The 72,089-nt window shown below is 40.9% G+C and overlaps 2 protein-coding genes across 2 annotated transcripts; both read right to left on the bottom strand.

The window, feature by feature from the left end:
* Nucleotides 1-16,500: 16,500 nt before the first annotated feature.
* LOC121436713 (protein BEX2-like) lies at nucleotides 16,501-18,101 on the bottom strand. The gene is made up of 3 exons (XM_041636725.1): nucleotides 17,945-18,101; nucleotides 17,544-17,622; nucleotides 16,501-17,135 (listed from the first exon to the last, which is right to left on the bottom strand). Exon 3 carries the CDS (start codon nucleotides 17,128-17,130, stop codon nucleotides 16,744-16,746), a length of 387 nt encoding a protein of 128 aa, XP_041492659.1. The 5' UTR covers nucleotides 17,131-17,135; nucleotides 17,544-17,622; nucleotides 17,945-18,101; the 3' UTR covers nucleotides 16,501-16,743.
* A 6,753-nt stretch (nucleotides 18,102-24,854) lies between these two features.
* On the bottom strand, nucleotides 24,855-37,471 carry Nxf3 (nuclear RNA export factor 3). Its single transcript, XM_041636680.1, has 19 exons — nucleotides 37,468-37,471; nucleotides 32,997-33,171; nucleotides 32,660-32,810; nucleotides 30,982-31,065; nucleotides 30,788-30,898; nucleotides 30,415-30,514; nucleotides 30,154-30,242; nucleotides 29,649-29,758; nucleotides 28,110-28,146; nucleotides 27,735-27,803; nucleotides 27,610-27,665; nucleotides 27,358-27,465; nucleotides 27,172-27,230; nucleotides 26,817-26,932; nucleotides 26,674-26,716; nucleotides 26,003-26,075; nucleotides 25,434-25,607; nucleotides 24,999-25,059; nucleotides 24,855-24,908 (listed from the first exon to the last, which is right to left on the bottom strand). Exons 1-19 carry the CDS (start codon nucleotides 37,469-37,471, stop codon nucleotides 24,855-24,857), a joined length of 1,674 nt encoding a protein of 557 aa, XP_041492614.1.
* Nucleotides 37,472-72,089: the final 34,618 nt, after the last annotated feature.

Below are 72,089 nucleotides of genomic sequence, written 5' to 3'. Positions count from 1 at the left end.
CCAAACCTCAGACCTCCCTGACTTCACCAAACCTCAGACTGCACTGAGCTCCTGTCCCTCCTGCCTTACATTCCTCTCTTCCCCAGCCATATCCCTTCCTGTCTCCACCTCCTTAGTGCTGGGATTAAAGGGCCATATGACTTCCATGTTCTGGGATTAAAGGTGTGCACCAACACCACCTGGCACTTTGAAACTGGATCAATTTTGTGTGCCCCAGGGTGGCCTTGAACTAGCAGAGATCCATCTGTCACTGTCTCCAGAGTCCTGAGATTAAAGGTGTGTGCCACCACTGTCTGGCCTCTAGTGTCTTAGCTCTACACTCTTATCTTCAGGCAAGCTTTATTTGTTAGAACACAAACAAAATATCACTACAGTAGTGGCACTATTAGGAGGTATGGCCTTGTCTAAGTAGGTGTGGTCTTGTTGGAGGATGTGTGTCACTGTGGAGGCAGGCTCTGATGTCTCATACATGCTCAAGATACCACCCAATGTGACAGACCACTTCATGTTGTCAGCAAACCAAAATGTAGGCAGCACCATGCCTGTCTGCATGTCACCATACTCCCCATTATGATAATGGACTGAGCTTCTGAAAATGTAAGTTGCCACCTCAATGAACTGTTTTCCTTTATAAGAGTTGCCTTTGTCATGGTGTCTCTTCACAGCAATAGAAACCCTAAGGCAGCAAGTATGCTATGAGCCTACTAAATGAACAAACAATGCCCCATGAAAGCCTTTGCAATCCCTGGCAAGACTTGAAGCTAAAACAACCAAATGGCTCACTTTCCAGGGATTTTGTGCAATGGCATTCCATGCCAACTTTACACCCACTTCTGGAGAAAAATATGAGCCCGTCGCATCTGGTACTGGTCCTTCAAGTTGGACAACATTCTAAGAAAAAAAAGATTTTGTGTATGTGACAACAGTGGCAACTGAGAAGACTTTCTCCTTGCCGTTCCCTTTATTTGGTCCTGTTCAGTATTTCTGTAGGTATTCTGTGGGCACAGACACACGAATTCCATTTACCCTGAATGAGAAGACTTATTGTACCTTGAATGGACTTTAATGTACTTGAATGAACTTCATGAGCCCTTTTTTGGTTTTTACTTCCAGGGTCCTAAAAATCCCTCAGATTTCTATCATATAAGGATCTTATTTTAGAATAGTTCATGTGTTCTCTCTCTCTCTCTCTCTCTCTCTCTCTCTCTCTCTCTCTCTCTCTCTCTCTCTCTCTCTCTCTCTCTCTCTCTCTCTTTCCCTCTCTTTCTGATTCTTCTCCCTGAGTGTCTGAACTACTTCAATTGTATATGCCCTGCCTTCTATCATTCCAAAAGTTCTTTTGGTTTGCCTTCTTGCTGTCATTTATTTCTTGCCCAGAGATCTCTTTGGGGGTCCAAACTATACTGAGCCATTCCCAGTTTTGAGGCTTCTAATGTAGTATATATACACTTATTCAATGTCAGTTTTTCCATTCTTCCTCAACAGAATTGCAGCCATCCAGATGTATCTCCCACCATCCTGCCACACTATTCATTTAAAGAGACAGAGCTTAATTATTCTGGATGAGCCAGGACATAAAATTTACTGGGAGACCATTATTGGTTGTAAATGACTGACCATCCTCTAATGGATCAATCACAAGGAAGAGATAGCTTTTTAATCTTATAATTGGCAAGAAAGGTTTTTCCTCATCTTCTGAGGGATAGAAATCAAAATAAATGTAGCCACAATTATCATAATCTTAAGGCATCATGTTACATGAGAGATAATTACCCAGCCTTAGGATGAACCTCACGCCTAGCATGGCAAAATTTGACTAGAGCTATAAAGAACTTGTGTGTTTGGTGGCATCATTTATTTCCTAAATCTATCAGCCCTGATAAGCAGCTATGTGACATCATAAACTTCCTTAAAGTTCAAACCTTTTTCAATTGATTACTCTTCAATACAGCTAAAGCTGCCTTCTGTTATAACCACAGCCTCTACACAGGTGTCTTTTGTGACTGTCATGTGGGATACTGTAATAATCATAGAATTTCCAGTATGTATGTATTTACAATTTTTAAAATTTTGATTAAAATCTAATTATAGCACCTTTTCCTATCACTTTCCTCCCTCCAACTCTGTCCTTGCCCCCTTCCTCCTATCTCTCTCCTCTCTCCTCACCCTCTCAAATTAATGGCCTCTCCAGGATATATTCATATATTTATGAATTGTAAAGCTTTTTGTTTTATTTTGTTTTGAGACAGGCTTTCTTTGTGTAACAGCCCTAGCTGTCATGGAACTCACTCTGTAAACCAGGATGACCTCAAACTCACAGAGACCTGCCTGCCTCTGCCTCCTGAGTGCTAGGTTTAAAGACATCTGACACCACCACCCAGCTTCATTGTAAGGTTTTTAATACACAGTCCCAAACTATCTTCCTGAAAAGCTACATGAATTCTCACTTACCATTGTATTGGAAAGTGCTCTTTTTTTTTCTTTCAGAATCATAACCTTTAGTAGTTGCTCAATAACAGGATGAGGAGTAACACTATCACTGTTCAGGCTGTGACTTCTGATGTATTTTAATATCTGTATATGCATAAGTCACAAGATATATGATGAAGGAACCTGAGAAACATAAAGCATTTCCAATATAAATGGTAAGACAATGTTAGCTATTCTAACTGGCTCCTGTAGGTCACATGTGGAATCCCAGCACTCAAGAGGCTGGGGCAGGAAGATCAACATGAGTTAGAGACCAATGTGTTCTAGGTAGTAAGTTCAAGGTCAGCTTATCCTAAGGAGTGACATTGTGTAGAAAGAAAACAAAAAGGGAGAAAGAAAAAATATGAGCTGTTAACAATGTTTTTCAAATTTAATACTTGATAATGTTCTTGTTCTCATTTACATTTTCTAGATTATTGATTTATATGGAGTGAATGATTGAATGATCGTATCCATCCAAACTTCCTTACTTAAGGCCCCAACTCCCCTTAGGATGATATTAGAAGCCAATAGGTCTTTAGAAAGTAACCAGTGTTAGATCAGGTCATGAGCACGAGACTTTCATGATGTGATTACTAAGTCGTAAAAATTAGAAGAAAACAGGAAATGGCTTTCTCTGCCTATAAGTGTAGGGCAAGAACGGAGCCAGTGAACAGAAACAAGGAAGAAATCTTTCACCTGAACTGGCAGGTGCCATGTTGGCACCACGCTTAACCCTCAGCATCTAGAGCCATAGGAAATTTCTGTTACTTTAGTAAGAAAATTCTGTTACATTAATGACCCAATCTATGGGATTGCAGCCTGAGTCAAGCCTGAAATTGACTTTTTTTTTTGTTTAAATAGGCTGCTTGTTAGTTCCTGGCTGCTCACCCCAAAATAATTACACAGAAACCATATTATTTGCAATACTGTTTGCCTAACTTTTATATCCTAAACTAGTCCATCTCCATTCATCTGTGTATGGTCACTTGGCTGTGGCTTACCGGGTAAAGTTCCAACATCTGTCTCTTGCAGAGCTACATGGCATCTTGCTGACTCGTCCTTCTATCTCCCAGCATTCAGTTTAGTTTTCCCTGCCTACCTATATTCTGCCCTGCTCAGGCCTAAGACAGTTTCTTTATTAACAAATGGTATTCACTGAATACAGAGGGGGAATCTCACATCAACTCCCATTTTCTGTTTAAATAAAAAGGAAGATTTTAACTTTAACATAGTAAAAATACACATAAAAAGACAGGTATCAAGGAAGAATTGTATTTATAACATTTATATCTACTTTATCTTTTATTATATCTAAGGAAAACTATAAAACTCTACTGTGTCCCAGAGGCTTTGGATTGTTGTGTTTTCATTTTCATCTAGTTTCCAGAAATTCTTGATTGATTTCTTGATTATTATAGACAAATTCATAATTCAGCGATGAGTTGTTTAATGTACATGAGTTTGTATACATACTAGAGATTTGCATGCTGCTGCTTTTGTTTTATTACATTATGGCCATATAATATACAAAGAATGATTTTAAACTTTCTAAACTTAAGATTTGTTTAGTCTCCCAAGATTTGGCCTACTTTAGAGAAACTTCCATGGGCTTCTGAGTAGATTGTCTATTTTCTTTAATATTTGGGTGGAATATTCTGTAGATATCTGTTAAATTCAGATGATGTATAACATCAATGAATTCTGATGTTTCTCTGTTTACTTTTTTTGTCCAAATGACCTGTCTGTTGAAGAAAGGCATACTATTAATGGGTTGGTGTTAATCTGTGTACTTAACTCCAGTGCTACATTTTTTTATGAAACTGGGTGTAGGGCTGGAGAGATGGCTCAGTGGTTAAGAGCATTGCCTGCTCTTCCAAAGGTCCTGAGTTCAATTCCCAGCAACCACATGGTGGCTCACAACCATTTGTAACAAGGTTTGATACCCTCTTCTGGCCTGCAGGCATACACACAGACAGAATATTGTATGCATAATAAATAAATAAATATTTTTAAAAAAAGAAAAAAGAAACTGGGTGTACCAGAATTTGGTGCATGCATGTTTAGGAAAGTAATGCTTCCTTGACTAATTCCCCCCCCCCAATTAGAATAAAGTATCCCCATTTACCCCATCTGATTGAATTCAATATGAAGTCTGTTTTTATCAGATATTAGGATATCAATGCCTGATTGCTTTCTGGTCCTGTTTTATTGGAGTACTATTGTCCATAATTTTACTCTAAGGTTGTACCTATCTTTAAAACTAAGATGCATTTCGTATAAGTGGAAGATAGGCAAATTTTGTTTCTCTATCCATTCAGTCATTCTGTTTCTTTTCATTGGAGAAACGAAGCCTTCAATATTTAAAGTTATATTAAAAGCTGTATATTGATTAGAGTCGTTGTGTTGCTGAAATTTGGTAGTGTTTGTATTCTCAGTGGTACTTTATGTTAGTAGGGCTTTGATTTTCTTTTTACAGTCTCTTCCTTGGCTTGTTTGTTCTCTCTCTAACCTGAAATATTGCTTCCCATATTTGCTTTAGTGTTATCTGTTGAATAATAATTTTTAGACTGTTTATATCAAGGTAATATTTGCTTTCTCTTTAAACTCTGACAGATAGATTTCCTGGGAATATCAATCTAGGTTGGTCATCATGTTCATTTAGGACTTGGATTGTTTCTGGCTCTTCTGGCTTTCAAGTTTCCTGAAATCAGCTGCTATTATGATAAGTTTTTCTTTATGTACAATCGATGCTTTTTTTCTTATGGTTTTCAGTGCACTTTCTTTGTTATGCATACAATGGGGATTTTCTATTTGAGTCTTGTTTACTTTTTGTTCTGTATGCCTCTTGTATTTGCATGGGTGCATCTTTCCTTGGTTTGAGAAAATTTTCTTCTCCTTGTTGGTCTTTTTGAAAATAAAGTCAAAAAAAAAAGAAAATAAAGTCGAGGGGGTGGGGTACAAAAAAAAGAAAAGAAAAGCAGGTCCATGTTGTTAACCTGGGAGTCTTCTCCCTTATTATTTCTATAATCTGAAAGTTTATTACCTTTCCTTGTGTCCCATATTTATTGTTTGCTCCTTTCCTGTATTTTAAAAAAATATTGTTAATATTCATTGAATATTTTGTATAGATCTTCTATTTTATATTTCAGTCCTAATATTTCATCTTCTTTAAATTTTATTTTATTCAATCTTATTTTTTACATACTAATCCCATTCCCCCCTCCCTCCCCTACCTCTCCTCCACCTCCCCTTTACCCCACCCCATCTACTCCCATGTAGAGTCCATTAATTCTGTCACATCACCAAGTTGAGGCAAGACCAAGGCCCTCCCCCTCATGTCTATGCTGAGCAAGGTTTCTCTTTATAGAAAATGGGCTCCAAAAAGCCAGACCATTCATTAGGGATTGTTCTTGATCCCTCTGCCAGTGGTCCCACAGACTGTCTAAGCCTCCCACTCTCACCTGCTTTTAGGGGGGTGTGAGATGACTATTTTGTCTTCTAGTTGACCCATTGAACTTGTAAGGTGTTGTCTTTAGTTTTCTAATTGTTTCACTGGGTTTTACAATTGCACCTTCACTTCAGCTTGAGTCATCTTCAGTGTTCTTATTTCTGTACTGAGTTCTATTTTCAAATCCTGCTTTCTTTTCACCATTCCACCAGCCTTATGTTTGAGCATTGCTCAGGTGTTTATTCTTGGGGTCTGAGATAGCGATTTCCAAAAGAGCAGGACTGAGCCAGCGACCTGGGCCAAAACAGGCTTCGGACAGTGAACTCCATGAGAGCAGGAACGGATCCGGACCAGGGTCATTTGCGGAATCAGGTGTTTATTCTCCTTCAATTCTTTCTCCTTAATTTCATTTAACTGTTGTGTCTTCTTTAAATTCCTTGAATTCTTTTATGACGTGTATGATCATTCTTTTAAATTCTGTGTCCTAGAGTTCATGAAGGAAATTTCATTGATAAACATGTCTATATGACTTATGGTTTGAGGACAGGAGATACTTACTGCCTTGATCTTTTGTATTGTTTGCATTTTTCTATGTGATTTGGGTATGTGGACTTCGTTTGTTAGTTCTTTGTCTGACATTTATAGAGCAGACTGGAGCAAAATACCCAATGTGGGGCCTGGGGTAGGTCTGCAGGATGGATGTGGCTTATTTGGAATGAAGTCAGGTGGACACTGGAGGCTGCTCTGGTATGCACGATGTTCATCCTGGTTTAAGTCTGGAGGAGTAGTTTGGGGGCTGGGGAAGGTGTGTCAAGGGCAGAATCATACGGATTGACCTGTCCAGACTCTGCTAAGGTTTGTGCAAGGTCTGACTGGGCAGAGAGGTTTTATGCAAAATGGTAGGGGCATATAGCTGGGTGGCAGACAGGGAGGGTCCAAGCAGAAGCCTAGAAGTTAGGGGTCATGATGGGAGCAGTGGCCAAAGTAGGCCAGGACACTGACTATGGTACCTGGGAGCATGAGTGAATGCACAGAGGTTAGGATCAGGCTGACTTTATCAAACCAAACACGACTGAATAAAAAAAAATAATGTCAATGTAATGATTGCTAATGATATTCTGCTATACTCATAGATTGGTACCTAGCCCATTTGTAATCAGAGAGGTTTCATCCAGCAACTGATCAAAACAGATACAGACCCACATCTAAACATTAGGCAGACCTTGGTGAATCCTGAAGAAGGGGGCTGAGAGAGAAAGGATTGTAGGAGCCAGAGGAATCAAGAACACCCCAAGAAAACCCACAAAATCAGGGAGCCTGCATGAGACTGACCTAGGCACTCTGCCTATATGGGACAGTTGTGTAACTTGGTCATATTGTGGGATTTCTAACAGTGGAAACAGGGATGTCTCTGACTCTTTTAATGGCTTTTGGGACCCTACTCCTCATACTGGGTCACCTTGCCCAATTTTAATACAAGGGGAGGTGTTTAGTTTTACTACAACTTGATATGCAATGTTTTGTTGATATCCATTTTGTTGACCTCCCTTTCCTGGACAGAAACAGAGAAGTGGATTTGGGGTAAAAAAAGGATAGGGGTCAGGGGAGGAACTGGGAGTAAAAGAGGGAGGGGAAACTGTAGTCAGGATGTAAAATGAATACATACATACATACATAGATGATAGATATAAAAATGTGGTTTTCAGAGACATAGACTATCTAACAAAAACCTTGTGCCACACATGGGAAACCTCCCTTTAGTTGTTGCCTCCAGGAGTCCAAGAGACTCCTATAACAATATAGGTTATTACCATTGCTGTTTGCTGTTCAAGTTCCCAAAGCTTGAAGGTAAAACCTATTGCTGAAGGCACCACATACGTTAGAAATGGGACTTGAAGGAGTCTAACTAAAACTGACCTGTAATCCCCCTTCCTGAAGACTGGATCTCATAGTATCTAAATGTACTATCTGAGCTGCTGGTGCAAGAGAATTGTCTGTATTCTGTCAATCATGTTATAAATAAACGCTGATTGGCCAGGCAGGAAATATAGGTGGGAAAACAAGACAGGAAGTAGAAATGATGTAATGAGAACAGGAGAATTCTGGGAAGAAGGAAGTTGATTCCTCCCACTCCTGCCCAGATCACTGAAGCAGCAGGATGTGATCTGCCCCACTGAAAAAAGGGTACTGAGCCACATGGCTAACATAGATCAGAAAAATGTGTTAATCAAGATGTGAGATTTAGTCAGTGAGAGGCTAGAGCTAATGGGCCAATCAGCTTATAATTTATGGAGACCTATGTGTGATTTTTCTTTGAGGCTAAACAGTTGTGGGGTACTGGGCGGGACAAAAACCCCAACAAACAAGCCAGTCCTCATGTTACAAGCTGCCAAAGAGAAAAGCATTCAGCAGTCATACCCAGGGGTAAAGCCAATAAACCACAAAATGAACTGTATGGCAAGATTCCCCCAATGGTGTAATATTGTCACTTAGAACTTGGTGGTGATCAACAGCTGTTTAATTTGACTTAAGACTTGTAAAACAGGAAGGGACTCTTCTCTGACATTGTAAACCTAGCCAATTGTGTGGCAGTGGATGGTGAGTGAGATCTTGGACCCTAGAGAGTATTCTACTATGAACAGTTTCCTAAACCAGTATAAGCTTTACCTGCATTCTAAACATGTTATTTTTGTCCACAAATAAATGTGTCTTCCTCCTATCAAAGAATCTTCATTTTTATAGAAGATGGAGATCCATAAGTGGTAAAAATGCAGAAAATAAATGACTGTGGGGAGCCAAGCCCCTGTTGATACATCTATAACACAACCCTATACCTAAGGTAAAGGAAGCATCACAGAAGAACGAAGGGAAACATTTCAAGAATCAGAGGACTAGGGTTTCTGCAGCTAGATAGTGTCTTCTATATATGACAGGGAAACTGGACCCATGGAATCTCAACAATATGTTCACCTAAATAAGGCCTGCATATTGACTACATCATTGTAAATGGGAAAAATACCATAGCCCCTCATGCATAAATGAAGAGCGATAAGCTATGAGACAAAGAAAATCTTTTTTCCCTAGAAGTGAGAGTACTGATAGTTATATAATACCAAGTAGTCAGCCTTAAATGCATATGAGCAAAACTAAATTGACTCTCTGTATATATATATAATATATATATATATGCATATACATGTAATTTGAAAAGGGGCAGTCAATTATATGAGGGAATGGAAGGACATGAAAAGAGCTGGTTAACAGGAAGAAGGATAGAAAAGTACTACTCATATATGATATTCTGACAAAAACCATTTAAATGAAAAATGTAAAGATAATATCAAGGAAGAAGTACATAATAAAATAACAAAACAGAAATTTTTCAGCAATAAAATTATATTTGCCACAGAAGAATCTTGTATATTTAGCAAATTTAGGATTTTACTACTAACATTTTAATATTTTATCTTTAATGTAGTTTTATGTTTTAAAATGAATATATATCACTCATATTGTGACAAATTTTAAAAATTGAGGCTGGTGGTTGCTCAATGGAAATATATTTTGAGCCACATGTCCAATTTTTAGTTTTGTGGTATAAACAGACTTTTAAAGGAATAAATATTCAAATGAAATTGATTTTAATAATAACCAGAAGCTGGGTGGCTCAGAGACCTAGGTTGGAACCAAACACAACTGCCAAAAATGTCAATGAAATGATTCCTATGATATTTTTCTATGTTAATAGATCGGTGCCTAGCCTAGTCATCATCAGAGAGGTTTCCTCCAGCAACTGATAGAAGATGCAGAGACTCACAACCCAGTATTAGACAAAGCTAGGGAAACCCAAAGGCAGAGGTAGGATTGTAGAAACCAGAGGGGCCAAGGACACCCGGAGAGAGGAGAGCACAGCCTACAGAATTAACTAAGCAAGATCCATAGGGGCTCACAGAAACTGAAGGGGCAACCACAGACCCTGTATGCATCTGAACTAGGTCCTCTGCATATGTTATGCTTGTGGAACTCCTAACAGTGGGAGCAGGGGCTGCCTCTGACTGTTGCTTGCTCGTGGAACTGTTTCCTCTCCTACTGGGTTGTCTTAGCTAGCCTTGATATGGAGGGTTTTGTGCCTAATGTTATTGTATTTTGCTATGCCATATTTGGTTGATGTTCCTGGGAGGCCTGCTCTTTTCTGAAGGGAAACAGAGGAGCAGTAAATCTGGGGAAGAGGAGAGGTGGGGGAAGAGACTGGGAGGAGGGGAGGCAGAGGAGACTACAGTTGTGATGTACTATATGAGAGAAGAATAAAGAAAACTTCTGACAAAATTTCCAAAATGGCATGATATTTAACAAGTATTTAATGATCAACAAGATATTAATGACTTTTGAAGTTTTGTGTGCATTTTACACTTTTGGCACATCTTTAATTACATTACACACAGTTTGAATTCTCACTAGTCACACATGACTTATGGTTACTATAGACTTGAGGGGTAAATATCTTGAATACTTAAACAGTCTCAATCATTTGTTACCTTACTTTGGAATTATAGTTTATATGACCTAGACCTAAAAATCTCAATTTTCCTAAGCAGTTCATTAATTATTCAAATAATATACATCACTCTGTGAGACAAATTATTACACCTGGGATCAATAAATACTTTTTAAATCCCATAAACTTTCTTAACTTTCAAACATTAAGCATTCATTTTAGTGAATGAAATACTTTTGTTTTCATTTTGCATGTTTTACACCACTACAAGCTAACATTTACTAGAACTTGGTATATGTTATGCATTGAAATGACCATTCTCTGGGTTACAGCTAAGTAAATGCCGCAAAAGGAGGGTTATGCAACCTTGTTCAATATTTGAGCTACGGTTTGCCTCCTCACTCCAAAGTCTACGCTTGTTCAAACATTTCTTCAAAGGATTGTTCTGTCTGTGTAATCTCCCCCCGCCTCGCCCTGCCCCATATATACACTTTGTCCATATACCATGTGCTGTTTCTTGTGGTCATTTCTCCAAGATTGCAGCAAACATCTGGTGTCCTTCAGTCTGCCTTGATCTAGTTTCCCCTTAGATTCTCTTTTATGCCTATCCTAGATCTCCTTTACAAATGATGTTTCAGTTTCTTACCTTCTTCTCTCATTTTTCTACCATGGCATTGTGCCTGTTATCATCACCTTTATGTGGAAGGCTGCTGAAATGATGGCGCACTCCTGCTAGATAACCGTGTGCATCTCCTCTCAATTCTGCATTAAAGGACGCCATATTGCTAGCATGAAGTCAGCTGGCACAGTATTTACATAGTGGAGATAGCTTAACACTACAAATGCTTTACTCAAAGCTCCGTCCTTAACTTTTATCATTACTTACTGTTTTGCATCTCTTGGATTTTTTTTCATGACTAAAGATGGGTATAATATATTTAAAAACACATCTTTCTATATGCCTATATACTTGTTCTTATGGTGGCATAAATATTACATTTTTATTCAAGCTTTTTTTTTTGAGACAGGGTTTCTCTATGTACTCCTGGCTGTCCTGAAACTCACTCGGTAGAACAGGCTGACCTTGAACTCACAGACTTCTCCCATCTCCAGCCTCTGCCTCCCAAGTGCTGCAATCCTCCCACTGCCACTGTAGCCAACACTTTTACATAGACTTCTTCTGTTAATTACAATGTTTCTAAGTATGTGTGCTACATTTTATTCTTCTGAAACTCAAGTCAATTTTATTCTCCAGTTCTATTGGAACATCTTACTATAAATTTCTCACTGACTGTAACTCTTAGTTCTATTTAAACGTGTACTTTAGTACCTTGAATATTCACTCACTAATGTTTTTTCTTAATGAGTTTTGCTTCTCAGGCCAGCTGGATATTATGATCCAAAACCAGAAATTGTTTTGTTTTCCTGCCCTGTGTTTCCATCTTCTCTTCTCTTTGCTGTCTCTTGCTCTACATTTCTGGCATCCATTTTACAATTTCCTCACTAACATCTAACGTTTGCCCTTCAGCTTTTACCTGTTTCAATCTCAAGCCACTTAAAATAGCTACAAGAAGCCTGCTGCTGTTGCCATCATCATCATTTTTTTTCTCTAAAACCCTTCTATAACTATGCCTACAAGGCAATAAAGATGACATCGATTAAATATTTAATTTTCCCAAATTTTTCAGATTTGCGCTAACAGAGATTTTACTGATAAGTTATTTATCAGCAGAAATGGAAAATAATGTATGTTGTCAGATTCACCAATTTATAGTCCTAAGAGGGCATTTCCATTTCTAAGAACAGAGATCCCCTAGAGATTATAGCCTCCATTTATTCATATTAATATCCAAAATCTGAGCTTCTTGAGAAAAACCCCAAAGGTCTTTTTGCTAAGATGCCATAGCTTACTCAATAAAATCAGATGATTAAGGGCTTCAAATTCCTGCTCTTTCGTTTTTCATCCTATGGTTTCACTCTAGCATAAAATGAAATATAACTTTTCATTATAGATGTTTACCACAAGGGTGACAGGTAGTCTCACAACAGATGCCTGAATATTTCTAAATTCAGTCTTCTGTGTCTTCTAGCATTTTTCTTCTTTAAGGGATAAACAGGTTATTTTAAGAAATCTTGTTAAATGTAAGTTTTTATCAAACAATGACAAAATAAGATGATATTATAAAATAAATGAATTTTTTGTTTGGTTGGTTTGATTTTTGGTTTTTAGAGAAAGGGTTTCTGTGTAACCCTAGCTGTCCTGGCACTCACTCACTCTAGACCACACTGGCCTCAAACTCAGAGATTTGTGTCCCTCTGCCTTACAAATGCTTGGATTAAAGGCGTGTGCCCCCAATACTGGGTCAAAAGAATGTTTTTTTTAATTATTCTGTTATTTATGTGAAAGCCCTCACTGACCCTAAGTATATAATTAATTTTCATTGCATATAAGAGATTGGCTTTTCTTCTAGCATTTGCTAGACTTTCTGAGCCTATAGCTCCAGGTTTATATTAAATTGGAAACAGCTTTTTTAAGTTACTTTTTTAAAAAAAAAGCTATGAATTAGTAGAAATATTTACACAGGTTGCTCCTGATATTTTACAACCTGATAAGGCAAAAAATATTCCTTAGACTCCCATAATTTATATCAATTTATATAGTTTGGGGTTAAATTTTATGAGACTACTGAGAATTTGAATACAGATTGTACATTGTTAATTTTAATATGCAAAAATATTTTTAGCTGTTTTATTTTATTTTAATAAACAACATTCTCTTTTGGCTGGAGAGATTGCCTTGCAGTAATGGGGACCTGCATTTTATCCTCAGAGCCAACGTTTTATAAAATATGGAAGTTTGACATGGCGTCAAGTGCTTATAAACCTAGCACTGGGAAGGTAGAGATCAATCTCCGGAGGCTGCTGGCATCTCCGTCGGCTCTGCCTTTTTTCTCCCCGTATTCATTTTGGATTTTTCTCCCTAGCTATATTTTGCTCTGCTATAGGTCAAAGCAGCTTCTTTACTAACCAATTAACTAACTAAAACATATTCACAGCATATGAAGGGACATCCCACATCAGAGAGATCCTGTCCTAAAAATAAAAAAAAAAAAAGTTAAGAATACTGACTGCTCTTCTGGATGACTCGAGCTCAATTCCCAGCACCCACAAGCAACTTACAACTGTCTATAATTCCAGTTCCAAGGGACCCAATGCCCTCTTCCAGCCTCCTCAGATACCAGGTACAGCCATAGTGAACAGATATATCTGCAGGCAAAACACCCATTCACATAAAATAAGTAAAATTAAAAATGAAGAAGTGAACATTATATGAAGAACAACACTTAAGGTTGTCCTCTGGTTTCCACAGGCAGGCATACATACATCTTCACACACCTGTACACACACATAGACATGCACAACTCCCACACACATTCATAAAAAGAAAACCATAATGTTTTATTTCTTATTCTGTATCTAATTTCAAACATGGCATGTAAAACAATCTGACTTTATGATACCAAAGGTCTGAAGTCATGAGTCCAGGGTGATTCATCTGAGTCCTCTGCCTCAAGATCTTTTACAAAGTTGTAATCAAGATATAGACCGGGCCTAGCATTTTACTGCTCATTGTGGAAAGTTCCACCTCAGTATATATACTCCAGTTATATACACCTGACTGGAGTATATAAGAGAGCCATATGAGTAAACCATAGGGAAAAAGCCGGTAAGCAGTTCTCATCCATGGCCTCTGCATCTGATTCTGTCTCCAGGTTTCTGCCCTGAGTTCCTGCTCTGACTTCCCCCAGGAGTGGACTTATAAATTATAAGATGAAATAAAATCTGTCACCCCCAAGTTATGTTTGGTCATGGTGTCCTATTACAGCAGTAGAAATGCTAACTAAGGCAGTATTTTCACAAATACAGATTTACAATGGAAAGATTGTGTCAACATCTATTCAGATATTGCTGGAGCAATGATGACTAAGAAAGGTAGGCTTGTAGGAAAAACAAAGGATTTTGTAATAAGAATATTATTTTTAACCACTGTATAATCCACTGAAAAGCATTTGAAGTTAACTATATTTCCCCTTTAAGAATGGGGATAATAAGCATATATATATCAGTAACTTTTTAGACATTAATGAGCAGCAAAATCACCAAAGATGATGTTTGTCAAAAATGAAAGTTCTAGACTCCTATTTAGTGAACCTAGGATGGGACCTTACATTCATGTATAAACTCATAATTTAATATACACCAAGTGATTTTTGTACCACTAATAGATTAGCATACTGTCAAGAACATTTAGTCATTTATAAATAAGTCCAGTCATTTTAGAAATTGCAAACAATCTCTTCTAGTAAAGGAAGTTATACATTCAGAGTTACTTCTGTCGCTAGGAACTGTACTCAGACAAAAAAAGAGCTCCAGACTCAATCATTATTTTTGTCCTTTTGAACATGCCTGCTCCTAGCCAGGCAGAAATCATAGCATGATCAGCAGAGACTGCATCCTTGATCAGAAAATAGGAAGTCTGCAGGACTACTGCCACCTGCTCTTGGTACCTAAAAGGAAGAATTTGCAGGTAGGGCTCTTGTCTAGTAGGTGAGGAGGGCTGAAAACTAGGTAAACCATACCCTTGTGGCCTTGCTTCACTTGCGTGAAAATAATGTCATTCTCGATTTGTAAAAAATATTCTTTGGCTTCTCTGTGTGGCTACAAGCCTTAGTTTTTGCTAATGAATATTAAGTGGCCTTGCTTTTTTTATAAAGTGATTTAAAGTATTGTATTTCTTCCCTCAAGTACAGAGAAAAATAAACCACCCAGGCTTTATCAGCCTGTATTTCTCACAACAAATTGATTGGATTGAGAAGTGCCCAGAGAATTACTAACATAAACATCTGTTTCTATGAAGGTGAGCAAAACAACAAAAAAGACTTGCCCATAAGGAGGGCAGAACAATCCCATTAGCTGGGGTCAGGGATGGAATGAAGGCAGAAACAGTGGTGTTCACTCTCATTCCCTTTCCCCCACTCCAGGCCACAGTGGTGTGAGCTACTCTGCTGCACAACATCCTCCCCACAATAATAGGGGAAACTATTTGCAACCAGGAACCAAAATAAATCCTTTCTCCCTTTGAGTTGTTCATACTGGGTACTTAATAACAATCGTGAAAAGTATAAGATCATTTTTTGTTTGTTACTGGTCAGGATCTGGGCAAAGTGTTTACAGGTCCCAGGTCTCTTAAACAAATAATTGGGGGGGGGGGAGCTCCCAAAATTGCTAAAGAAGCAAGGTGAATTTTGATCAAAGCAAAGCAATAGTGTAGGTTACAGAGGGATACATTGTCAGCATTGACAGTAAGCCACATGAGTGAAAACACTCAAGGTCCCCATTATAGTTCAAGGCTTCCTTTCATGGGATTTAAGAGAAGGTTACTATGAGACATAGTTTAGGTGATTCTCTTACTTTGGTTGACAGATCAAGTCATACATTCATTTTCCCTAATACATATGTCCCTTGTCACCGTGCATCCGATTTTAATATGCATGCCCAGTCATTCATAGGCATACAATGCTATATAAGGAATTATCCTTAAAAGGTTACTGCAGGATATAGTTTTGCCTTAAAGTGCATATATCCCAAACCAGTCTAAGACAGAAGGAGCAGCCCTTCTGTTCTCCACACCCAGATACCTTGAGAATTCACTTGAATAGAAACAATCTAAGTGTGATGGTTACCTGGGTGTAACACACTATTATTTGTTGAGAGATGGGAGTGTGTGTAGCACGCCGCAGGTGAGGGGCTGAAGGGGTTCTGCCATTGTTTGCTTCATTCTTTGGAGAGGGTTATGTGTATGCACACAGGAGAAAGGAATAGTAGCAAAGTGTATTGTTAGACCACGGAAAGCTGGGTATAACCAAAAACAAATGGGGGCCCCAGGGTACTAAAATGTCTCCTGTTTTTCTGCCTCACTTTCACAGAAATGAGTCCCAGTATTAAACCTTTTTACAATTTAATTCCACCACTTTCCCTTTGAGTTTGGCATATATAAGTAGCCTTTAAATAATAAATACTAAGATTGCTTTTTAAATCTGCTTTATTAGCTCCACAATATATACTGAGATTCTTTCCATGCATTAGATAAATTCTGCTAACAACAAAAAAATTAAGACTGAATCAAAAACACAAGTTTCAATTAGAAGCTGGCAGTACGCGGAGACCCATGAGGAACAAGTAACATCAAAAATTTTACAACCGTACATCACAAACATTAAGTTTTTGAAGCAGGGGTCCCCGTATTATCTTCAGAGAAAACCAGGATTCAGGGCATAAGGCAAAACTCATCATGATGGTCATGGTGCGGGGGGTCAGTGCTAACTGCCCGCTGAGTATGGCTCAGCTGCCTTTCCCTCAACTTCTCCATGAGCTGTCTCACATCCTCCCCAAACCTTTCCCTGTTCTCCTCTCTTATCCTTGCCTGGGGCTCTCCGACCCTGTGCATCAGGTCCCATCTATAGTGCACGATGGGCTGCCTAATGCGGAAGCGCCTGCGATTTCCTCGAGGCGCAGAGTATTCAGCTTCAAGAGGCAGGACCACAGGCTGCACCCTTTTCTTAGCACCCTGCGGCTTTTCTTCCTTTTCCTCCTTGCCCTGATGGTCATTTTCCATGTTGAGATTTTTTCCTCCTTGTTCCTCTTTGGATTCCATTTCTCCTGGAAGACAAGGGAATTGTTCAAAGGTTCAGCACTGAGGACAGAGGCCCGTTTTCAACATTCACTATCTTGAATGTCCATATGTTTACTTTGTTTTTCAATTTTATTTTCCTACCTGAAAGGCCCAACACGCCCTCTAGGGGGCCCCCAGTCCCATCCCCTCCCTCTCCACAACCCACCATTTTCCCTGTAGATCTATCTCCAAGGTTTTTGCAGGCATCAAAATGGAGGATGAAGTTAGTGGATGGGGGTGGTAGGTGGTGAGGGAGATGGGACGTATAATGGGAGAGATGGGATGGAAGGTGGGAAGGAATAGATGGGGTATCTGACATTCCAGACTGGGCTTCCTGCACGCTCCTCCAGCCCCTCCTCCCCACCCAGACACACACACGCAGCCCCTGAACCGACCTGGGCCTATCCCTTGCCGCGTAGACCTGTTCTCAATTGTCGCTGCCAGATGCTCCTCCGCGATTCTCGGCTAGCAGACCTGCAGACAGGGTGGGATGGGAGCGACTCAGTGTGGAACTCAGTTCCGCACTCTGCACCCCTCCGCCTGCATCCCCACTGCCCATCCCCTTTACCCCGCCTCCCTCAGCCACCATCAGCCAGTCTCCTTCTTCACTCTCTAGGGCTAGGTTCAGCGCTCTCCTCCACAGGCCCACCCGACCGCCCAGGGGCGCCCCTTCATGGGCTCAGCCACGGTTCTCTTTGCGGTGCAGAAAGCCGCGGTGCCGCTGCACGGTCCTCCCTTGCGCTTCGTTGCACCCGGAGGCTGTCACCCTCAGGGCAGCTGCATGCGGGCCCCTTACCTGCTCCGCTCGCCCAGGGCCCTATGCCAGCCCGCCGTGCGCAGGGAAGTACGGAGCTGGTGTCCAGACGCGAGTGACGACTGCACCCAAGGCTGCGTCTTTCTGCAGCCCCGGGTCACGTGAGGGCCCCGCGTCACAGCCAAGCTCGCTCCCCAGCTCAGGAGGCCAGTTCGACAAGAGGCTCCGCCCAGCTTCCCTCTGTGAGCATGCAAGTCACGCCTCAGCCATCACTCATCCAGATCCTCGCCAATCTGAGGACCCACAAGTGGCATCACCGTCTGGAGGTTGGACTTCTCTCTTCCCTGTTTCCAGGGAGAGTCTGCACCTTTTACCACACCCACAATCTGGCAATCTGCTTTCTCCCTTCTTTACATCTGAATAGATCCTTTCTATTAATTTCTCTTTATTTTCTTTTTAAATATTAATGAGTATCAGCCACAACTGGTGCCTCAGTCTTGAAATCCTGGCACTAGGGACACTGAACTAGGAGATTCAACATGAATTGGGACCAGTGTTGGGATCACTGTAGACTACATAGTGAATTTCAAGTCAGTTTGGGCCACAGGATGAGACCGTTTCTCAAAACAACACATGTTCATACCTCAATTTTGAAAAGCAAGAAACTTTATTTTTGAACTAAACGTTTGAAACTGACACAGTAACAAACAAACAAACATAAACAAAACATTATGTCCACCTGTGCTGGATAAAATATATTTATTCTGATTGCCACAAACTATTTTTATTTACTTTTTTATTTTTTTCGAATATTTACATAGAGTGAGCTGTTCTCGAACTCAGGACCTCGGGAACAGCAGTCGGCGCTCTTAGCTCCCAGCCACCTCTGTGGCTGCTCAAACTATTTTTAGAACATTCTAGTTTGTTTGAATTTTTCCCTGGAAAAAAAATTTTAAAATAGTGAATCTCCCTGTACACAATCTGTGTTTCTAGAATAAGTTAAGTGAATCTTAAGAAACAAGTCCAGGGGGCTGGAGAGATGGCTCAGTGGTTAAGAGCTTTGCTGGCTCTTCCAAAGGTCCTGAGTTCAATTCCCAGCAACCACTTGGTAGCTCACAACCATCTGGAATGGCCTGTAGGCATACATGCAGGCAGAACACTGAATACATAATAAATAAATAAAATAAAAAAGAAACAAGTTCAGTTGTTAGAGCATAGCAATTTTATGTCAACAATCTTTTTCCCTTCTGGAACCAGTTCTGTTCTGTTCTATCCTACAGTTACCATCATTTTTAACTGTAGAAAGGCTTTTTGCTAGCAACTGAAAATTAATGACTATTACTATGGATAGCTTTAGGGACCTAATCGAAGGGGACAAGCTGTGAGAGTACCAAGGCAGGCTGAGGGATAGAAGGTAGATCATCTCTGCTCTGCAAAGAGGCTAGGAGGGTGTTGGTTTCCCTAGCAGCAAGTTCCAGAACCCCCAGTTTCCTATGTTCAGGTTCCCGCTGTATATTTCCAAGCCACATGGAGAATTCCCCTTTGAATTCTCGTCTCCAACTCTTCCACAAGTCCATCCCCAGTGAATTATCTTCTTGCATAGATTAGAGGTCTGTGCCCATACTGGAAACCACAAAGGTATCCTAAACTTTTGTAGACTTCACCTAAAGTACATGAGTGTCTGTTGAATGAGGGGAAAGGGTGATGCCAAGACTGCCTGCTTTTGTTTGCACCCAGCTTGGGTAGAATCCACTCTGTGCTCTGGTTGTCAACTCTTCCGGGGCATTGGAGGTGTGGGCTCCTGGAATCCTTATCATAACTGCTTCACTTCCAGACCACTGAGCAGGAAGATCTCTGTGAGTTTGAGGCCAGACTGGTAAACACAGCATGTTCCAGGCCAGCTGGAGCTACATAGTGGGATACTGTCCAAAAAAAAAAAACAACCTTAAAATGGCTAGAAATAATAAAATTAAGGCAAAAATTAATGAAATAGAAACTAAAACAGCGATGCATACAGCCAAAGAGTTGGATCTTCAAGATTAACAATACTCACAACATCTTAGCCAAACTAATAAAAGAGAGGGAAAACTCAAGTAAATAAAATCAGAGATGAGACAGGAGTTGTTAAAACAGAACTCAATGAAGTCCAGACTTTGGGAAACTTTGACGAGTTTTAGCCTAAAAAGATGAAAAACCTCAAAACAATGAATAAATTTCTAAACTCCTATGTCCTGTTGAAATTAAAACCAGGTGATATAACCAAATTAAAAAGACACACAAAAAGCAACAAAATTGAGACAGTAATTAAAAGTTCCTCCACAAAGCAAATCCCAGAACTTGAAAGACTGACTGTTGAATTCTATCAAACGTTAAAGGAAGGTCTACTACCAACACTCCTTAAGCTATTCTACAAAATAGAAATGGAAGGAACACAGCAAAACAAACTCTGTGAAGCCAGTTATTATACCGACATCAAATCTGGATAAAGACATAACAGAAAAAGAAAGCTACAAGCCAGTGTCCCAGATGAACACAGAAGCAAATTTTCTCAACCAATAGGATTGAATGCATTCCGATGAAAAGGTTCATGAGCTCCCACTCCTAACTAAGGAACTATGGACAGTTGATGGCTTGTCGGGGAGAGATGATCAGTTTTTTAACAGTGTGACTTCTGGTAGGACAACCACACTCTGGTGAATGCCTCCATAATGAGAGGATATGTCCAACACAGATCAGAGTTAGTGAACTACTAGATGTTTAAAAGAGGACGCAAAGATGGGAGTATATTACAATATTAATTTAGAAATGAAAAGTAAAGAGTGCTATTTTCAGAAAAAAAGATAATTTGTACATGTGTATGTGTAGTCTTATAGTTCTATAGTAATGTATTAGTCTACTAAAACTGTTCTAGTAAAATACTGTACACTGAATGGCTTAAAGTCACAAAAATGTTCTAAAATAAGTTGGAATAGGCAAAACAAATCAAAACAATAAAGGCTATTTATGCTAAACCTCTAGCCAACATTATATTAAATGGGGCAAAAGAGAGCATTTCCTCTAAAATTTGAAAGAATACAGGGTGCCTGCTCTCTCTACTCTTAATTCAATATATTTCTTGAAGTCTTAGCTAGAAGAATAAGTCAAGAGAAAGATATAAAGGGGTTAAAAATGAAAGGAAGAAGTCAGATTATCCCAAGCCACAGATATAGAACATAATTGTATAGTTAAGAGTCTCATATTTATACTGAAATGAATGCAACTGGAGATCATATGTTAAGTGAAACAAGACACACTTGAAGAGATTGATGCTATAGGTTCTCTTTCATATGTAGGTTGTCGCGTTTGATGTTCCTCTGTGTGTGTGTGTGTGTGTGTGTGTGTGTGTGTGTGTGTGTGTGCGTTGTTCGTGCGCGCGTGTGTGTGTACCATCAAACTGGAAATGGGTCCATGAAAGGGAAAAAGGGTATTAAGGAAGAGGTGGGTCATGATAGAGCACTTGTGACGTGAAAACAAAAATGAGATTGCTAGGGGTAGAAAGGTCCAAGATGGTGGGGGAGTGAGAAGGAGGGAGAGGAGTGTCTACTAAACCCCCATGTTTGAAATTGCTGTAAGGAGACCATAAAGCTTTATGGTAATTAAAACATTTAAAAAGAAAATCTTACAAAGTCTTTTTAACACTTTAGCTTGGGATTTGTGTCCTTCAGATTATGAGAAAATGAATTTCCATAGATTTAAATTACCCAGTGTGCAGTACATATTTTTAAAGCTTTAGACAATGAAAGGCACCCAAATAAAGATGCACATGTGTGCACACCTACACACATACACAAATGGTCCTTTTCTTTTTTTTAGAATAGCTTTTTATTGCTCCTTAGGGGCTTTCACATCATGTACCCCATTTTCATTCATTTCCCAGTCCCTCCATATCTGTTTTTCACCCTTGTAGAATTCCCCCACAAAGGGAAACTTAAAAATAAATAATAAATGATCCAAATAAGAATATTAATTAAAAACAAACAAATATAAACAAACAGAAAAGCTAACAACAAAACCCACTTTGCTCTTTCATCTTTCCTGCCTCTCCATCACCTTTTCATTTGTCTCAGTGTCATTGAGAGCTGTGTCTCATGCAGTATTCCCTTTTGTCCAAACAGCTTTGCTTGCAAATTTTCATTACATAATGTGTTGTTGGTCTGGTTCAAGATCTCTGGCCTCTGGTACACCATCAATACTGAACCCTCACAAAAATTCCTCCCAGATAGCCTGCTGTTATCCCACCTCATGGGGATCCTGCAGATGTCGTTCGTGGGACCAGTCTCTTCATGTATACCAGCAGGTCATATTATGGGGTATGTGTTCAGGAATGCCCATTCAAAGCCCTGGAGGTGGGCCTGGGTGGTAGCCAAGATAGTCGGTCCCGGCCTAAGGGACCACCGCCTTCAGGCTAGGGGCACCACATGCCTGTGGTGAGGGATGGGAACAGCTCTTGGGTAATGGGGGCCTGGCTCTCACTGGGCCAGTGAGGGTAGAGCCAACTCCTCATGGTCTTTGTACTTCAACACAAGGTTCGCATGTGCCCCTATCTTCACACGGGAAATGGACATCAATGCAGACCCCAGCTATCGTACAACCAAGAACCCAGACAAGGCTATCAGCAGCAGCTTGGGCCCAGATGTCACCATGGACCCTGGGTGGCAGCATGGACCTCTCAGATTGACATGAGCCCAGCAGTAGCATGATCACCAGACTTCAACATAGCCCTAGGTGGCCAGACCCCAGAGAGGGGCATGATCTTCAATGGTAACAGGAGCCATGAACATTAACACAGATCGTGGAGCCACAGACCCAGACATGGCCCCTCAGCCACAACCAGGACCCAGATGACACCATGACCCTGAGTGGTAGAACAGGCATGGTCCTGGCAGTGGCATGTCCCTTAGACTCCCACATGACCTAGAACCCAGGCATCCATGTGGCCTTTGGTAGCAACATGGGAGCAACATGGGCCATGAACATCAACACAAACCCCACCACAGACCCAGACATGACTCTCGGGAGCAGCCTGGGTGCTGACATCACCATGGCCTCAGGTAGCAGCATGATGCTTGGATACCAGTAGACTTTAGGCATTTGCATGGCCTTTGGTGGTAATAGGAGCCACAGACATCAACACACACCCTTGCTGTGGTGCAGCCACGGACCCAGCATGGTCCTCACTGGATGTCTCCATGGCCCTGGGAGGCAGTGCAAGCCACCTAGATCAGGATGGCCCCGTAGCGGCATGACCCTCAGATACCAGCATGACCTCAGATGTCGGCCCAGATCCTGAGCATCCTCATGCATGACCTTTGTAGCAACAGACATCAATACAAATCTCAGCTGCTACAGGGCCACAGACACAGATATGGCCCTTGGCAGCAGCCCAAGCCTGGATGTCACCGTGGCCACAAGTGACAAGCAAGCTTCCCACATCAGCCCATTCTTCACCATCTTTCCCTCTTCAGATCTGCCTCTCTCCACAGTACATGAACCATTCTGGCTCTCTGGCTCTCCCATACCCCACCATATATTTATGGTCAACTGCAGTTTCTCTTCCCGGCCCAGGGCAGGCAGCCCCAGGCACTCATGTAGGTGTCCTTCACCCGCCTGGTCCTAACGGAGCTGGGCAGGCCCGCAGTTTCTCTTCCTACATGCCACCTGGGGCCACCTGTCCTGTAAGGGAAAGAGAAACCAAAGGCCTGCCCGGTTCTATTAGGACTAGACAGATGAAGGACATTATTTTTTCTTAAAATATTAATCTTTATTTTCCTTTTCTAAATTATCTCAGTGTTTGTGGCTACTTTTGTACTTTAAGTGGTTGAATATATTTTATAGATTTTCTGAATATGACTGTTTTTAATAAAAATACAAAGCTAATAATTTCCTTACTCTTACCTCTTTTTATACCAAGGATTTTTGTAGTATGGCAGTAACATATATGGGAATCATTTTTCTTCACAGGCTTTTATGTGTCTTTTAATATATCCTACCAATTATGTTGTTTTTAATTTTGAATAAATTTGTATTGCTAATAACAGAATATTGATATCTGCATCAAATACTTGATTAGTACTTTAGGCACATAGAACATCAGTACTCAGTTTTAACAGGGCTAGAGAGTATGTTCAACAGAGGAAGCTCTATCGTCTCCAGAAGCAGAACCATACAGCCGAAGATTGAGACTAGGACTTCAGTCTCTACAACAGTTCTTCCTTGGAGGTCCTCATTCTTGTAATATGGTCTGCCTCCAGTGAACTTTGAAGGGATTTAACATAACTAGCAACATCGATAGTATCTTCTGAGTATGCCACAATTATCACAATCTTTTAGCAACTGAGATTGCCTCCACTGGGCCTACACAAGACCGGACCTCTTGCTCAGTCACAGAATCGGGACCTATCCCTCTCTGCCAAACTATCAGCTACTGATGGATTCTAGAGGAAAAGTAGTCATTGTCTTTAACTATGTACCCACAAGTGATCCCAGTGAACAGTTCCAAACACATGGTCACATAAATGGCCCTGTTTATACTCAGAGGAGCCCTGTGCCAAACAAAAACCATGAGTGTGAGACAAGGACGCCCAGGAAAGATGGAAGGGTTAGAAGGAGAAAGGACAGTATGCAAGTGACAGTAAAGCAGACTATTTACAGAAACATGAAATGCGCAACAAATTTAATAACATTTATAATGAAAGAAACAATGATCCGGAAATACATGGCAAATACACAAGCAACAGGTCATTTAGATACATTAGAGTTAGCTTTACAAACTCCACCTTAGCTCCCAGGGTACCTTAGCTCCCAGATGTCCCAATTCATTTACATGGAAATTACCGTGCTAGAACAAAATCACAACAAAGATTTGAAGAGATAAGATAGTGACACCTAGGAACTTCTTCTTGGTGTGTTGTTCTTAGAATCCTGGACCTGTCTGCATGAAGGTATGCTCGGGGCTCTCATCCTTTAGCTGTAGGAAACAAAGGACACGATTGGGAGACCAGCATCATTTCCAAGCCACCTGGCCTTTTCTCGCTTGGCCTGAATTCCCACACCTCACCTGGAGCCAGGCAAGGTTTTGACTAGCTTTGCTGGGATTCCACTGCTCATCATCAAGGCACCTGTGATAGAGTATGACCAGACAGTATGCATCAAGACACAAGAATAGATACACTGACAACACAAAGGCATGTCCTGATCTATGCGACAGAAACACGCCTCTACATATACTTCAAGATATTCGGCAAGATGACACTTGTGCCATAATATAAGCAAATTCCTGAAAATCCAAATGTGTCTCATTCATGAACAGGGTCCATGGATTTCAGGGAGTTATCAAATAGCTATTTAAAATAGCTAGTTAGCCCACTGTTTAACTGAGAAGAAAGTGATCCGTAAGATAGTGAACGAAATAAAGAAGAAAAGCTTGTATGTTTCCATAACTCATTATCCTACCCCTACCTCACACTACTTCATTGTATACACCAACACTCACGTCTGAGAGCACTCAACATTCATCCCAGCCTGTGTAGAGAATGTCTGCTCCATCTTCTGTTGATCCTGAAAGAGGGCAGGCAAACAGCCGGAAGAAGATGTGGCCACGGGAATGGAGGCACTGGGAAGCCCTTCGACATCCCTCACAAGCAGCTTGTCGTTGATGATACAAAGGCTGAAGGGAAAACATTCCCTGAGATGGATGGGAAAACAGACAAAATAAGCTTCTCACTGAGCCGCAATCAGGCTGTTCCCATATTCCTGCTTTGCCCTGCTTTTCTTCCCTGCTTATCGACAATACTCCCAGAGAGGGAGCACGCTGTTGCAGACTGTCTATATCAATAGAACAGAAGATTCAACTTTAATCCAACAACGGTTTTATCAGCAAAAAAAAAAAAAAGGTGAACAATATAATCAACATTTTTAGAAGACAGAGATACAAATGGGAAATGCTACTCCTTGACTCTCCCCATTGCCCTTCCACATATTGGTCATACCCCGAGGACTCCACCACCACATTGCACAGCCCGAGACTCGGGTGAGGGTGCCGATCCACAACACAGCACTTACTCAGAACTGTTGCCATAGGTAGCAATGAAGGTCCGCGTGAAGGCGTGGACACAACCCTGAGAACTGCCCTCTGCTTCAAGGACAAGAAAGAATAATGTGCCTTTAGAGTTGTCAATGCTTTAGACCCTCACAGGGCATTCTCCAGTCAGGGTCTTACACAAAAAGAAGCCAAGAACCACTCAATATTTGGCTTGGAGTCAGGAATGGCTTACAAGAATGGAGAGGGCTGGCAGCAATGGAAAAGATCCACTCCCGTTGATGGGACCCCTACCCCATGCTGGACTATGTGAACATCACTTTCAGTGCTCACCTGGTCTCTGCTTCGCATCTCCCTTACAGGGGTGGGGAGTAGGGGGGCAGTTTAATAAGCAACATTTGCAAACATGGAAATGCAGAGGTTAAGCAACTGGCCCAAAGTCAGAGTAAGGATCTGGAATGAGAGCCACCAACCCCACAGCTCCCATGCCCTCCCTCACCCAGGAGCTGTGGGGTAGACAGGCACAGCCCTCGGTCAGGGTCAGACCGGGATGGTCTATGGGCAGGGTGCCATGGGCAGGAGAGCACAAGGGAGGAAAGGCACACAATGAGGGGACCTGGAGGAGTTCTCAGGGGTCCACATCTAGGGCAGGGAGCAGGATAGGGTCTGGAGAGCGGATTCTGCAGACACTCACCTTCTTTGAACAATCCACTGACAGAGAAGCACAGCATGGTTTCCTGGAAGGGAAATGCATGAGCTGAGCATCCTGCATAACTTTCTCCCCATCCTCAGCTTTCTGAGTATGTGCTGTGGCCCACAGAAGGAGCAGGGGCTTACTGTCTGGCAACATATGTCCACCACAAAGGATGTGAGGTCATGCTGAGTTTTGGGCAATGTATGAAGAAAGCAAATAATCTCATATTTTTTATGCTTCAGCAGCTGCTGCTGCATATCTGTAAAAAGAAGAGAAAAAAAATGTCCTTGGAGTCGCACATGCTTTTTGGACACTCACACACCATTTCCCAGTCAGAGTCATGGCCTAAAGGGTCTAGGAATAAGCAGCTGTTGGTTTGGAATCAAGAGAGAGTGTCATAAATGGGGAGGGCAACAACAGGAACCTTAGCCTCTGGCATCTGTGATTGTGGCCTCTAGCCCTCTTTACACTGTCTAGTCTTGCCCATCACACACTTACAAGGATCTTTGAGAACCTTCATATCTCTGCTGTGCTTGAAGTACCCGCACAAGTTGCTCCTAGGAGAAAAGGAGGAAACAGAACTGGTGGTCCAGCGAGTGTAAGGACTCCAAGGGACTGCCTGTATCTGCTGGATTGTGGGATGCAGTGCTCTAGGTCATAGCTTGAGCTGATTGTGCTACTTACGAGGATGAGTCCATGGAACTGAAAAGGATGGTCAAAGAGAAGCAAGCCTCAGCATGGTAGGCATTAAGAAGTTCCTGCCGATCCCCATTGTCATAGATGAAGAAATACCTGTTGGGGGTGGAGTCATAGGATAGGCTATTCACATCGGTTTGGGCCTCAAATGAGAGTTCAAAGTTTTATCAAGTAGAGCTATAATTTTGTAGCTTCACTTCCCACATGACTCCCTTTTGTCAGGTTCCCGGAGGTACTTACTGCTGCAGGAACTGTAGGACCAGAGTCTTTACAGCCTCAGATCCAAAAAAACTCCCCTGAAATAAAAGCAAACAGGATGTGGGTTCTGAACCATTTTATACACAAACTCAAACCTCTCTCCTCACCTTGCAAGTTGGTAAACTCTTGTGGTCCTCGAGGCCACAGAGAGTTGGTTTAGGAGATTCCTGTCCTTCCTGTGGGAGGCAAGAAAACTCAATGCAGAGCTGGCAGATGACGCTGGATGATGAGGGAAAGGGATGTGTTTGCAGATGGGGAAGTCAGATGTGAAGAGGACCCTGGAAATGTCGCTGATAGACATTAGGCTGGAATCACGACTTGCCTTTGGCAAGTTCTCCCGTGAATCTGAATCGCTTCTCCATATCGCTTTGAAGGGACAGGTTCAAAAAGTTTAACTTAAGCAAGACCTATTAGCTTTCAGAGTATTTTGGATGTACTGCCAGGCCCAGTTAGAGAAATTGATAATCAAGGAATATACTTACCAGGCTTAATAACTTGGGGAACAATTCCAGAATTGAACTACCAAAAAAAAAATGCAACCTGGTTAAGAACTATGTAGTGTATATGTATGTACAATCATTGCATGGTGTCTCATTAATATATGTTAGATAACATGTCTGATTAATACATTAACTTGTAATGTATTTATCCATCTTTTGACATATAAATATAGGAACACAGATATAACCATTTAAAACTAATTGAAAGTGAAAAGACAGTCCTTGTGGCAATGACCAAGAAGAAAGAGCATTGTCTTTCCCTGCTGCTCTCCTCTCTCTTCTTCTTATTGGGTAGCTCCTACACTCCCCGCTCTAATTCCTTTCTTCAGGCTCACAAGAAGCCACGTTGGAGAAGCAGAGCTCCAAGGACTCATTTCCCCTCCTCACAGTCTCTATGGGAAGCTCTGCAGGGAGCAAGGCATGGGATGAGAGCCCAGGACTCTGTCACCTTGCTCGTGCCCACCATTCTAGGGAGTCTGGGGCAGGGAGGTGAGAAAGGCATGGCTCAGGACGCAGTAAGAGGAAAGCATGGGGATAGTAACAGGAAGGTACTGAAAGTAGGTCAGGTAGATGTGGGGGAGACACAGAGAGTAGAGGCAAAGGAGAAAAAGGAAGCCACACAAACGGAATGGAGGATGTTTTGTCTGGCCTGGTACTAAAGGTCAGGAGTCACTGGTAATAGAGGGGAAAAGGGCTCCTCTGCAGCAATCTTTTACCTCATCTTCTCCAGACTGTGCCCGGGACCCAAAGCAAGAATGAAAGCGAAGACCTCACAGTATTAGGTACTGTTGAATGCAGGCTCATATTTTCTCCTATGCGGGGCTCATTCTGGGAGCAATGAGCCTCTTTGTGGCAAAGGGACATTCCCCAGTAGCAGCTGGCTTATAGTCACTATGTTCTCTCCTGGAGGTCCTCTCTACTTGTGTGTGTCTGAGTATGGGTCTAACCCAGGGAATCAACTTGCTTATGCCAGGCTATGCAGGGGTCCTCTTTAACATTAGGTAGGATGATGAGCAAGGTAGGTAGGTAGATAAGGAAGACAGAAGAGATGGAGACGTCTTTGGTTCTCCACAGGTTCCTCTTGACCCAGGGAGCCCTCTGCTCTCTGACATTGGCCCACTTCTAGATCTTTAGTTCAGGGAACCCATGTTTCTTTCCAAGAGGACTAAACCACCCCAACAGTGGTCCAAAGTAGGTAATGTTATCATCATTCAGAACCCCTGACCTCATCCTGTGGTAACAGAGCCTTCAGGGCAGCCTGGAACAGATGAAGGGACTTTATAAGAGTAAGAAAAAGGGAGCTCCGGTTAGGATAGGGGAGAAGCCCAGTGCCATCTTTCTAAAGCACAGGAGTGCACGCTGGAGGAGACTAAGTGCTCAGACATAGGAATCACACCCCAGATTACGTGAGCAGAGGAGAAGGAGTAGCGTGGGGACAGCTGAGGATATAGACAGAGTTGAGGGTGAGGTCTGTGGTCCTCCCAAAAGACCAGAGCTGCTCCTCTTGAAGATACAACTGACTTTATGTTACTGGATTTATCCGGGATGGTAGTACTCAGAGAGCTTTGGTCTGCACGTATCTCTTCTGGATCCACATCTTGCCCCTTGACTACCGTCCCTGCAGACTTCATCTGCAATTATGGGAATAAATACATGGATCAAGAGAAGAAAAGCAAAGGATTCTTGAACCCTCAGCTCTTTCCCTTGGACCCTTACCAGTAAATCCACTTCCCTGCCTCTTGTCAACGCTCCAATGACCACTTCTCCTTTCTTATAATATTTCAGTATTATGTCTCACCTCATTTCCAGATTCATCCAGGCTGTCAACAGTAGGGGCCGCTGCCTTAGTATCAGGGAAGCCAAACATCTGATAGGGTTTACTGTCACTCTGGTTCAAGGGCAACATCTAAAGTAATAGAAAAAAATAGAGTGAAATGAAACAACAGTGAATATTTGAGATCAAACTAAGTACTAGCTAATCACTACCAAACTTACCCTCCAAACAGCATCGAGTGTAAGGTCTTACCTGCGTCATGTCCTCTTCATAAAAATCCAGGGATGGAGCCATGCACCTTCTAAGATTCAGTGACAAGTCAGTAGGATGGGTCAACAAGTCTTCAGGAATCAAGAACAGAGAATCAGAAGGCGACGAGGCAGTTGGCTGACACAGAGCTGATACAGAGGAGTTGCCAGCACCAACCTCTCCTTAATTTGCAATTCCTAAATTTCCACACCAGCCAGACCCTTCTACCCTTATTTCCTCTAGACTTACTGCTGCCAATCATGCCTTGCACAAATGGGAGTCTCGGCATATTAAGAAATTGCTGAGAAGTAGCACCCTGTTGGTTCATAGCCAGCTTCAGAATCACAGAGGGAGTTCCATGACTCTGAAGCAGAAGTGATATAAGGGACAAGAGATGGGGGAAAGGCACAGGCCCAACTGTGGGTATATAAAATGTCTTAATCCTACATTACCTTCATTTGGTCCATCTTCTCTGACTTCAGCTCTGTCACCAAGTGGGGTTCATCACAGGGGCTGATGAAGATTGTTATCTGCGAAGAACAAATGAGAGTTTGGTTTGACACTGAGAACTGAGATGCCCCGGAATCATACAAGATATTGACCCTGGCTTGCAATTGGTCACAGTCACACTCTTGACACATACCTTATTATTAGACTCATCCCAAATCTTGTCACTGATATTTTTTAGTTCAAAGGCAATGTCGGGATTATCAACAAAAAACTGGGCGTGCATTTTCTCATAGTGAAACTGTATGGATAAGGGTGAGAGAAATAGAATATGGGCAAATGTCATGGTTCATAGAGCCCATCATTTGTCCTGATTCCTCTTACCTCTACTGGAGTGAAAGGGATACTGCACTGGCTCTGAATCAAACCCAGCAGCCACTTCTTACCGTATTTTATGCCAGAGGGAATCTAGAATCAAACATAAAAAAAGGATAGGAGAAAATATTGGCACATTGGAATTTATTTATTTATTTCATGCATGAAAGGTAATTACACAATACACTCTTTAATGAGCAAATATATTAATGTGGCAAGAGTACAGTTATTGGAACAAATAAACTAGATTTAAACACTCATGCTTCTACCAGGTGTTTCAGTATTAGATAATTAATGTCTTAAAACTCTATGTTTCGAGTACTTAATTTCAGAACTCTTTTGAGATAATAAAGACGCTGTAACAAAATATCAATATCTGAATATACATTATAGACACCAATATGATACAGGCATAGAAGTCTCATTTTATATATGTACGGTGGAAATACTGTAAAAAGGATGAAAACAGACTGGCCAGAATTGAAATTATCTAACTAATTCATGATAAACCGCTATAAACTTAAATACTTATCCTTGCTACATTCTCTGGCCTATGGAAAGTGCTGTCTGTAAAGAGAAAGAAAATAAAACCTATAGTTTGCATCAAGTATTCGGTTTTTGCTCTAAACTTTTATACTTTTTTTATTTCACTGTTCCTTATTTTACATTAATAGAGGGTCTTATGGCATTGCTCAAGCTGGTCTCAATGAGTAATCCTCTGGCCTTAGTCTCCTGAGCAGCTGGGATTATATGTATGTGGCACATAGGAATTTAAAGTCAAAGTTAATCGAACAAAGGAGTTCAGCCCATAACATACCACACGAGTTGTTTACATAAAAATCTAGAAAATATGGAAAAATCTATTGTGGTAGAAAACTAACCAAGAGTTGATTGAAAAAAAAGATATGGGGAAAGAATGGAAGAGAACAATTATAAAGGGAAGCAAGGATGTTTGATGTGTTTGATGGGCATGTTGACTGGGAAAATGGTTTCACAGATGTGAGCCAAGTAGTGTTAAGCTATATACTTTAAATGCATGTGATTTATTATTTGTTAACTTTACTTAAAGAAAGCTGTAAAATGGAAGGACTCAAATATGTTTGCTTTTAGGCTTTAAGGCAATTTCTAAAGATGGAACAAATTTTATTATTTCCTTTATATCACCTGTGGATTTCCTGAATCTACTTGCCTTTCATTCAGGTGGTTTCCTTCAATAAAAACTCCAGATATGAGAATCAACTTTTTAAATTTCAATAGCTAATTTACTTTTTATTATTTCTCTGATTTTTGAGATTTATAATATGATTTCATTTATAAAGCCATAATAAGAGATCTTACCTGTGGCAGAACTAGCCTTCTTTAATAGGGACCCCAAAGACACTTTGCCAACTACCTCTTCAATACACACATACAATTTTAGCAAAACTGGGGCATCTAGTGTAGAGCTGTTATATCTTCTCACATGGATTTCTTCCTTTGCTTACACACGACTCCCTGACTTCTCCCTACAGTCACCCTGGTCTGTGTTCATTGCCTGTCTGATTTGCCCCTTAATTGATTCAGCATGTGGACTCCTCTGTCAACTCCACTGTATCCAAAAAAACACCCAATAACTCTACTCAATTTCAACACAACTCCTCTTGATTGCCTTCTTTTGAGTATTAGATCCATTTTCTGGGGTACTTACTATGACCTTGAACCAGTTCTTTGAGGTGTCATCTTGCTTGTCCTCCATTTTTCTCCCTGGAGGTATTGGCCATCCCTCCCTGTTAATATACATTTGGTTTCGTTTGTGTAAGTTGATTCTCTGATGACGGGGTGGAATACCATATGGAGTGCTGTCAGGAAACAAAGTAAAAGTAGTCCCCATATACTTAGAAATTCTCCAATAGACCATTTGCCCCACTTGGACTAAGGCTACAGAAAGATTGCTCAACCACTTGGAGATATAAATGACATATTAAATTACAGTGTTATGCATTCACTAGCCTGGTATATTCCAATCATACTGACTGGTCACTTACTATCTTCTTCTAGTATATATGGGAGGATCACTCATTGCTGGCTCTCCACCTTGCTGCTGAGAGAATGAAGTACGCATTGTAGCACTGATGTGTTCAGTAGAGTTGAAAAATGTCCTTCGGAAAATTCCCCGACATCTCATTCTTCTTTGATAAGGGTTAGTTTCAGAACTGTGCCCTTAAATTAAAATCAAGGCATTAATGTATAGTACCCCCCCCAAAAAAAGGTACTGGGGAAATATAATGGCAAATGAAGGTTGTTAGCTGTTATAATATCCCACCCCCAAATATCTGTAATCAGTGTGAAAAATACTGAGAGCCTTCATTGTGCTTCCACCTCCTGGGAGATGAGAGGCAGGGAGCTAAAGAGAAAACAAACACAGCGGTCAAGGTCTGGGCTCAACAATTGCTCTGTGATGTTCCTGACTGTTCTGCCCTTCTCGGGCAGAGTGATCTGAGACAAATTATGTTTCATTCCTCAATCTTGACCCTCTCTTCTATTTGAAGAATAACAAAAATTATCTTGAAAGGTTTTTTTTTTTTATGGTTCAAGGATCACAGGCAAACTCCCTGCCTGAAAGAAGAGCTAGACAAATGATACATAAAGCAGAACAAAATATCCAGGCTGTATCTTGCTCAAATATTATCATGAAGACTAGGAAAAGAGAAGGGAAGAAGTTAAAGAAAATATGGCAAGCATGGCTAACACATTAGTTGAGAAGTTTCAATTAAAAGAGACTTCAAGTTCAAATAAAAAACAGCAATAGAATAGAAGGACTGTGTACACTGAGAAAAAAATATCTCATCAATTTCAAGAACTTGTTGTTCTTGTGGTGAATGGGAGTTCAGTTTCCAGCACCCACATGGTGGCTCACAGCCATCTGTAACTCCAGTTCCAGGGAATCTGATGTGTTCCCCTGATCTCCTCAAGTACCAGGCACATATATGGTGCACAGGCATAAATGCAAACAGAACACTCTTTTTTTTATTTAAATTTATTTATTTATTAAGGATTTCTGCCTCGTCCCCGCAACCGCTTCCCATTTCCCTCCCCCTCCCCCGATCAAGTCCCCCTCCCTCATCTGCTCGAAGAGCAATCAGGGTTCCCTGACCTGTGGGAAGCCCAAGGACCACCCACCTCCATCCAGGCCTAGTAAGTTGAGCATCCAAACTGCCTAGGCTCCCACAAAGCCAGTACGTGCAGTAGGATCAAAAACCCACTGCGATTGTTCTTGAATTCTCAGTATTCCTCATTGTCCTCTTACATTAAGTAAATAAACCTTAAAAAGTTCAACTAAAACAGAAGTAGTCTGTGAGACGGCTCAGCAGGTAGAGGGCTTGCCACCTCGCCTGAGCACTGGAGCTCAGGTCCCTAGACACACATTGTGCATGAAGAGCACTGTTTTCCTCAAGTTTCCTGTTGTTCTGAGGCCTCCAAACATGTACACATGCAATACACTGAATGAATGAATGAATGAATGAATGAATGAATGAATGAATAAATGAATGTTTTAAAAATCAGAAACATCCCTTTGGGGTCTAGAAGCACACACTTATAATACTAGCCCCTAGGAGGCAGAGATAAGAAGACTTCCATAAGTTCAAGGTCAAGCTGGTCTTCAAACAGACTTCCAGGCAGTAAAGAAAAGTCTGTGACATTGATAAATTTATAGGCAAACCTGAGTATTTAGTATATAATACAACACTTCTTCTGGAATGCATATGCATATCTCAGATAACTATTATGAAAAAAGACTAGAAGAAGAAAAGGGAAAATAATAAAGAAGATATGGTTTTCCTACCTCACATACAGTGAAAGCACATGACAAATCGGGTGAGGGTAAAGAGTATAATGGTGCAAGGGTCATGTATTGTCTGAGGACAGGTAAAAATAAAGGTATGCCGGGGAGTACGGGGAACTCAACATATAATAAAAAATAAAAGAATAAAAGCAAATAAAGATAAATGTATAAAAATAACATATCTGTACCAAATTAAACCTATTATTTTATTAAAAGTAAGTTTCCAAATTGAAGGGCAGACAGAGTCTGACTATGTAAAAAAAATTCCATCTGCCAGGTATGGTGGAAAATGTTTGAAAGTCACCACTTGGAAGGTAGAGACAGTAGAATCAGGAATGCAAGCCCAGCTTTAGCTACTTAGGGAGTACAAGGCCAGACTTGCCTACATAGTGAGACCCTGTCTGAGAACAAATGAAAGGAAGGATTCTGTCAAATGTACTTTCAAACACATAAAATTTAATTCTATATAAAAGTTTTAAATAAAAAAGGCAAAACATTCTCACTTATATGTGGAAGCTTAAAAGGTGGAACTCCTAGAAGCAGAGAGTATCATGTGATTAGCAGAGGTTGGAAACTGTGGAAGGAGGGGTGAATAAAGAATAGTCCATGTGTACAAGTGGGAGGAATAAGTCCTAATATTCTTTTCTTCAGATTTGTGTATGTGCAGACTCAACTAATCTGGCCTTCTAGGGGCTCACAGAGACTTAACTGACAATCATGGAGTCTACACAAAACTTACCTAGGCCCTCTGCATATGTTATAACTGAGTAGCTTGATGTTCTTGTGGGACTCTTAACAGTTGGAGCAGGGGCTGTTTCTGACTCTTTTGCCTGCTTTTGGGACTCATTTCCTTCTGCTGGGTTGCCTCTTTCAGTCTTAATACAAAGGTTTGTGCTTAGTCATATTGTGTGTGTGTGTGTATTTTGTACTATCCAACTGCAGGTTTATATTGGAAATAGAAAAAGTAAATTTTACAGAATGATATTGGGGTTGGGTGGTAGTGGCATACACCTTTAATCCCAGCACTTGGGAGGCAGAGACAGGTGGATCTCAGTGAGTTTGAGGCCAGCCTGGTCTGCATAGTGAGTTCCAGGACAGCCAGGACTGTTACATACAGAAACCCTGTCTTGAAAAAAGTGAAAGAAAGAGAAAGAGGGAGGAAGGGATGGAGTGAGGAAGGAAGGAAAGAAAGAGAGAAAGAAAGAAAGAGAGAGAGAGAGAAAGAGAGAGAGAGAAAGAGAGAGAGAGAAAGAGAGAGAGAGAGAGAGAAAGAAAGAAAGAAAGAAAAAAAGAAAGAAAGACAGAAAGAAAGAAAGAAATTCTATGGGACAGGGATATAGTTCAGTTGATAGATTGCCTTCCTCACATGAATAAGACTAGGTTCTTTGGCCAGCACAGCATAGACTAGGGGTAAGGGTAATGGCACTCTCTTGTAGCATTTAAGAGTAGAAGACAGAAGTGTCAGAAGTTCAAGGTCATCCTTGCCTACATAAAAACTTCAAGATCAGCAGAGGCTGTGTGAGACACTGTATCAAGCATGAGAGAAAGGGAGGAGGAACGAAATAGTAAGAAAGGACATTTCATACTGATAAAGTTTCAATTTTAAAAAAGTATTTTAAAAAGTTTCAATCAAACAAGAAGATGGGCCTGGAGAGATGGCTCAGAGGTTAAGAACACTGGCTGCTCTTCCAGAGGTCCTGAGTTCAATTCCCAGCAACCATATGGTGGCTCACAACCATCTATAATGGGATATGGTGCCCTCTTCTGGCTTGAAGGCATATATGCAGGAGGAACACTGTATGCTTAATAAATAAAGTCTTAAAAATAAAACAAGAAGGTGGTATTGAAGTCTGCACTTGCATGCATATCTTAATATAAAGAAATAAAATTGACTGGAGGGAAAAATAAGTGGACAAATACAAAATTTGGGGAAATTTTCAACATTTAACAACAGATAAATCTATCAGAAAATAGTTCATGTGTATAAGGAAGATTTAAACAATTTCAGAAACAAAATAGGCAAAAAGCAAAAGCATCATTTTAGCCCAAGACTTCAAGGAAAGCCTGAAATGTCATTTATGTACAAAGGTAAGACATATGATTTTATATATTATATATACATAGATAACAAATGTATTTAATTGACATGGAACCCTACACACATGTAAGACGTTTCAGAACTGTTCACACAACATAAAGCAAGTATCTAAAAACTTCTATAAGGATAATGCAATGTTCAGAATGACTGAAGTAGATTCAATACACGGTTGCTTCCTTGTTCCTTTATTAACACTAGTATGAATATGAAGAATATTAATTTCCACCAAACCCTTCTCTAGGTCATATTTTCTATTTCTCAAATCCTAGACTGGAGATGACCTAAAGCTCAGATTTTTTTTCTTCTGAATGGCTTTGGGGGTGAGGGAGTGGTAAGCAGGAGGCTGCACTTCACCTCCACAAGAGGCTTTCGATAAAGAAACATGACAATCACCTCGGTACTCATTTGATCCTTGTCTTCTGGAGAGTGGAAACTAAACAACTTGTGGGTCCCTCCACCCCACCCCCACTCTGTTCCTAAAGAGGTCACCTAAGGGCCATAAATGAAGAGGAAAGCGCAGTATCACCCCTGCCCTAAGAAAACTTGGGCAAACACCCCATGCTGTTCAACTTACCCATGGTAGGTCCTGAAGTACCTTGCCACAAATGTCCTCACTGTGTTCTTCTTAGGAGACTCTGTATGGTCTAGAGCTGAAAAACTGAGGAAAGCTGCTGAGAGAGAGAAAGGCAGGCTCCAAACGTCAGCTGCAAGATGGAAGTCCTTACAGGAAGTTTTATTCAGTAGGGCATAGAGAGGAGGTCCATGGGGTTGGGCAGAGTAGACCAATGTCCTGTTCTTACTGCCTCCTAAAGTCTGACCAATCAAAACTCTGAGAGTGCTTCAACTTGAGCCACCACAACCCAGAGGCCAACTAGAGTGTGACAGCTTGGGCCTCTGGTACTTGTTGCTACAAATGCAGAGAACTTGGCATACCCAGCTCTGTACTGGTTACATTGTACTGTGCTCTTTAGTTTTTGAGAGCTCCGAGTGCCCCCTGTGAACCACACAGGTACTTCTGTACTTGTAACATCAGATTGCTGATATGCTTTCCCCTCCCCCACTCCTCAAGAAATTATCTCATCTCAGAATCACCAGCCTCTGAAGTTGTGGAGGCTTAATGGGGTACAAGTTTTGTCTGGAGACATTCAGCTATTACCTTGGGTAACAGTAGAATTAAGATCTACTGCATAGGGTGAGCCTTCCATGTGACACCCTTTGCTTCCTTAAGCTAGAACAAAGTAACAAAATGTTCTGAAAACCATCATGTAGTTGGAATTTACCTTCAGCTCACTCCAGAGGTAGAACACACACACTCAGAGAGAGGGGCAAAGGAAAAGGGGAGAAGGGAGAGGCACAAAGAGAGGAGAGAGGGGAGGGAGATAAAGGAACAAGCGAAGTTTATTGGATCATTGTGATGCACTATCTTAACAAAACTGGAGTGACAGTAGTCAAAGGGGATAAGTGTCTCACTGATTAGAGACAGAAATGTTCTAAGCATGTCAAGCCTCTGTACAAGAAGGGGAAAGGAAAGGGGGTCTGTACTCAAGTGCATCCACAGAACTTTCTTGAAACTCTTCACCTCAAACTTTTTGACAGCCCGTCCTAGGTCTGTATGCTCTGAGAAATGAAGTCCAGCCACTGAACAAATCCCCCGCCTTTGTCTCTGTCTGTCTGTCTGTCTGTCTCTGTCTATCTGTCTGTCTGTCTGTCTGTCTCTCTCTCTCTCTCTCTCTCTCTCTCTCTCTCTCTCTCTCTGTGTGTGTGTGTGTGTGTGTGTGTGTGTGTGTGTTTACAAATATATAAATAGAACCTGTTGCGGCTGCTGCTGTTGTATTCATGGCTTCAGGACTGACCACTTGGTGCACGACAAGCAATTAGTGGGCTCCTCCATGGAGAGGATGACTCTCCTTCTCTTAGCAGCCATCAGTCGCCTACGGTTTCCTGTCCAGGGTGTGCGTCCATGAGATGTGCCCCCTTCTGCATTAGCATGCTTATTGAGAATGCCATTCTTCAGATCTTACTTACACAGCCATTTCTAAGAGAGCCGGTCTCATAGCAGACTTCCTTCTACCCAGGCCCTTACAATTAAACTGCCCAAAGTAACTCCATTTTGCCTTAGATTTGGCTAACTTCACCCAATTGTTCCTAGTCCTTTGTTGAGCACATCCTCTGAGCACCTACAGCTTTCCGAGGTCCGCTGTTTTGCAACTTAAAACAAATTGTTTTAATCAGCTTAGTAGAAACTTTTGAAGCTTTTGAAACCTCTCCCCATTGCCTCTGGTATGATACAGTTGTGGCTTGAGGTTTAAAAATCCTACCCTGTCTTTCTTTGGGCAGAGACTTCTTTGTAGCATGAGTCTGCTCTTGGTCACTGGCCTACATAAAGGACTCATACTTGGTCTTATATCCACTGTGGTTTGTAGCTTTCTTTCATGACCTGTAACACAGACTTTCAGCCCTCTCTTCATCAGTGTTTCCTGGGTCATAAGTGCAGAAGCTGTAATGTACATGTATCCACTGGGACTGGGCTCACCATGATATGCCCATTTCTAGTACATTGTGTTCAGTTGTAGTATTCTGTCATGATCTCATTCTAAAATTTATATGGAACCAGAAAAAAACTGGATTGCCAAAGCAATCCTCAGCAAAAATCATATTGCAGGGGTTACTAGTCCAGACTTCAAGAGATGTTACAGAATTATAGTGACAAAATTAATATGGTCCTGGTACAAAACAGACATGTAGATCAATGGAAAAAACTAGAAGACCCAAACTCATAACTACAGTTATCTGATGTTTGTCAGAGGCAATAAAACATACACTTGGAGAAAAGACAGCATCTTCAACAAATGGTGCTGAGAAAGCAGGTTGTCCACATACAAAAGAATGAAATTAGACTTATGTCTATCACCTTGTACAAAAAGTAGATATAAGTTGACCAAAGACCTTATATTAAAATATGAAACACTGAAATGCATACATAATGCTGCTAGAAAAGAAAGCATAGGCAGTGCCTACAAGGTATAGGTGTAGAAAAGGACTTTCTGAATGGTACTCCATTAGTCACAGAATTAAGGTCAGCAATTGACAAATGGGACCTCATAAAACTAAAAAGCTTCTGAACATCTATGGAAACAATCAATTAAGTGAAGAAGAAAACCACAGACTGGAAAAGAATCTTTGCCAGCTCTACATCTTTCAGAGAATTAATATTCAAAATATATACAGAACTCCAAGAGTCAAGGAAACAAAAGACCCAATTGAAAAACGGACTAGGGCTTTAAACAAAGGGTTCACTAGAGAAAATAAAAAATGGCTAATCAATATCTCAAATATGTTCACCATTCTTAGCATTTGGGGAAATGGAATTTTTTTTTAAAAAGTTGAGATTTCATTTTAACCCAGCTGGAATGGTTAAGCAACAAACCAATTGACAAAAAAAAAAAAAAAATGAGGTTGTGGGGAAAGGGCAATCTTCATTCACTGTTGGTGGGGATGCAAATTTGTGCAGCCACTCTAGAATCCAGTATGAACAACACCCAAATTCATTTCTTCGCAAGAGGTAAGAAATGCAAACAAAACCTAAAAGTGCTTCAGCAGATGAATGGATAATGAAAATGTGCTGGCACCTTTTAAAAAACCTTACTCTACCTTTCTTTGAGCAGGGAGTTGTTTGTGGCAAGAGCTTGCTGTTAGTCACTGGCTTAAATAAAGGACTCATACTTGGCACACACAGACACACACACACACACACACACACACACACACACACACACACACTACATATACACAAGGAATACTGTTCAGCTATAAAGAAAAATGAACTCACAAAATTTGCAGATAAAAAGGTTGACCTAGGAAAGATTATACTGAGTGAAGTGACCCAGAAAGCAAATGCCTCATATCCCCTCTCATCTATGGCTCCTAGCTCTGTATCTTCAAATGTGAGTATATAACATGGAGGAACCACATAAATAAAGAAGTATAAAGGGACCATTAGAGACCATGATAGGGAAATATCAGAATACAGATTATATGAAACAGGAAATAGGAAAATAGGAAAGACTCTCAAATTTAGGATTGAGTGGGTGGCCAATACAGGAGGAGGGAGGAGGGGCAAATAACACAAGATTGTTGGATAAAGCCTCAAGGAAACATTATTTTATGTTCCTCTAAATCATACACAATACATGTAAGTGCATATTTACACACACACACACACACACACACACACACACACTAAAGGAAGTTAAAACACAGGGCTGACAAGGCTCCCCACAATAACTATAGACTGATGTGGGAGTGTCATATATCAATCTGTTGATTTCATTGGTTAAGTAATAAAGAAACTGCTAGGCCCATTTGATAGGCCCACCCTTAGGTGGGTGGAGTAAACAGAACAGAATGCTGGGAGGAAGAGGAAGTGAGCTCAGACTCCACAGCTCTCCTCTCGGGAGCAGATGCCTCAGAGTGACGCCATGCTCCCAGCTCCTAGGCAGACGCACGCGATGAAGCTCCGACCCAGCATGGACATAGGCTAGAATCTTCCCGGTAAGCGCACCTAGGGGCGCTACACAGATGATTAGAAATGGGCTAAATTAATATGTGAGAATTAGCCTAGAAGAGGCTAGATAGAAATGGGCCAAGCAGTGATTAAAAGAATACAGTGTCCATGTAATTATTTCGGGGCATAAACTAGCCAGGCGGCCGGGGTGCTGGGAACGCAGCCCCACCGCTCTTATTACTACAATAGACTAACAAAAACTCCAGTACCAGGTATAAGAAATCTCCTTTCAAATCATTCATCAGAGATGATGAACCCCAAAACAATGCAGACTATGCCAACTGCCCTCATCTGCATCTCAGAGGTTGAGGATGGGCCCCAATTGCTGAACGTACATACACTTATGAAACAGGACTCAGATTATTTGAACTGAATCTAACCTGAGAGCCTCCTTCCTGTGATCCAGCTTCAATGGTATCGGAAAATGCTTTGCAAGCTGCCAAGGGAAAAAAAATCAGTTAATAGACTTCTCAGGCATGGAATCTATAACCTCTAACAATGTCCAGTAAGTGGCATTCATATCTTGGTGGTAGCCAACAGGTGTCTAATTAAACTTAAGACCAACTCAAGGGGAGGAAAATCATGCCTGGTACTAGACACCTAGTCAACTTCAACAGCTAGTGAGATCATATGTCTTAGAAGAGACTCTATTACCACCATTTTGCTAGACTAGTATGATTCTTAACTACATTCTAAATCTTATCCTTAGACCCACAGATAAGTGGAGTTACCATCCCCCATCAAAATCTTCTCTTTACATCAAATGTGTAAAGTTTTTGTCAATTTATTATATTCAATTATATCCTTCAAAAGAAAAAAATAGGAGAAAGAGTGAAATTATTTCACACTTTTAATCTACAAAATCTGCACAACCTATAAAATAGTGTCAATAACATTTCCCAGTTGTTTACTTACTGTGGTATTCTAAATGGGTGCAAATTGCTATGTATAGTCTACTATAGTATACTAAAATGTATAGTCTAAATGAAGTAAGATTAAATGAACTCCAAAGGTTCATATGGTAAAGCCTTATTGTTTTTCTTAATACAGGAAAATACTATTGGTGGGTGGTACAACCTTTAGGAAATGGGACTTAGTGGGTGGTTCTTGCATGCTTGGGAATAAACCCTCCAAGGGGTTTTAGGATACTAGGATCTTCTCTCGATTTGTTTCCTGACTGATGAGATGAAGACATTGATCCAACATAGGCTTCCTTGCTGGGGATCATACTCTTGCACCCTGTAAAGATTTGTCACTTGTATTGGTTTAATAAAATGCTGATTGGCCAGTAACCAGGCAGGAAGTACAGGCAGGGTGACCAGACTAGGAGAATTCTGGGAAGAGGAAAGGCAGAGAGAGTCAGTCACCACCCAGATGAAGAGGAAGAAAGATAAGAATGCCTCATTGAGAAAAGGTACCATACCATGTGGCTGAACATAGATAAGAATTATGGGTTAATTTAAGTTGTAAGAACTAGTTAATAATACGCCTGAGCTAATAGGCCAAACAGTTTATAATTAATATAAGCCTCTGTGTGTTTCTTTGGGACAGAACAGCTGCAGGACCAGACAGGACAGAAACTTCCATCTACACTTCCTGCCATTGCCATCCAGCACTTACACCAGAGGCCCAAAGCAATTAATCTGCTCCATCATGGAGCTCACTTTCAAACTTCTGAGCCAAAAGAACCCTTTACTCCTCATGTCTATTGTGCAAATATTTCAATATGGTAACACAATATTTTGTTTCTTTCTGCTCTAAATGATTCTTGGAGATTGAAATGAAAAATCTCTTCTTCACAGTGAACACAGTTTGGTATTACAAAGTCTCTACAGGTAGAATGCAAGTTTGAAAGTTTCAAACAGCTTAGTTTATGGAATAACTTCTAAAATACATTTCCAAAATATTTAAGTTTTCTAAAGATTTATTTAAAGATTTATTTTATTCATTTGCATGTGTGTGTGTGTGTGTGTGTGTGTGTGTGTGTGTGTGTGTGTGTGTGTGTGTGTGTGTGTGTGTGTGTACAGGTACCCTCAGAGATCAGATGAGGATATTGAATTCCCTGGAGTTGGAGCTGTATTTATAGGTGGTTATGAGACACCACACATAGGTTAGGGAGCTAAACTCAGGTCTTCTGGAAGAGCAGCATATGGTCATTACCACTGAGCCATCTCTGTGAAGTCTCAATTTTATTTTTGAAAAAGAGGACAAATTAAAGAAGCAATGAAAAATTAACCTTGATTAGGAATTATTTTTCTTTTTTATTTATTTTTAAGACAATATTTTCTCATTTTACTTACCAATCTCAGTTTCCTCTCCCTCTCCTCCTCCCACTCGCCGCCTTCCACCCACCCCATCCCCCATCCACTCCTCAGAGAGGGTAAGGCTTCCCATGGGGAGTCAATAAAGTCTGGAACATCACTTTGAGACAAGACCAAGGTCCTCTCCCCTATCTCTAGGCTAAGCAAGGTATCTCTCCAAAGAGAATGGGCTCCAAAAAGCTAGTTCAAGCACTAAGGATAAAGCTTGGTCCTACTGATAGTGGCCCAACAGACTGTTCCAGCGACACAACTGTCACCCACATTTAGAGGACCTAGTTTGGTCCTATGCAGCTTTTCTACTGTCAGTCCAGAGTCAATGAGCTCTCTCACTAGCTCAGGTCAACTGTTTCTGTGGGTTTTCCCATCTTGATCTTGACCATTTTGCTCATATTAACACTTCTCCCTCTCTTTGACTGGACTCTGGGAACTCAGTCCACTGCTAGGTGTGGATCTCTGCATCTGCTTCCATCAGTTGCTGAATGAAATTTCTATGGTGATAGTCAAGGTAATCAGCAATCTGATTACAGGGGAAGGGCAGTTCAGGTATCCTTTCCACTATAGCTTAGGGTCTTGTCTGCGGTCATCCTTGTGGATTCCTGGGAATTTCCCTAGTACCAGTTTTCTCTGTAGCCCTGTAATGGCTCCCTCAATCAAGATATCTCTTTTCTTTCTCTCCCTCTCTGTCCTTTCCCCATCTCTACCATCCTGTTCCCTCAAGTTCTCCTCCCCAGTCCCCTTCTCCCCTTTTCCTCCCCTCTGTCCTCCCTTCTCCCCCTGCCACACAGTCCCAATTTTCTCAGGAGATCTTGTCTATTTCCCCTTCCCAAGGGGATCCATGTCTGTCTGTCTTAGGGTTCTCCTTGTTACCTAGCATCTCTGGTGTTGTAGACTATGGTCTTGTTATCCATTGTTTTACATAAAATATCTGCTTACAAGTAAGTACATATTATATTTTTTTCTGGGTCTGGGTTACCTCACTCAGGATGTTTTTTCTAATTCCATCCATTTGCATGCAAATTTCAAGATGTCATTGTTCTTTTTGCCACCGAGTAATACTCCATTGTGTAAATGTACCATCTTTTCTTTATCCCTTCTTCGGTTGAGGGGCATCTAGGTTGTTTCCAGGTTCTGGCTACTACGAATAATGCTGCTATGAATATAGTTGAACAGTGAGTGTCCTTGTGGTATGATTGAACATTCTTTGGGTATATTCCCAAGAGTGGTATTGCTGGGTCCTGAGGTACATTGATTCCCAATTATCTGAGAAACTGCCATACTTATTTCCAAAGTGGTTGTACAAGTTTGCATTCCCATCAGCAATGGAGGTGTTTTACTCCACATCCTCTTCAGAATAAGCTATCATCAGTGTTTTGTATCTTAGCCAAGGAATTACTATTCTTTAAATTATCGCTGACTTTATATACAAAATCACAATAATTTATTTTATAGTCTACATTATAACATATATTTAAATTTTTCCTTTATTTTATTTTAATTGTGCATATCTGCATGCATGCATGTGTGCAGAGGATCTGTGGAAGCCAGAGGTACTGGATCAGTCTGGAGAAGGATTAACAGATGATTGTAAACTGAACACTGGGAACTGACCTCAGGTCCTCTGAAAGAACAGTATGCATTCCTAACTACTGAATAATCTCTCCAACCCCAAAATTTGCATAAAATATTTCATTAGAGATGACGAAGCAGCATCTCATCTTAGGCAGAATGAAGTCATTTCTTATGTGATTTTCATTGATTTTTTATCTCTGTTTTATTCATTTTACATAGCAACCACAGTTCCTCCTCCCTTCACTCCTTCCACTCTCCTCCACCTCCTTCTACTCCCATGCACTCTTCAGAAAGGGTAAGGCCTCCCATGGGGAGTGTGTAGTAGTATTCTTATGAGCATAGGCAACCACACTTCACTAACTCCACCTTTGAAGTCCTCAGCCTTAACTGGCTGCCACAATCTAAAATCCTCATGTTGTTTTACTTTCTTCCATCAAAAGCTGTGTGCAATGGAGTGGAATACCGCCCCCCCCCCGCCCGTGCTGGACTCACCAGTAAAGGAGGATGCCACCAAATCTCAGTCTTTAGGAGCATGTTCAGTAAGGTAGATTAAGATTTGATCTCTTGGTTGTCTGCAAGGTCCTTGGCTCAGGAGCAGTTTCCTGCTGCTGCACTAAGGCTACCCACCCAGAGAGAACCTTCATCTGGCGATGGTTGGAGATAGAGACAGAGACACACATTGGAGCACTGGCCTGAGCTCCCAAGGTCCAAATGAGGAGCAGAAGGTGGGAGAACATGAGCAAGGAAGTCAGGACCGCGAGGGGTGCACCCACCCACTGAGACAGTGGGGCTGATCTATTGGGAGCTCCCCAAGGCCAGCTGGACTGTGACTGAAAAAGCATGGGATAAAACCGGACTATCTGAACATGGCAGACAAAGAGGGCTGATGAAAAGCCAAGGACAATAGCATTGGGTTTTGATCCTACTGCATGAACTGGCTTTGTGGGAGCCTAGGCTATTTGGGGGGAGGACCTTGGACTTTTCGCAGGGCAGGGAACCCTGACTGCTCTTCGAACTGGAGAGGGAGGGGGAAAGGAGTGGGGGGAGGGGAGAAGAGTAGAGGGAGGGGGAGAGGAGTGGGAGGAGGGGGAGGGTAATGGGAGGTGGGGAGGAGGCGGAAATTTTTTCAATACAAAAAAAAATTTGATCTCTCTCTCTATGACAGCAGTAAATAGAAAGTCGTCCAAGATTGCACTTGGGTAAGCAAAAATATGTAAGACTTTTATCAATATTATTAATCTCATCATCTTTATTGACTACATATTTACCTGGCTTCATCATTGTCTCACTGGTCTGCTGAGAATACTTATAGTCTACATTGACAGTTAGCTTGTGTCCTGCTGAACATAAACATTCCCAAACAATATCAACATCAGTAATTCTGTAATTGTGATGAAATTAACAAAATGAAGCTAAGACAATGAAAATCAGAAATAACTATTCTTAACCTGGCTAATCTGAATGATTCATTTTTCATTTTTTTAAGAAATACGTACATGAGTACTGCATTTGCATCATGTCTACCTCACCCTCTTCCCCTTCTAACTTCTCCATTCCATTCCTCCTCAAGTTCAGGGCCTCTTTTGTTTATTTTTGTTTTGTTTTTTGAGATAAGATTTCTCTGTGTTACAATTTTAGCTATCCTGAAACTCTCTTTGTAGAGCAGAACGGCCTTAAACTAACCAAGAGCCACCTGCCTCTGCCTCCCAAGTGCATGTGCCATCACACCTGGATACTTCTCTTTTAATTATTATTGTTACACACAAACACACACACAAATACATACATAATACATACATACATATATACACAACTTACAGAATCTTTTTACTATTGTTCACATATATATGTACTTAGGGCTGACTACTTGGGATTATATAACCTATAGGGGGCTTATTCCTGTAGAAAATTTATTCTTCCCTTCTCAGCAACCATTAAATTGCCTGTAGCAATTTAATTAATTTGATTAATTTAATTAGTGCGGCCTTGTGACATTCCCCCCATCCAGGTTGAGATGTCAACTAGTGTTGTCATTATGCAGGTCTTGTTTAGTCAATATTATTGAGATTTTATTGATACAGTAGCTGGAGAGATGGCTCAAATGGCTGGAGAGATGGCTCAGTGGTTAAGAGCACTGACTGCTCTTCCAGAGGTCCTGAGTTCAATTCCCAGAAATTACATGGTGGCTCACAACCATCTGTAATAAGATCTGGCACTCTCTTCTGGCATAGAGACAAAACACTGTATACATAATAAATTAATCTAAAAAAATCCCGTCATTGATACTGCATCATTGTCATGTCTAGAAAATATTATCTACCAACAAGCATCCTGGTTCTCTCACTCTCAAAATCTTTCTGCAATTTTCCCCTGAGCCCTAGATATAGGAGACTGTGTCATAGATATTATCAGTTGGGGTCGGGAATCTCATGCTCGTTTGTTCTTTGTATTTTGGCCAGTGGTGAATCTCTAGTTGTCTCTAGCCACCACAAAAATAAATGAAGCCTCTTTGGTGAGGAACTATACTTTTTTGTGGATATGAGGATAAGTATTTAGAATGCAGTTAGAAATTGTTCTAGTTTAGTAAAGTGTCAATAGTGACTTCTCCTCTAGGGTCTACAACGTTTCCAGCCATGGATTCTTTGCTAGGTTTACAATAACATGCATGGGCTCTCTCCTGTTGTGAAGGCATTCTGTCCAATTAGACAACTGTTGGTTATTTCCAATATAGTAATGCCACTATTGAACCATCAGGAATATGTTTCTTAGCTAGTCGTTGTGGTTTACAGGTTTTACATCTGGGTTATCGATCGCTTTTCGTCCTTGCAAAGCATGTTCAGATACTCTGAGAGCTACTAGTCCTCAGGAAGGAGCCTTCCAGGTTAGTTCCAGCTCTATTACTTCAAGTCCTGTGTCTAAACTGTGTGGTTTCTTCAGCAATGGGTCTTACCTTCAGGTTATTGAAGATGACCAAGGGCAATGGCAATCGCCTACATTGCTTGGAGAATCTCTTAGACTTCCCTGGTCAACAACTAGAAGGGAGGTTTCGCTTGCCTGGTAGTAGGGTTTTTGTTAGTCTATGGTTCTTGGGCAAGCACTATCATCCATGTGGTGTAACACCGTGTTTGTGTGTGTGTGTGTGTGTGTGTGTGTGTGTGTGTGTGTGTGTGTGTGTGTGTAGCGCAAAGTCTGCTCAACGCGCCATGTGCTAAGGTATGGTTTGCGAGTTAGGCAACGGGCTGGAGATTGAAACACACACAGGCACACTGACAGAGATATGGGTAACAACAAGTATGCTCCAAGAATGCCCCTTTATTGTATTCCAGGGCAGCTTATATAGGGTCTCCTTGACTAATGGCCATGCCCTAACTCTCAGCTGCAAGCCCACTAGAAACCACTCCCCTGCCATCAGAACTGCTGTAGGTTTGGTGCTCAGAGCAGCTGCAAAACAAGTTGTTTGCTCAGAGCAGCTGCAAGCATAGGAAAACAAGTTGTTTACTCTGGCAGACAGGGGGTCACAGGTAATTCAGGACCTGGGGAGGTTCACAGTCCCAAACATGTGTGTGTTTGTTATGTTGGGTGTAAGTGTGCTAGGTGTGTGTGTGTGTGTATACACGTGCATGCATGCACGCACACAAGCATGTGTGTATGTGATGTGTCCCTATGGCCTTTTCAAACATTTTTATTGTTATTTATTTCTCCTTCCTTCCTCAGACCCTGTATTACTTTCCAATCTCCTCCCCAGTTAAAATTCTCCCATTTTCCTATTTACCCCTGCATACTGTTTGTGCCTGAACCCCTTTCTGGGGCTCCTTCTCCTCCCTCCCCATGATTTTGTTGTACTTTTCAGGTTTCTATGGTTACTTTAGGTTGCACACTCTAAACATTCAAAGTGACTTATTTGTTATTAATGACAGCTTTGGACTTGCTGCATTCATCTTTCCTAGGAAAAATTTAATGAGAGCAAATCAGAAGATGAACGGTACTTACTGACAGCCTCTGTCAGATGCAATCTTTCTACTTTTTTCAAAGTCACCCTAAAACCACCTGGCACAAATCCATGCCCTCTAAGACACCCCAATACCATCCTACTGAGACATTCTGTTATTCTCTATGGTGTGCATTTTTCCTCTTCCAATGAATAAGTTCTCAACTTTCTTGACTGCAGGTGTGTTCTTGATGATTATGTGTCTGGAGAGTTTGTTCTGAATTACCCTTGGGTGACCACACAGGCTTTCCTAAGTCTTTTTTTTTCTTTGCTTCCAAAAGACCTGGACCCCATGCTTCTCAAAAATCCTTAAGTGGCAGAGACTGTTACAGAAAGTTACATGAAATTTCAAGTAGATTATCTATGATATAGTATGGAGCATTAGGTAAAAGGAATGATTAGGAAAAGACAGCAAATAGTTGCCATGGTGAAAAGATCCATCTCTCTGATACCACAGCCTCTGAGATATAAAGCTTGCTCATGAATCCAAAGTCACCTACATTAAGAGAAAAATAACAAAAGACATTAACATATAAAATGAATTTATTTACATTTTTGTCCCAAATTAAGGAAAATCATTTGGTTATCTCAGGACTACTTCCTTGCAAGGCCCCAACTCTTCACTCTAGTCAGGTTGAACTGCCTGTCTCCATCCCCACTTCCCAGCCACGCCCATCAGACCTGAGCCCAGCTCCTCTTTTAAGAAGCCCTGATAATTTCAGTGTCACCTTCCTTCTTTTATGTATTAAAGTGACTTGCAAAGAATATTACAACTTCCTCAGGGACCAAACAAGATGTCTCTGGTCACTTTTCCACCCCATTGACTACTGGAGGTACAAAGTGGGAAAGATGTTCAGTGAACACCTATGTGACCAGCCAATTTAAGACAGAAAAAGATCTCATCCTGCAGGAGTTCAGACTTTGGGGCTCAGGGAAATCTCCTTATAGCTCAATATAGAAGGAGCGACAGGCTGTGTTCCCTCTTGGCTCCCACATGCCTGGCTAGCTTATGCCCCAAAATAACAACACACAAATTGTATTCTTTTAAACACTGCTTGGTCCATTAGTTCTAGCCTCTTACTGGCTAACTCTCACATCTTGATTAACCCATTTCTATTAATGAGTGTAGCACCACGAGGTGGTGGCTTACCAGGAAGATTCTAACCTGCATCCATCTTGGAGAGGAGAGCTATAGCATCTGTCTCACTGCCTTCTTCCTCCCAGCATCTGTTCTGTCTTCCCTGCCTACCTATGTTCTGACCTATCAGGCCAAGCAGTTTTCTTTATTAATTAACCAATGAAACAACAGATAGACAGATGACCCTCCTCCATCAGCTCAACTATCCCTTCCTGTAGAGCTCCAATAAGACCCAGATCATATACGCCCCTGATGTGATCATAAAAGGCTCCAAGAAAGCACAGGAATGAAAAAGTGGAAGTGGTGATGATTTCTCCACAGCCCAAACAATTATACTATATATTGCAGAGATAACACAATTCCATTTATAGAGATCGGTGTGTTTGTCAGTTAATCCTTACATTTCCAAATACTCACCCAAAATACAGTAGTGTTATTGAAGTTAAGAAGCAATATCCCATGGGTGGGGATGGCACACACCTTTAATCCCAGGACTTGGGAGGCAGAGGCAGAGGCAGGTGGATCTCTGTGGGCTCGAGGACAGTCTGACCTACAGAGTGAGTTTCAGGACAGCCAGGGCTACACAGAGAAACCCTGTCTCAAAAAAAAAACAAAATAAACAAACAAATAAACAAATAAAATAAGTATCATCCCTATCAAATGTCAAATCAGAGAGCTGAGAAGGAAGCAAGTCAGATTTTTGATGATGGACTGAATATTGTGTTTGTGTCTATGAATATCTCACCATAAACCCTTAAAAATCTTCTTTGAAGTAGAGCTGGGATTTCATTTTACCACATCAAAGGAGTAAAGAGAGATTACCATTATCAGATATTTGTTTCTTTGACTCTATGGCCTAGACTTGGATACAAGAAAAAACATTCCCCTTTCCGAAACCTGACTGGAGCAAGGAAAAATGACTTGTAACACTGGTGAGTGTACAACTGCTCTGGGGATCAATGTAACAACACCTAGAAAACATCTGGCAAAGAAGCTAATATAATGGCCCTACAATTACACTATTGGTATTCAGTCTAGAAAACAGAAATAACATTCACTACCACACTATTTGTTTTATTAAATATGCAGGAAGATGATTGCTGGTAAATTACCTTTAAAAAGCTATTAGAATCCATTCACTCATATACAATGATGGAGAATGGAGTAGATCTTCAGCCACTCAATAAATGGAGCAGTTCTCCAATTACACAGTAGCTGGGGACTTGAGGTTCACCTTTTTCCTGCACACCTACACAGACCCATGTGTGCACATATCCACCCACAAATATTTGCATCCCCCATGTATGCCAATATGTACACACATACACATGAAGTATAAGTCATAACTAAGAATTCCAGTAGAATTTTTACTTCTGGAAGTAGGGGAAGGGCAATGAAAAGAGGGTAGACTTAAGGATTCTGTGGTGGTTGAAATAATTTGTCATAATCCATGCTCATAGCTACTGCAGTATTTGCTATAGCTTTGATTTTTTTGTAACATTTCAGCCTTAACAAACAATACTGACATGATCTTTATGACTTTAAAGTAATCTATGAATTTTAGAAACAATAAAAAGAAGAGATATACAAAAACATATTTGGAATTTCACCAGGTACCAAGACAAAACCCCAACTTTGGGGAGGATACTACATGCATAACTGATTTCTGAGGCACTGAGCAGAACCCAGAGAGTGTGGTTATTGCTTTCTTACACGTAAACTCATAAATAATATTAGAGTTACTATAAATAAAATCTAGGATATATTTTATATCTTGAACCCAGTAGCTAAACCTTACAAGTAAATGCCCTCAAAATAACAGGCTTGAAAATGCTTTCCAAGTAATTAAATTGGGAATTATTCTAAAGCTTGTCCCACAGTGCCCCAAGGGCTCTGCAACTCACATTGCTCTGGTCTCCAGGCATTTCCCTGGAGTATTGCTCAATTCCCATTATGATGAACCATATATTTAAATAAAACAATTACAGCAGTTTAAAACACATTCTCAACTGAGTGTGGTGTCATTTTCTGAAATTCCCATGCACAGGAGGCTAAGGGAAGAAGATGGCAAATTCTAGCTCAGCATAGCCTATGTGATGAGACTCTGTTTACAAAAAGACACAAAGATAATAGCTTCAATTTATAACAAATGCAAGGTCAATAGTAGTGTGAAAAGTCTGCCTATGTTGTTTGGGAATTACAGTTAAAATAGTAAGATGACGTGTTTCAAATATAAAACACATTTATTAACAAAAAGATGACAAAAGAGAATTCACTTAAAGTTATGCACAAACCAAAAAGAAATCTTAACGATACTAAGTGCACAAGAAGTAGTGAAGTATAAATGATAATTGAGATAAATCATATGAAACAAGAAGGCAACACAAAGATAAGTATGCATAATGTGTCTATAAATTTGAATATGTGTGTGTGGATATAAATATGTAAGCATACAGATACAAGTTAAATTTCCACCCAAGAATTAATCGATTTGAGTACTATGTACCAATCTACTCAGAGGCCACATTTCAGATGAACATCAGTAGGGGAAGTAATACAAAATAATTTCACTTTATAGATACGTATTTGTATAAGAGTCCCTGCTACTCTTGACATGGGCAAAATCCAGGAATGAAATCCTTAATTTGGGATTGTTTCATAGAGTCAGCAATCTGAGAAGCTGCCTAAAGATCTGCCCTCAATCTTATCTTCAGCCAGCAGACTATACAGAAAGGAGAAGAGCAAGTCAATAATTCCAAAGCTCAGACTTGCCACTCTGATCAGAAGGTCACTCTGATCTCTGATATAATAGGATATAGTGTTGGTGTTTTACTCCTCCCCCTCTGTTCTCTGTAATGGGGGTAGAAGTGAGGGAGGTAGGGAGTGAGGGGTTCACAAACACCACAGTCACTGAGCATCCCTCCTGAGCCAGCTGTTTGGATGACATTCAGGTTGAAGATTAACTCAGAGCAAACAAACCATTTTTCAGTGTGCGTGTGGATTCCTTCCTATCGAACAAATACAAATGTGTTTTTATAATATAGAATTTACAGTGTCCTTATCATTGTGTCCCTGTTATTTGTTATAACATGGCCTTTTTCCCCTGTGTATATTATAGTCACCCCATCATCATCTTGAAGTTGCCATGTGGCAATGGTGATTGACACTAGTAGGAGGAGGAGGGGAGGGTCATGGGACTCTCACCTGGGATTCCAGCTATTCCTGACTTCCACCATCCCCTTGCTGCAAGAGATCAAGATCTGCTTGAGTATATAGGATGCAAAAGGTTAACTAAAGGACAGATGCCACGATGCAGCTTCCCTGAGGTTGTCATCTGCATTTCGATAGGCCTTTATGGTGATGCGAAGTGTTCTGGGGTCACCCATACACCTTAAAGTAATGTTTATCCCTGCTCTATAGACACATCCAAAAAACATGTTAATTTTCCAAGATGGGTGGGTCATTACTTTGGCCTATTGTTAGCTCTGTATCTTGAGTGACCAACAGATGTTTGCTTCTTGCTATATCCTCTTACTCTTTACAATGTACTGTATTTGGGAAACTATCGAGATAATTTGGAGAGAACAAACTTACTATTGGACTGACACAAGTAAATGTTCATGAGTAGCTAGACACTAGTTTAAAGCAGCTAGGACATTTTATTTGCTACTTTTGTAATAGGACACAGACGAATACATAACCAAGCTCAATTTTTAAATGTGAGAATAAGTATGGATTTTTGACAAAGAGTAGAGTTAGTGGGTAGAGGGATTCTTGTTAAACTGACTTAACAGGGTTCCTGATAAAACTGAGACAATATGATGGAGAAACAAGGGTGAGGATAGAGGAAATGAATCATACATTAAAAACGACCAGATTGTGGGGAGTTGGAGCTAGCAAAGTTCTGTGTCAAGCACAATGCCACGTCTGCTCTTCCCACTGTTCGCTATGCGCTATGGTATGGTACACACCTGTACTAGGTAACAACAGTTCACGAGTCCAAGGCAAGGGACTGGAGATTGAAACACACACACACACACACACACACACACACACACACACACACACACACACACACATACATGTGTGTATAATATAATTGGTTTTCTTTATTAAAAATTAAAACTCCTGGTTTTTGAAAATAGGACTCACAAAAATACTTAGGGGAGTATATACAGCCAGTTCTGCTTCTAAAGTTCCCATGTGTATTAAAAGCATGAATATTAGCTCCTGTTGCTAATGGCATCATATATTTTATTCACTGCCCATCTGCTTTCCTGCTGTTCCTCATAATGTTAGCTAAAATGGCCACATTGCAGATTTGGTCCCTTCTAGAAAGAAATCCATTAACATACAAAATCACATCCTTGTCAATGTTACCCACTCATTCTCCCCACCCCCTCTTAATATCCGGTCTCCAGGACACTCTAGACAAAGCTGCCCAGACCAGTTTCCCTGCATCATTCTCTGAGCTCAGAGGCAGGCTGTTGCATAGCAACAGAGGCTCAGAGTCAAATATAGACCCTGGAAGGAAAAGTGACCCCAGGTAACATCAGTGCTATTAGCAAAGTGTACAAAGCATACCTCCAAAGCCTCCAAAGCAGCCCACACCCTGTTCCTACCAAAGCCCCTCACTCCATGTTCCTAACGCAGTATGCCTAGCAATTTCTGTTCTTGGTGACGTGTACCATTTTTTTTGAGCCCTCCACTTTGCAAAAACCTCAGAATGTCACTCACAGAAAGGGTTACATTTGAATAAAATTTGTATTCAGTATGAGCATAGTGGTATTCCACCTTCGGTGCCACTCTGTAAATGAGTGGTCTTAATCCCATTGTTGTTTATGGATCATAGAACTGTGTCTCTACAATGGCGAGAACCAGGTTTGCCTTTCCTCAAGAATAATTACTGAAGCTAGCACAGGGCTGTGATTCTGAAGATCTGCCTTCTGCTTCTACTTTACAGAGGCATGTGAAAGTGTAGCTCCTAGAACAGCCTCTCAATTAGATGATTGATGGTCCAGGTTCTTATTTAAAATTGAGAGATCTTGGTTTAAGAGCCACCTGCTGTCCACCAAGTTGGAACAAGAGGTTCTTTCCTGACTCAGTGGAGTCTTGAAAGTAGCCCTGCTTTCCTGTGCCTTTTAAAGGTCAACCCTCTCATGACCACCTTCAATGTTTCCATATAAAGACAACAACAATGCTGTCCCTTCGCACAATGTCGAGAACCAGTTTTCAAGGCACACACACACGGCTGTTTCATCCTCTGACTGGAACCATCTGGAATTCCAGATGGTTCCAAGGAGATGTGTTGTAGTATGAGCGGCGGGGCTTTGTCCCCAGCATCCTGGCCGCCTGGCTAGCTTATGCCCCAAAATAATTACACGGAAACTGTATTTTTTTAAACACTGCCTGGCCCATTAGTTTCAGTTTCTTATTGGCTAGCTCTTACATATCGATCTAACCCATTTCTAATATCCCTGTAACATCACGGGGTGTCTTACCAGGGAAGATCTTAACCTGTGTCTGTCTGGAGTGGCAGAATCATGGCGACTCACTGATTCAGCTTCTTTCTCCCAGCATTCCGTTCTGTTTTCCCTGCCTACCTAATTTTCTGTCCTCTTAAAGGGCCAAGGCAGTCTCTTTATTTAACCAATGAAATCAACACAAAACAGCAGACTCCCAAATCATTTCCCCTTTTTCTGTTTAAACAAAAAAGAAAGGCTTTAACTTTAACATATTAAGATTACATATAACAAAACAGTTATCAAGCAAGAATTACAGTTACAATATTTATATCTACCTTATCTTTTATCATAACAATGGAAAACTATAACTATCTATCCATTCTTCAACTCCATCAAAGACTCCAGAAGGATATAATATTACCTAAGTAAACAAGAACTAAGAAACTTCAAACTCTAGAAATAACAAAGACATCTCACTGCCTGGACAGTCACCCAAAGTTCCTCTGTACCGTTGGGGCATCCATCTTCAGCCTACAGGCCTATAGTATCCAGCAGACATTTCCATGAAGCAGGAATTTTCAAGGAAAGTTCAGTCACTTTCTGCTGTGTCCTGCAGAATGTCTCGCAGACTCTCATGAATCAGGAACCCCGAAAGACCATCTCACCTTTTGGCAAGTTCAGCTGTCCTCTTTCTGTGGGTTCTTTGGGTCCAGTTCATGCATCAGTCCAGGCAAGAGCAGTTTCTTGGCCAAATGGCTATCAAACTCCATAAGGAGCCTCTTCGATGCCCATCTTCCTCTTGAAGTAGATTGGTGCCACCAGGAGAAGACATGTCTCATTATCATGAAAAGTCCTAAGTTATTAAAAATTTTAAATGCCATATTCTGCAGTCTTTGAAAGATATGAAGAATGCCTATCTAACTGAAATATATCTCTATATATCTCAAAAATCTAACATGACTACAAATTTGACTATTATAGATGATTATCCATTAGCAACCTATATTTCCTAATTATACATTACATTTTTAAATGAACTACACAATCACAATACCTTAATAAAGATCAGAAATACATACACATATAACAAAATAGACCTTAAAATCCATATCACTGCAAATTATTCATATCTATATCATATCCCCCTTTAAATGTAAAAGAACGTTTATAAACAATATTTGGGAATATGGGCACAGTTATTTCTCTTCAAAGTGCTTCCTGCTGAATGGGGGCGCTGTTAATCAGATCTTTTATGGGATAACCTGTGTGCTAGTCTCATCCCAGTTGGCAGTTGAGGGAAGCAATTTTTTGAGGGTATTCACAGCAACCTTTCAGGAGGATGTGGTCTATCATACCATATTGAAATAGAAGAAATCCACAGGGTCTCATCCTTTGTGAAAACAAAAGAAGACCCTCTCCAAAGCATCATATACTTAGACCTAAATTCTGAAATCATAATACCCTTTTATCCATTCTGGTTTAGCTTGGCAGCCCATGTAATGAAATGTCTCTCTGTACTTAGCTCCTTCACTGTCAAAAATTTTAAAGAAAACATAATGTACATAATCCAGACTCCCTGTGAATTTTCCATTTTTACGTGGCTTATTTTTCTTTATTTCTTTTAATCTCTTAACTATTTGTACTCTGTCTCTTTAAAGACTTTACCCTTTTTTAAGACATTAACTTTATTCTTTATATTCTTTTTCTTCTCTCTCCCAAGCCTACGTACATTCATCCAACAGTGTCTGAATTTGTTTTATTGTGAATCTGTAATTTTTTTTTACTATCCAGGAGCACTTTGTTTTGCTCCTTTAAATCACTAAGTGCTTAAGAATCTAAGCTGTGACAATTCTTAGGTCAAAAACAGGTACTGCCTGCTTGCCCCGCCCAGTCCAACATGGCGGAGCCACTCATACCTCTGATCCTTGCACATTGCACCAGTAGCGTGGTGGAGCTGCTTGTGCCTCTGAGCCACAGCACACAATGACTTCCTTTTAGGCACACAGCGATTCTAGTTGCCATCAAAGACTCTGTCTCCCGCAGGAGCCAGAGATTGCAATGGCGACACAGTCCAGAAAGCCGGCATTTTAAAACAGCCAGTTTTTTCCTGCTGCTGAGTCAGGAAAATTTCAAAATGGAGGACGTACCATTTTGTGCTAGCTCTGGGGCTAGGAGCAGTACTCAGTACTTTAATTCTGAGACTGAGCGTGCAACACAGAAATTCTTTTCATCCAAGTTACATCTAAATCTAACAACCAGAGCACTGCGCAGTCTGAAAACACGTCTCTGTATGGCGGCAGGAATCCGCCATGCTCTTCCGCCTGCCTAAGCCTGATTCTGCAGTCTGCCCAGGTGCAGGCGGGGAGCCCTGAGCCATTGGCATGGTCTCAGAGCACTCTCCTCCTGATCCCAAGCGGGAACACAAACATCCAGTCTCATAAAATCCATTGAAATGCCTTAAAGCCAGAGTTCACGCTGGCAGCACAGCCCCAAGAAGCTGCGCTTTAAAATGACACAGCGTTTTTTCTGCTGCTGTTGCCGAATCAGGAAATCTCTCTACAGCACGCCACCAACAAACAGCAAAAATCTGTGTTAAACTCTCTCTCCCTTATTTTTAAGCCTTCTCTGGTTTTTAAGTGGATTTAGTCCATCACGTCGGGCGCCACTCTGTTGTAGTATGAGCGGCGGGGCTGCGTCCCCTGCACCCTGGCCACCTGGCTAGCTTATGCCCCAAAATAATTACATGGAAACTGTATTCTTTTAAACACTGCCTGGCCCATTAGTTTCAGTTTCTTATTGGCTAGCTCTTACATATCGATCTAACCCATTTCTAATAATCTGTGTAGCTCCACGAGCTGGCTTACCAGGAAAGATCTTAACCTGTGTCTGTCTGGAGTGGCAGAATCATGGCGACTCACTGATTCAGCTTCTTTCTCCCAGCATTCCGTTCTGTTTTCCCTGCCTACCTAATTTTCTGTCCTCTTAAAGGGCCAAGGCAGTCTCTTTATTTAACCAATGAAATCAACACAAAACAGCAGACTCCCACATCAGAGATGAGATTACTATCTTCGTTACTGGTTATCATAGATCATAACTGACTTATCTGATTAAGGACCACATTTTTCTTTTATCTCTTATATCAAAGCCACCTCTTATCAGGTCTTCCCTATAAGTATCTGCTAGGATACCTATAAGAGTCTCCTAGCATGCCTCTCCATAGCTAAGTAAGTCCCAGAAAGTGCACACTCCCTAAACCACAGGTAGACCACCTTAGTTCTTTAGTATAGAGAACCATGGCAAGTAAATCAGAGGCATGTCCAAGACCCCACACTGAGGTTGCCACTTCCAACTGATAATCTCATATTGTGATGGTACATGCATGTAATAATCCTAGGACTCAGGAGCCTGAGGCAGCAGGATCCTGAACTCAGTATGATCTTGGGGATTTGTGAGGAGTTCTATAAACACTGTACTTTCCAATAAACAAAAATTTTCCCATATGTATTTGTCACACTTTGACTTCACTGATGATAAGTTTGAAAGTAAATTTCTAGCATTGTGATAGAAAAAAATTGCAACAATTCACTAACCTCTCTAATCTCTAATCTATGCTTATTCTATTTCTTTTCCTCGAGTGATTTCCAGGTACAGAATATAGATGACTATCTGAAATTATGACATTCTGAACTTTGAATTACCACATGATTCAGTATTTCCATTCCCAGTTTTACACTCAAAAGAAACAAAAATATTTGTTCATTTAAAATCTTGCACTTAAAGGCTAGAGTGTCATGCAAAAGATCACTGACCTAGCACACATGAGGACCTAAGTTGAGGCCCCAGAACTTTAAAAAATGTACATAAAAAGTTTGTAGTAGCATTATTTGTAGTTGCCACAAGATAGAAACATTTCAATCTCCCATTTATATGAAATGCTGAGACCAAGTAAGTCATAGAGATCAAAAGCAAATCAGTAGCTGTTCAAAGCCAGGTATGAGTGCAAGATTATTTTCAAGAACTATAGAAATTGGATAATGGTGAAAATGTCTAAAACTTAATTAAAATATGGTTGTATAAATCTACCTAGTTATTTAAAATCATCAAATGTGCTTTTTATAAGTGTGGATTTTATTGTTTATAAAATATTCTCCAGTGAACTTATTAGAAATAGGATACTGTTCTCTTTTTCTTGTTATATCAGATATGTTTATTTAAAAAGAGGTCTTGTTGTGCGTGTTTTAAATAAGTACAAATGTGTATAAAATGATAGCTATAGCCGGGCGGTGGTTGCAGATGCCTTTAATCCCAGCACTCGAGAGACAAAGGTAGGCAGATCTCTGAGTTCAAGGCCTCCCTGGGCTACACTAGATTGATCCTGTCTCAAAGAGAAACAGAGCCAGGCAGTTGTGGCACAAGCCTTTATTTCCAGCATTTGGGAGACAGAGACAGGCAGATTTCTGTGAGTTTGAGGCCAACCTGGTCTACAGAATTAATTTCAGGACAGCCAGGGATGTTACACAGAGAAATCCAGTCTCTGAAAAAAAAAAAGGTAGCTATAGCCAAGCTCTACCAAGACTATGTAGTTGTGCTCCTCTAAACTACTGGCTTCCTTCCACATCTCACATGTAACCTCAAATCTCACTCATGTGCAAACTTGTATATATTTCTGTTCATCTCCATACTTTTGTGACTGTGGGAGTGGTCCAAGCATAGATACACAAGAGGGTTCAGAGCCTTCCTTGTGTAATATGATTTCAGGGTCATTACTGTCTTCACGACTCTCCATACCTTCTCATCAGACTCCATTTGCGGACCTAAAGCTTGTGAATTTCATTATGACAGTACTTCATACGAACAGCTTTCTTACACCAAAGTTATCTTCAGGATATACTGAATGATGTGTCCATGGCTCTGATTATAAAGATTTCCATTTTCAGAATTCCTTCCTTTCCTTTAATGGTTTGACTTTAGAAAGGAGACCAAATGGGAAACAAAACGATAAAGTCAAGAAAGGTACCTACACATGCGTGCGCACGCACATACACACACACACACACACACACACACACACACACACACACGCCTATCTATACAAGGCATGCTTTGCTAACATTATACTAGAACTTTCCCAGTTTTAGTGTTCTCAAAGAGTATGTATTCAGCTCCTCTTACAATCACATTACCTCTAATCATAACCTACACCTTATAACTCTATACAGAATTGGAAAAGGCCCTATACATACTGTACAGACAATGGCAATATTAGAATATATAATGCATACAATAGCAACATCGGAACACACAGTGTAGACAATAGCAACATCAGAACATACACTACAGACAATAGCAACATCAGAACATACAGTACAGACAACAACAACATCAGAACACACAGTATAGACAATAGCAACATCAGAACATACAGCACAGACAATAGCTACATCAGAACACGTAGTATAGGCAATAGAAACATCAGAACACACAGTACAGACAATAGCAACATCAGAACATATAGTATAGACAATAGCAACATCAGAACATACACTACAGACAATAGCAACATCATAACATACAGTACTGACAATAGCAACATCAGAACATACAGTATGGACAGTGGCAATATCAGAACATACAGTATACGCAATAGCAATATCAGAACACTAAGTAACAACAAGGGCTTGTGAAATTGATTTCTCATAGCCACAGGGTGAATTCTAGAAGACAATGGAAGAATATTTATTTGAGTTTTGGATTTTGTCTTGTTTTATTTGGAGTTTTCTATTGTTTGTGTTTGAGATAGGGTCTTTCTGTTTAACTATGTTGGCCTACAGTTCACTGTTTTGTACAGATAGGAATGGGACTTAACAGTACTTTAATTTTGTTAGCACATTTAGTCCAGAAAAAAAATTAATAATAACACTTGTACAGTATTGTTTATCATATTAGCAACTGCATAAACTATCATAGATATGTGAAGAAATGTGTGCATAACACTTTGGATGTATTAACATAAATTATTATAATAACATAATTTTAAAAATATTTTTTATTTTAATTCTCTGTAGAAATTGCTTGTTGTTAACAAACAATCAATAATAATTCAATACATAAGGTACAGTTTTCAAATGTTTTCCCCCAGGCTGGAGAGATGGCTCAGTGGTTAAGAGCAGTGCTCTTCTTCTAGAGGTCCTGAGTTCAATTTCTAGCAACCACATGGTGGCTCACAACCATCTGTAATAAGATCTGGTGGCCTCTTCTGGCCTGCAGGCACACATGCAGACAGAACACTGTGTTTATAATAATAAATAAATCTTTAAAAAAGTAAAATAAAATAGTTTCCTCTGGTTGTTACACAATTCTCAATGTCAGTACTCTTACTTTCTTTTTTAATTTTATATCTTTATTTTTTTATTGTACGAATGTTTTGCCTTCATGTACGTCTGCTTGCTACATGTATGTCTGATCTCCATGGAGGTCAGAAGCAGGAATTAGATCCTCTGTAACAGGAGTTACAGGCAGCTGTGAGGCACTGTGTAGTGATGTGGGATTCCCCTCTGTATGCTGTGAATATCATTGGCTAATAAAAAAACTGTCTTGGATTTGATTTATTTAGTATTTTCGCATCAATGTTCATGAGTGAGATTCATGTGCTCAACTATGTTCATAGCAGCATTGTTTGTCATAGCCAGAACCTGAAAACAACCTAAAAGCCCCTCTGTAGAAGAATGGATAAGAAAGGAAAATGTGGTACACTTACACAATGGAGTATTATACAGCAGAAAAAAATAACGACATCTTGAATTTTGCAGGAAAATGGATGGAGCTAGAAAACATTATTTTGAGTGAGGTAACCCAGACACAGAAAGACTTATCACATGTACTCACTCATAGATAGATTTTAAACATAAAGCAAAGAAATCCAGCCTACAAAGCACAATCCCAGAGAACTTAGACAACAATGAGGACACTAAGAGAGACTTATGTAGATCTAATCTACATGGGTAGTAGAAAAAGACAAGATCTCCTGAGTAAATTGGGAGCATGGGGACCTTGGGGGAGGGTTGATGGGGGTGGGGAGAGGCAGGGAGGGGAGCAGAGAAAAACGTAGAGCTCAATAAAAGTCAATTTTTAAAAAAAGAAACTGTCTTGGGCCTGCACAGAACAGAAGAGGTATAGGCAGGTAAAGCTAACCTGAATGCTGGGAGAAAGAGGGCAGAATCGAGGAGAAGCCATGGAGCTGTTACTGGAACTTTGCTGGTGCCACGACCTTGTGGTGATACACAGATTAATGGAGATGGGTTATATTAAGAGGTAAGCATTAGCAAATAAGAAGCTAGAACTAATGGGCCAAGCAGTGATTTAAATAATGTGATTTGTGTGTCATTATTTCTGGAGTCTGAGTGGCCGGGAAAGGAAGAAGTGGCTTCCTTACAACAGTGTGGGTGCTGTGAACTGAATCCAGGTCCTCTGTAAAAGCAGCCGGTATGCTCTTAACCACTGATCAATCGCTCAAACCCCCAGTACTTTTGTTTTCAATTCCAATATATTTATTAATATTGTGGTTCCTAAACTGTGCATGCCATAATATTAAATAATAATGATAGCTGGGTGGTGGTGGTGCATGCCATTAGTCCCAGCACTTGGGAGATAGAGACAGGTGGATTTCCGTGAGTTCAAAGCCAGCCTGGTATACCAAGTGAGTTCCAGGTCAGTCTCCAAAAACTACAGAGGAAACCCTGTCTAGAAAACCAAAACAACAAATAATGATGATGATAAACAACCTAAGCAAAGACAAAGTTGAAAGACTTTTTTAAAATAATTCTTAAGATTTTTTGTTGATCAGGAGAACCAAAGTTTTCACCTGACTTAAATAAACTCACCTAAAGTCAGTACTAGAATATGAACCATTTTCATCACAATCCATAACCTGAATGGACGTTAAGAATAAAACAGGTAGTTTGGATGCTCACCTTACTAGACCTGGATGGAGGTGGGTGGTCCTTGGACTTCCCACAGGGCAAAGAACCCTGATTGCTCTTTGGGCTGACGAGGGAGGGGGACTTGACCGGGGAAGGGGGAGGGAAAGGGGAGGCGGCGGAGGGGAGGAGGCAGAAATCTTTAATAAATAATTAATAAATTAAAAAAAAGAAAAAAAAAAGAATAAAGCAGGTGACATAAAGTGCATTGACCCAAAGTGGTTCAGTATTTACATTCCTCTCACTTGTCCCAAGCATCAGCCACCTCTTGAAGTCCTATATTCAAGCCTTCTGACACAAAGGGTGGATTTCCTCTCCTGTACCGTGCTTGTCACCAAAAGAGTTTGAAGATGAGGACTTCTGCAGCCACATTAGTAAGGTTAGTACCATCTGACTATGCCTTGGGCCCGAAAGCCCATTTGCTAACATGGAGACTGTTTTTCCCTAGTAATGAGCTACCAAAACCTGTCCCAATCCTGCCACTTATCTAGATGGATAACTTAGGTTCTTCTGAACCTGGGCATGGTCATCTGTAAAATTAAACTCAGGTCAAGAAGTTTCCTATAAATATACCTGAACTACTAAGTATGCTAGTACATTTATTGGTACCTTCTAGGCCCATCCATGTCTTGAGTACAGGAGTCTCCAGATCCCAGCTCCCCACCAAGGCTATGAATAAATCATGGAAGATGGGGCTGAAAGATTTCGAAGAAGCAGAGGTAGTTGTTCTGGGCGTGGGAGAACTGACATACTTGTGAACTTGCCATCGCTAGGGTTGCCTGAACAAGACCTGCAACGAGCAAGTCAGTTTAGCATAGGGGAGGTAGGGAATCAAAATCGTCCAGTCCTGACTGAGAAAGAACAGAGAGTTATCTGGGGCAAGGAGGGTTGGTTTTCCTTGAAGATGAGGCTACTAGTTCTTTGAACATACTCCAGTGGATGGTCCCTCACCCAGAAGTAAATGGACAACAAAAATTGAACTCTCTGATTTCTAGAAACAAACAGAGGTTATAAAGTTGAGGGATGGGGTGTTCATGGTGATCTGAGAGGAGTTGGGGGAGGACTGGAAGTCAATATGATCCAAGTATGTTGTAAGAAGTTCTCTAAGAATTAATAAAAGGTTACATTAAAAGTAAGATACATGTTTGTTAGTAACTATTCTGTACATTCTAATGGCAAGAAACAATTATCAAACCAACAGCAATGCTAAACCCTAATACACAGAATTATTACTCTAAAATCCTTTCCCACTTCAAAAAAAAACTTCCTTGGACAAAAAGATGGCAAATGGTTGGTTAGTTGTTAGAGACATGTCAAGGCTAAACTGTCACAGCAGGAAACGTGAAACCCCATTAGTATGTACCATATGTTTATGTATCAACATCAAATTTTTCAAAGAAAAATAATAAAGTCTTCAAAATCATGTACAATGCATAAGCAGCTCCCAGTGGCCAAATAAAACAATGTGAGCACGAACTAACGTAATGATTGTGTTTAACTAAGACATATGATCTGTAGAAATATCTGTAAGTAAGTACTTAAAGAAATTCCAAGGAAACGCAAAAGAACGTCACTGTGCAATTTCTGGAGCTAAATTCTTTCAGTGAGAGAACTCTTTCCTCTGAAAAGTGGCAATACTGAAAAATGGCTAATCATTCCATGTACTCCTCTGTGCGAATCATTGTCAGTGTGATCTAATAATTGAGCAAGAATATTTCTTTTACATTATTTCCACCTAAGGGCTGGAGAGATGACTCAGTGGTTAAGAGCATTGCCTGCTCTTCCAAAGGTCCTGAGTTCAATTCCAGCAACCACATGTACTCACACAACCATCTGTAATGAGGTCTGGTGCCCTCTTCTGGCCTTCAGGCATACACACAGAAAGAATATTGTATACATAAATAAATAAATAAATATTTTTTAAAAAAAGAAATTCCACCTAATAAATAAAGACAAAATTGTTGAATCTTGTGGATCTTAGCAAAATGCAATTTTTTGTTGTTGTTGTTGTTTTTCAAGACAAGGTTTCTTTGTAGCTTTGAAGCCTGTCCTGGAACTAGCTCTGTAGACCATGCTGGCCTCAAACTCACAGAGATCCCCCTGCCTCTGCCTCCTGAGTACTGGGATTAAAGGTGTGCCTCCTGGCTTCAAAATCATCAGGGAGTACAGAAATCATGAGGAAAAATGCCCATGGGAAATTTTTTCTTTAGATTTATTTATTTAGTATGTATACAACATTCTGCCTCTATGTATGCCCGCATGCCAGAAGAGGGCACCAGATCCCATCACAGATGGCCGTGAGGCACCATGTGGTTTCTGGGAATTGAACTCAGGACCTCTGGAAGAGCAGCCAGCGCTCTTAACCACTGAGCCATCTCTCCAGCTCCCCCCCCCCATGGGAAATTTTATAATGGGTGGAACAAGCTTTCAGACAACAGCACAACCGGCCATGTGTCTTAAAGACACAAGAAAAGAACTAGCTAAGGACAGTGGACTCCTAGGGGAACCACTAGTAGCACAAGCTGTCAGTAAGCTAGCATTTGTGCAAGAGCCCCAGAATATTTCCCTGTGTTTCTGAATATTGACAATACTCATTTTCCTTTGCTGTAAAATCCAACACAAGTTTTTGTGTCGAGGGCTTACTGTGATATCAAAGGTGGGGGGGAGGGACAGAGTTCTGCCAACCATCTGCTTCCCTACACAGCTTCTCTAAAGTTACCTGGACGGTGAAGTGTTCTTTCGGGGACCAGCAAAGGCACAGAAAGGAGAAGTCTACAGAGACATTTCCAGTCTGTAGGACTTCCTGGACATCACAGTTCCCATAGAAACATGATGTCATTGTGGTGACTTTAATGACTTTTTAAATGGCAGCTTCCATGGCCAGGTGAGTAGAGCAGGGTTCTTCCTGCAGGTATTTGGAGAGAATGCTTTACTTTGTAAACATAGTTATATAAGAGGAGAAATTAGTCAGGTGTGAAGGTTTGCTCTTATAATTCCAGAATGCAGGAAGACCGGGACTTCAAGGCAATTGTTGGCTATATAGTGAGTTTGAGGCCAGCTGTGCTACATGAAACCCTGTCTGAAAAATGAAAGCTCAACCAAAGGAGTACAACTGAGCAAATTCTCCACTCCCAGCCTTACAAACTTCTTTTTATGAAAATAACCACAGGGGGCTGGAGAGATGGCTCAGCGGTTAAGAGCATTGCCTGCTCTTCCGAAGGTCCTGAGTTCAATTCCCGGCAACCACATGGTGGCTCACAACCATCTGTAATGAGGTCTGGTGCCCTCTTCTGGCCTGCAGGCATACACACTGAGGGAATATTGTATACATAATAAATAAGTAAATATTTAAAAAAAAAGAAAAAAAAGAAAATAACCACATCTTTAATGTTTATCTATGCCAACCATAAAGTCCACATAATAATAAAATTGTAGCAAAAATGGTAAGGGCCAAGTAACACGTGGTAATAATGACAAAAATGTCAAAGCTTGGACTGAGAGGACCCTTCAATGGCAGAATACTCGCCGAGCACGCGAGGCCTTGCAGTGGATCTCCAGTACCTGTGAATGCAAACTCTCTGAAAATGGAGTCTGGGGGTGATTTAAGGTCTTGACATGAGAAGGTGGATTTAGGGTTAGCTTTAAATCAATGGTTCTCGGGCTGGATAGGTGGATCAGTGGTTAAGAGCAGTGACTGCTCTCCCAGAGGTCCTGAGTTCAATTCCCAGCAACCACATGATGGCTCACAACCCTCTGTTATGAAGTCTGGTGCCTTATACTGCCCTGCAGACATACATGCAGACAGAACACTATATACATAATGAATATATAAAATCTTTAAAAAATCAATAGTTCTCATTCTTGTAACAAATTGCACAGAAAGAGGTCATGTTAAGAAGGCAGTTTGGAGTGATGGTGCCACAAAGCCAAAAGCTAGGAAAGAAAAGGAAATGAATGGGCCTGCTAAGAACATATCTCAGATGACATTGACTGTGAACAAATATCAGCTTATAGCCACGTTTATTGTTACACAAATGAGAACAACACCCACTACATGGAAAACAAAGTTAAAACTAGCAAAGGGTTAGTGAGATGGGTCCGTGGATGAGAACACCTAAAATCTACTTTCAACTCTGGGGACCCACACTGGAAAGAGAGAACAGACCCCAGAAAGCTGGCCTTTGATCTCCATGTGTACACCCTGCATGTACACATGCACACACACAGACAGACACACACACACACACATACACACACACAAATAAATAAATGTGAAAAATAAAAGTTGGAAAATTCCTTATCCACCATACCATTTATTGTTAATTAGCAATGGAGATTGAACTCTGGGCTTTGCAGACACTAAGTACATTTCCATTTTAACTCCACTGCAAACTCACATCCTTCTAGAGCATTAGATTATATAGAGCTCACTTCCAAGATGGACAACGTTGCTGATCTTCATTGTTCAGAATTGACGAAACACTGAGGGGCAGTGAGGATAAGGACCGTGCTCAAGGCTGCAGAGTTACAGAGCAGGAAGCTTGTATTTACAGCGAGGACATCCTGCTCCAGCGCCTGAGGAAGTGTCAAAGATGTGTTGTTAAGGGAGAGAAATGGTCGGTACAATTGAGCATATGTCAGAATGCCGTTAAAATAGTATTTAATATGTTCACATATTTATATAGACAATTGACAGTACCTAGTGTTAAAAAGAAAATTTCTGACCTTGGGGAGAGAATATGTACTGCAGAGAGAGAGAGAGAGAGAGAGAGAGAGAGAGAGAGAGAGAGAGAGAGAGAGAGAGAGAGAGAGAGCGCTCATCTCAGTCTGAAAGCCCACACATTAATCCCTCTTGTCTTGTATCCACCAGAGAATTAGTGGAGCACCTCTAATAGAACACTGTAGGTCTTGTGCTCAAGAAATACTTAGTTGCTGGGAAATGAAAAAAAAAAAACAGACTATTGTGTGTCAAATAAATTCCTGTTAGTCTTGGATTTTTGTCCCAGTACAGTCAGGACTTGGGTGAAATTCTCGAGTGGTGTGAGTGTCTGGATTGATGCAAAGACCGCTGATAGTGGGACAGGTCCAGCATTTCCTACATAGCTAGTAACTCACAGGCCTACAATTCTGGGGCAGCCACTAGGCCCACCCAGCACCAGTGAGCACCTCAGATGGAGCATAGATGAGCCCTGTCTTCCCAGGTCCGGGCCTGATTTGGTTTTGCTTGGAGAAGTGAGTGAAGACATCTCTCATCAAATTATGAAGATGCAGGGAGAGAAAGCACTTCGTGACTCTAAAGCTGGGGACACAAAGGATGCCAGAGAAGTCTTTCTTCATTACTCTGGACGTCTGTGTTCTCGTTCGGCAAGGAACAGAGGAATCATTTTTACGGTGCCTGCCTTAGATCTAAAGCTCAGCTGGATCCTGCTGCTGCGTCCCAATAGTTAAAAGCCATCAACGTCCCACTCTGTGGCGACGTGCACGCACCCTGGGAACATTTTCGCAGTTACCCTGGGGCCATCTCTGTAGGAAAAGCCTGCCCTGGCCTTTTTCACAGGTGAACAAGCTCAGGCTCATCTCCAAATGTCCGGCAGGGCTGGATGGAGTCCATCCCTTAACCCCCGGGGGAGCCTGAGCACATCCAGTCGCACTCTTATCTCAGTATGTGTGGGACAGAGGAGGCAATCTCGGTTTCAGATGTTCCTGTGATAGTTTCAGTAGGATTCCTCCCCATTAGTTCAGCAATTCCAGAAAACTCTAAGCCTATGCCTTCCTTCTTCTCTGTGCCCTGGTAGGAGACACTCCGAGTTGCAAACCTTCCTCCAGACCACCAAGTGATGTGCATCACCATTGTTCTTGTTTGTTTGTTTTGCTGTTTTTCGTGGTTTTCATGTGTCAGAGTTCGTTTGTGTAGCCCCAACTGTCCTGGAACTGACTCTGTGAATCAGGCTGTCCTCTAACTCACAGAGATCCTCCTGCCTCTGCATCCCAAGTGCTGGGATTAAAAGCATGTGTCACCACTCTCTGGTCTTCTATTGTTCTTTATAGTTCCTTTTCATTCTGTTTTGTTTGGGGTTTGGAACAAGGTCTCACTATGTGTATCCTGAGTTAACTTTGATGTTGATATTCTCCTGCCTCCACATCCAAAGGGCTAAAATTGCAGCAGCTACTAGTATTCCTAGCTTCATTTTATCTTGTGTTTTTGTGTGACTATCAGACTGTGTATGTTTATAAATAATGTGTGTGCAGGGGCATATGGACACCAGAACTTGACATCGCATGTCTTTCTGTATCAGTCTCTGCTTGTGTATGTGGTATGTGTGTGTACGTATTCATGTGTGTTATGCTGCATGTCTAGGTGTGTGAACATCAAAGACTGGTGTTGATTTTATCCTTGTGTTACTCTCCATCACGTATTTTGAGATGAGGTCTCTCACTGAACCCGGAGCTCGCTTATTTGGCTAGACCAGTCTGCCGTGGATCATCAGAGATTCACCTGTCTTCTCACCAGCTCCAGGATTATAGGCACACACTGCTGACATGCCCAGGATTTCAGTTTTATGGATTTGAATTCAGGTCCTTATGCTTGCCCTACAAGCACTTTATTGATGAGTCAGCATCCCAGTTCCCTTCCTCCTTCTCCTCTACCTTTTCCTCTTCCTCCTCTTTTAATGCATTGTAATAAGTTTTTAGTTCCTGGGGCTGGAATGATGGCTCAGTGATTCAAAGTACTTATTTCTCTTGAAGAGCACCCAGGATTGGTTCTTCGCACCCACATAGTAGTTCACACCTGTCCATCACTCTAGTTCCAAGGGCTCCAACACACTATTGGAACCTCCGAGGATACCAGGTACACATGTGCTTCACATTCACACGTGCAAGCAAAATTTATATGCAAGCACATACTCAGTGCAAGCGAAAAACACCTAGATACATAAAACTCTAAATTGTCCATGCTTAGATTGTGAACTGAAGTTTCACACAATCTCCCATATATGTACAAATATAATTGCCTTACGATACTTTTTCAGAAACATTCTTTTAAACCATAAAATATACTATTATACATTGGTACAACACATCCAGAGTACTAACGGTACTGGGTGCTGCTAACAATGTTATTTGAAAGTGTCTGTTTCTCCATGCATTAGAAATAATGTGAACTGAGGGCTGATCTCCAAAATATATAAAGAACTCAAGAAACTACACATCCAAGTGTCAAATAATCCATGTAAGAGATGGGGTACTGATTTAAACAGAATTCTCAACAGAAGAATCTCAAATGGCCAAGATACACTTAAAGAATTGTTCAACATGGTTAACCATCAGGGAAAGGCAAATCAAAATGCCTCTTACAACTGTTAGAATGGCTAAGATGAAAAACACCAGTGACAGCTTATGTTGGAGAGGATGCAGAGTGAGGGGAACACTCCTCCATTGCTGGTGGGAGTACAAACTTGTACGGCCACTTTGGAAATCAGTATGGTGGTTTCTCGGAAAGACACAGCTATACCACTCTTGGGCATATATGCAAAAGATGCACACTCATACCACAACGACATTTCCTCAACTCTGCTCATAGCAGCATTATTCGCTGTAGACAGAATGTGGAAACAACCTAGATGCCCCTCAAATGAAGAATGGATAAAAAAAAAAGTGGTACATTTGCACAATGAAGTATTATTCGGTGGTTAAAAAAAGACTTCATGAAATTTGCAGGGACTAGGAAAAGATCATCCTGAGTGAGATTACCCAGACTCAGAAAGACAAACATGATATGTACTCACTCATAAGTGGACATTAACTGTAAAATAAAGGATAATCATGTTACAGTCCGCAGCCCCAGAGAGGCTAGGTAACAAGGAGGGTCCAAAGAGGGACACATGGACTTCACTGGGAAGGGAAAATAGAAGACATCTCAGAAGTAAACTAGGGGTTGAGGTGGAAACAGGACAGATAAGGTAGGGTGGCTTGGGGACAGGACGTAAGAAAAGAGTAATAAAAGAGATGTCTTGATGTGGGGGTCACTTCAGGGTTGGGGAGAAACCTGGTGCCAGGGAAACTCCCAGGAATCCACAAAGACTACCCTAGCTAAGACTCCTAGAAATAGTGGGCAGGGTGCCTGAACTGGCCATTTACTGTAATCAGAATGGTGACTACCCTAATTGTCATCAG

This window comes from Microtus oregoni, unplaced genomic scaffold, assembly GCF_018167655.1.
Source record: "Microtus oregoni isolate MIOR12 unplaced genomic scaffold, Mior012 000050F_002, whole genome shotgun sequence".
Lineage (NCBI taxonomy): Eukaryota > Metazoa > Chordata > Mammalia > Rodentia > Cricetidae > Microtus > Microtus oregoni.
Note: the sequence above shows the minus strand (reverse complement) of the source record. Positions and strands in the feature narration are given on the sequence as shown.

Bases quoted from the DNA above. Each gene is read 5' to 3' on its own strand.
- Nxf3 (XM_041636680.1), bottom strand. The intron at 27,666-27,734 runs GTGAGGAGAGAG...CTTTTATTTCAG, and splicing joins AGAGTTTACCAACTTGCAAG to GGGAGTTTTTTTGGATCTGA. The intron at 27,466-27,609 runs GTAAGTACCTCC...CACCCCCAACAG, and splicing joins GTCCTACAGTTCCTGCAGCA to GTATTTCTTCATCTATGACA.
- LOC121436713 (XM_041636725.1), bottom strand. From the start codon at position 17,130: ATGGAATCCAAAGAGGAACAAGGAGGAAAAAATCTCAACATGGAAAAT.